Source organism: Scyliorhinus canicula, chromosome 1 (assembly GCF_902713615.1).
Source record: "Scyliorhinus canicula chromosome 1, sScyCan1.1, whole genome shotgun sequence".
NCBI lineage: Eukaryota > Metazoa > Chordata > Chondrichthyes > Carcharhiniformes > Scyliorhinidae > Scyliorhinus > Scyliorhinus canicula.
The window spans coordinates 266,425,651-266,497,739 of record NC_052146.1 but is presented as its reverse complement, the minus strand read 5'-3'; the positions used below and the strand labels follow the sequence as shown (position 1 = coordinate 266,497,739).

Below are 72,089 nucleotides of genomic sequence, written 5' to 3'. Positions count from 1 at the left end.
AAATACAGTAGTGTTTTTGAGGACACTCTGGAGTCCATGAAAGGAGTACAGGTGGCACTTAAGGTCAAACAAAACACAAAACAGCTAGCCTAAGAGTCTCAAGGCTAGAGCAGTCCTCTATGCCATACATACAAAGGTAGAAATCTGAACGAATGAGACTTATGGATATGGGAGTCTTAGAACCTGTCACCATCAGTGATTGGGAAACCCCTATTGTGCCTGTAGTGAAGTTGGATGGGACTATACTCATTTACCGAGATTTTAAAATAACCATCAATCCGGTTTTATGTGCCGATTAATACCCGCTACCAATGATTTGGAGGTCCAGCAGGAGGGCATAAGTTCAGCGAGATCAACCTATTGCAGGCCCACCTGCAAGTAAAACAGCTGGATCTCAATGCCCACTCACTATTATAACACAGAAAAGCCTATTTACCTCCAAGAAATTACCTTTTGGTATAATGTCGACACCCACTTTGTTTCAATGGTCCAAGGATCAGATCTTAAGTGGCCTGAGAGGGGTTACAATATTACCTTGATGACATACTGATCACTGGTACCAATGAACAGGAACAGTTACGTAACCTAAAAACCACATTGAAACGGCTTTAAACGCATGTCTTCGTGTCAGGAACGATAAAAGTCAACACAATATTTATGCCATGTGGTCGCTAGCAAAGGTTTACACAAGGCACCTAAGAAGATGGGGGCTATAATAGATGCCCCATGACCAACAAATGTAACACAGTTAAGATCATCCCTAGGGCTAATTATTATTGAGAATTTATTTTGAATCTAGCAACCCTGCTTAAACCATTACATAATTTGTTGTGTATAAAACAAGCTTGACAATAGACACCAGAGGCAAAAGAGCATACCTGTCCATTAAATAAGCACTGCAGAATTCGACGTGTTGGTACATTTCAACCTGAAATTACCGGTACAACTTGCGCACGGTGAAGTATGGAGTTTAAGTGGTGGGGTCACACATATTACCTTCAGGGGAAGAAAGACCAATAGCTTTTGCATAACGGATCTTAACAAGTGCTGAACCAAACTAGCCTCAGTTGGAGAAGGAGACACTGGGTATTATTTTTAGTGTGAGAAAATTTCACCAATATCTCTATGGCTGTCACTTCACATTGCTGAGGGACCGTAGGCCCTTGACAACTAATTTTGTGTCGCACAGCGTATTCACCATTGGCAGCAAACAGACTTCAACTCTGGTCTTTAATATTATCTGCACATTCCTACGAGATCAAATACTGTCGTTCAGAGAACCATACCAATGCTGGTGCATTTCTTGTTTGCCTTTACCTACTGGTCATGTACCGGCCAGTAGCATCTATATATCTTCTATTTGTCACAGATAGAATATGTTCCAGTCACTGCAGTCAGGTCCAATGACAGACCAGAAATGATCCTGTGATGGGGAAGGTACTGGAAATGGTGTTAAAAGGGAGGATAGCGGAAACGCATCCCGAATTAAAGCCATGGGCGGATTCTCCGGGAATCGGCGGGGCGGGCAGAAACGGCGCAGTGGAGTGGCGGGAACCACTCCGGCGTCGGGCTGCCCCAAAGGTGCGGAATCCACCGCACCTTCAGGGGCTAGGCCGGCGCCGGAGTGGTTTGCGCCCCGCCAGCTGGCGTGGAAGGCGTTTGGCGCCGCGCCAGCCGGGGCCGAAGAGACTCCGCCGGCCGGCGTGGGTCCGTGCATGCGCGGGAACGTCAGTAGCTGCTGATGTCATCCCCGCGCATGTGCAGGGGTGGTTCACCTTCGCACCGGCCATCGCGAGACTGACACGGCCGGCGTGGAGGAATAGAATGCCCCCACGGCACAGGCCCATCCGTGGATCGGTGGGCCCCGATGATGGGCCAGGCCACCGTGGGGGCACCACCCGGGGCCAGATCGCCCCGTGCCCCCCCCCCACCCCCCCATGACCCCGGAGCCCGCCCGCGCCGCCAGGTCCCGCCGGTAAGGGACCTACTCCAATCTACGCCGGCGTGACCAGCATAGAACGGGCGGGACTTCGGCCCATCACGGGCCGGAGAATCGCCGGGGGGGGGGGCGCTGCGAGCGGCAGCCGACCGGCGCAGCACGATTCCCGCCCCCGCCAGATCTCCAGCACCGGAGAATTCGACAGCCGGCGGGGGCGGGATTCACGCCGGCCCCCGGCGATTCTCCGACCCGGCGGGGAGTCGGAGAATCCCAACCCATATGTTTCGAGTTGACAGTAAAGGGTGAATGCCCGTTGTGGGCGATGAGGGTAATAATTCATCCAAACTTACGACAAAGAGCACTGGAAAAATTACATGAAGGACACCCAGGTATAGTTCGAATGAAGGAACTTGTGAGGAGCTACTTCAGGTGCCCAGGAATTGAGGCCCAGATTGAGGAAAAAGCCATGTGCATGGGTAAGGAATGCACTGCCATTGTCCCCATTACATCTATGAGAGTGGCCTAAAATGCCTTGGCAACATCTGCGCATTGACTTTGCAGGTCCACACGAGGGACACATGTTCATGGTTGTCATAGCTGCACACTAGAATGGCCTGAGGTGGTCCTAATTAAGTCACCAACAGTGGAACAAACCATTGAAAAGCTCGCTGAGATTTTCACCAATTTAGGAAACAAGAGCAAACTGTGAGTGACAACGATCTGCATTTCATGGCTCACGAGTTCGAGAACTATTTAAAGATGAGTGGTAGCCAACACGTAAAATCAGCATCTTTCCACCGACCCACGAATGGTTTAGCTGAAAGGTTTGTTCAGTCCATGAAGCACATGCTGAAAGCCTCCAAATATCAAAGTTAATTAAATCGCCATCTAAACGATTTTGTGGCGACATACCGCAACACCATACATATGACTACACAGAGTTCTGCTACTTTATTACTGCTGAGGAGGAAGCTGAGAACTATATTTGATCTACTGTTACGACAGGAAATATCCGAGATAGTAGAACGCAACCAGCAATCGTAAATCTTAAGAAGAGAAGGTAATTTCAAAAGACGCCTGTTTTGACAAGGAGAGCAAATGTTGGCATGCAGCCATACAACTAGTGAGAAGTGGGTTCCTACAACTGTATTGGCTCATACTGGCTCAATCTCCTATACAGTACAAACGGAAGATGAGCTAGTGTGGATGCAACAGGCAGATCAATTGTTAGCTACATGTGTCGATGTAGTACCTTGTGTGCCAGTACCATGCATGTCTGAACTACTTCAGAATAAACAGCAGACACCCATACGACCAGATTGTGTGTCGACAACTTCTGGTTAATCAGCAGAAACCAAGATTGCCGATGAGCCCCTTGCTGCTACTGGTCTTCCTTCTGCAAAACAGGCTGTAATACCTTCCAGGGTAGAGACGTCGAAAGACCCGGAGGTTACCTTTAAGGTCAAGAACAACCAAATGCCTGAAGTTCGCAGGCAGCCAGTGTGGGATAGGCACCCACCAGATTGTCTTAATTCTATTAACTATTATTACTGTGTAATGATTTATTGCCTTCCCTTGTATACTTGATTTGATGACTATGTAAAAGTATTATGGTTAATTGCTGTTACGGGACCGTCAAAGTAAAGGGGGAGGAATGTTATATATTTGGGACTGTTGCCGTGTTGTTGCATGGTCACTTTAAGAGTCTAGTCACGTGTGACAGATTGTGATGCCATCGGTTGCTTCTCGATCAACCCTTTGTAGAATTAGTAGCTATTCAATAAACCTGTGCTGTTGTTTTCATTCAACCCCACGTGCTACAACTTTGTGTTCCTTTGCCCTGAGAGTGTAGAAAATAACAGTCTCCATGCTGTTAAACATCAACGCTGACGGACTCACTCTTTGTGATTTTCTTCTGCTGGGTGGGATTCTCCCGTACCCGGTGGGGCGGGGGGTCCCGGTGGGATGGAGTGACGTGAAGCACTCTGGTGTTGGGCCGCCCCAAGGGTGCGGAATCCTCCGCACCTTCGGGGGCTAGGCCCGCCCCGGAGTGGTTGGCACCCCGCCGGCCGGCGGGATAGGGGCTTGGCGCCACGCCAACCAGCACTGAAGGGCCTCCGCCAGCCGGCGCGAGTTGGCGCATGCGCGGGAGCGCCAGCGCGTGCTGGCGTAATCCCCGCGCATGCGCGGGAGGGTTTGTCTCTACATCGGCCATCGCGGAGGACCACAACGGCCGATGCGGAGTAATAGAGTGCCCCCACGGCACAGGCCCGCCCGTGGATCAGTGGGCCTCGACTGCGGACCAGGTCACCGTGGGGGCACCTCCTGGGGCAAGATCCCCCCGCTACCCCCCAGGAACCCGCCCGCCCGTGCCAACAGGTCCCGCCAGTAAGGGACCTACTCTGATTTACGCTAGCAGGACTGGCTATAGATGGGTGGGACTTCAGCCCACCGCGGACTGGAGAATTCGGGTGGCCCTGGCTCCCATTGAGTCGCGCCGGACCCCGCCATTCTCCAAGGCGGGCGGCGCGGCTCACGCCGGGCCGGTTTTTGGGGGGCGGGGGAATTGGGAGGACGGCAGGGGCGGGATTCACGCCGACCCCCGGCGATTCTCCCACCCGGCGGGGAGGGTCGGAGAATCCCACCCATAACTCTTATGATTGACCTCAGCCGTCTTTGGTGGAAATGCTCAAAGAGTTTTGAGCTGGCACCTATAACAGACCCTGGATTCGGTGTTATACAGCAGACTGGTAAGGACAACGGCCTGGTAGAAACTGACTTTAGCCCTCAGCCTAATGCCATGCTGCTGCCAGACCCAAGCATAGGAATGGGGCACCGAATTGGACTGCAGGGAAACTAAAATGTCAGCTCGATATTTGTTTGCGTGTATGCCATAAATCGTGAGCTACTTCTTTGATATTTTGAAAATGAATTGTTGATCTTAGGTGGGACAATTCAATCAAGGGAGGCAGGAGGCCGAGAGCAGTGAGCCGTGGGTTATTCAGATTGGGCTTGAGCCAGCCATTTCTCGCAGAACAAAGGGGTGGCTGGAAAACACGTCACCTTGCTTGACTGGAAGAAACCATGCTTTCTGAGCTACGTGCATTCTTACCCCTGTACAACCTGCACAAAACACTATAATTAAAAACAAAGCTGCAGGAACCTGAGTTTTGAACTGTCTCAATGTCAGCAGAGGCGGAAATTCAATGAGATTTGGAGCAACGCCAAAATTACTTCTTGTAAATTTAACAGGTGCTGGGAAAAGTAGCCCTCATTTCAAGGGCTATTTCTGGCAGCAACACCTGCATTTAACAAATCAGTTCACTTTGAAGCCAAATCACTTCTCCAGTACCAGTCAAGTTTCAGTAATTAATATGGGTAGAGTGAGATTTGGCATTAACTCTGCCATTCGTGTGAAAATGTAATGTAAAAGTCAAAAACATCACTTGCATTATTTCTTTAACTTTGTTTTCTAAATCATTCAGAATTGTGTAACAGGCGCTGTGAATCTCAATTTGGGTAAAGTTCACAGATATGTGATTGGTCCTGAGGTTTTTACTCCTCACATGCTGGCTGATCTCATGTCTTGGCCCAGAGTCAGACAAAAGTAAGCCTTACGCTTACTGCTCATGAATGCAAAAAACAAGATTATGCTAAACCTTCATAAATTACTGGCTCAGCCTCAGCTCGAGTATTTTGTACAATTGTGAACACCAGGGACGGGATTCTCTGACCCCCCCCCCCCCACCGGGTCGGAGAATCGCCTGGGGTCGGCGTGAATCCCGCCCCTGCCGTCCTCCGAATTCTCCGGCCCCCCAAAAATCGCCCCGGCATGAATCGCGCCGCCCGCTTCGGAGAATGGCGGGGACTGGCGCGACGCAATGGGCCCCGGGGCCGCCCGAATTCTCCAGGCCGCGATGGGTCAAAATCCCGCCCGTTTAATAAGTGTCCCGCCGGCGTAAATCAAGGTTGGTCCTTACCGGCGGGACCCAGCTCCGTGGGCGGCCTCCGGGGTCCTCAGGGGATCGTGGGATGATCTGGCCCCTGGGGGTGCCCCCACGGTGGCCTGGCCAGCGATCGGGGCCCACCGATCTGCGGGCGGGCCTGGGCCGAGGGGGCACTCTATTCCTCCGCGTAAGCTTTGTACCGATCCGCGATGGCCGACGCGGAGATGAACCCCCCCCGTGCATGCGTGGGGATGACGCCAGCAGACGCTGGTGCTCCCGCGCATGCACCAACTCGCGCCGGCTGGTGGAGGGCCTTCGGTGCTGGTTGGCGTGGCGCCAAGCCCCTTCCCGCCAGCCGGCACGGCGCAAACCACTCCGGCGCCGTCCTAGCCCCGAAGTGAGGATTCCGCACCTTTGGGGCGGATCAATGCCGGAATGGTTCCCGCCAGGGGTTGCGATAATTTTTCCCGCCCCAACCATTTGCGTAGAATCCCGCCCCCCACTTTAGAAAGGATATCAAAGCCTTGGAGAGAATCATTGAATCATAGAATAATACTAATGCTATCTCTAACCTTTCTCTTTCATGTTCCCTTGCAGATCTGAAGATGGAAATCTGAGAATCCACACTAACAGGTTCAAAAGCAGCCTCTTCCCCGCTGTTACCAAACTCCTGAATGAATGGACTGAACTGATCTCTTCACACGTTTTCTCTACTGAGTACTGCTACACTCAGTATGCTCACCCAATACCTGTGTCTTTGTATTTACATTGTGTATTTATGTATGGAACAATCTGCCTGGACTGTACGCAGAACAATACTTTTTACTGTACCTCGGTACATGACAATAAATCAAATTGAATGCCAATAATTTTGAATCTGTGACCTCTGGCTACCAACCTACTCACCAGAGTTTATTTCAATGTATTATTTCAAAGCAACCCTAAATCTTGAATACTTATATTAGGTCATAGCTTAACCTTCTCTGTTCAAGGGGTCCCTGATCCCTGCTGTACCCCGATAGTCACTGCCTGCCACATGGAAAATGATCCGTTTATTCCTACTCTTTGTTTCATGCCTGGCAACCAGGTTTCTATCCAACTCAATACACTACCCCCAATCCCATGCACTTTAATTTTACATGCTCATCTCTCATGGGGGACTTTGTTAAAATCCTTCTGAAAGTCCAAATAAACCACATCCACTGGTTCCCCCTTGTCGTCGCTACTAGTTATGTCCTCAAAGAATTCCAATAGATTTGTCAAGAATGATTTTCCTTTTGTAAATCTATGTTGACTCTGGCTGATCCTGCAACTGTTTTCCAAGTTCACTGCTGTTAAATCTTTTATAACGGACTCCAGCATTTTCCCCACTACTAACGGTCAGGCTGACTGGTGTATAATTTCCTAATTTTCTCTACGTCCCTTTTCAAATAGTGAGGTTACATTAGCTCCCCTCCAATCTGTAGGAACTGTTTCAGAGTCTATACAATCTTGGAACATGACCACCACTATATGCGTCACAACTTCTAGGGCCACGTCCTTAAGTACTGCGGGGTGTGAATTATCAGGCCCTGGAGGTTTATCGGCCTTCAATCCCATCAATTTCCCCGACAATATTTTCCTACTATGACTGATTTCATTCAGTTTCTCCCTCTCAATAAACCCTTTAAACCCTCTCTTCCCCAACATTTCTGGTACGTTATTTCTGTCCTCTCTTCTGAAGGCAGAACCAAAGCATGCATTCTGATTGGCAGCCATTTCCTTATTCCCCATTATAATTCCACCTGTTTCTGACTGTAAGGGATCTTATATGTTTCAATCAAGTTGTCTCTCAATCTTCTAGACTCCAGTCAACACAGGCCAAGCCTGTCCAGCCTTTCCTCATAAGACAACCTGCCCATTCCAATTGTTATTATCGTAAACCTTCTCTGAACTCCTTCCACCGCAGTTACATCTTTCCTGAAATAAGTACTCCAGTCGTGATCTCACCACTGCCCTATATAACTCAAGCATAACCTCTCACCTCTTGTTTTCAATTCATTCATCTCTCATCAGGCTTGAATTACTTTGAAGTAGTCAGCAGTGAAACCAACAGAAAGCACTTAACTCTCTTTGATGTGGTCCAGGAACTGTCAATCAAAGCTTGATGTTTACAAACATTGTGGTTAGTTTCACAGCTGACTACCTCAAAGTAGTCAAGTGTGAAGGGAGATGAATGCAACCACGCTGGCAGCTGGCTGTGTAGAAACTGTCAATCACAGCCTAATAAAATCAACATCAAAGATAAATGAATGAATAGCATATCAAAAACCTGAGGGGGTTTAAACCCAGCTGATTGCATTCTCTATCCAGGAATTGACAAGTGCTGCTTCCTCTGCCTGAGCAAGCAGGTGCATTGAACATAGCACATGCAGTGCAGAAGGAGGCCATTCGGCCCATCGAGTCTGCACCGACCCACTTAAGCCCTCACTTCCACCCTATCCCCGTAACCCAATAACCCCTAACCATTTTGGTCACTAAGGGCAACTTATCATGGCCAATCCACCTAACCTGCACGTCTTTGGACTGTGGGAGGAAACCGGAGCACCCGGAGGAAACCCACGCACACACGGGGAGAACGTGCAGACTCCGCACAGACAGTGACCCAGCGGGGAATCAAACCTGGGACCCTGGCGCTGTGAAGCCACAGTGCTAACCACTTGTGCTACCGTGCCGCATTGCACAAGTAAGTTTTAAAGCAGTGATTTATTTTCACTGCCTCTGTCCGGACCTGCTCTCAAGCTTCCAGATAGGGGTGTCTCTTTTGGGAGGCATCCAGGTAGAGGTCTCTCTTCTGGGGGTCTCTTTAATCAGGGGTTTATGGGGGGTTCTCTTTAATTAGAGGGTCTCTAGTAAAGCGGCAGTGGGGGAGGTCTTGTGGCGGTGGGATGGGTAGGTCGTGCATTTTATGGGGGAGGGTGCCCCCCTCTGATGGATACTATGGGGCCAACTCCCTTAAAGAGTTACCCCCTTGGCTCACCACGAGGTCCACCACTTCAGGTACATGCTTGTCACGACCTGCACCAATTATCACCCATGTGATTCCCGTCCAGAGGTCCGGACAATCACGAATGCCGGGTGCCGATCCCATTTTTTTCCATGTCGCTGGGTTGTTCACCACATCAGGAACTCCGGAATCAGCAGCAGTTGGCACAGAATCCAACCGATGATTTCCCTTTCATAAAACCATGTTGACTCTGCCTGATTACCTTAAACCTATCTAAGTATCCTATAACTATAACACATTTAATAGTAGCTTCTAACAGATGTTAAGCTAATTGCCTACTTTCTGTCTCCCTCTCTTTTTGAATAATGGAGTTACAATAGCTAGTTTCCAATCAAATGCAACCTTCTCCAAATCTAGTGAATTTTGAAAAATTATGTTCACAGATTCAAGATATTTTTCAATTACATCTTTGATTATGATTATATTATCTTTCCTCCATCTGATGTTGAATTCGCTGACCTATAGTTCCCTGAGCTTGTCTATCTCCCCTTTTAAATATAGAAATCATATTATCTGTCCAAAGTGCCTCTGCTACCTCTTCCCTGATCTATTTTAATCCACCTGAACGAGGTGTTTGGTCCTTTCTACATTTTGTGTCCACATTCTCCCAGTGTCTGTGTGGGTTTCCTCCGGGTGCTCCTGTTTCCTCCCATAAGTCCCAAAACACGTGCTTATTAGGTGAATTGGAAATTCTGAATTCTCCTTCAGTGTAGCCGAACAGGCACCGTAGTGTGGTAACTAGGAACTTTTCACAGGAACTTCACTGTAGTGTTTATGTAAGCCTACTTGTGACACTAATACAGATAATTAGTTTATCAATTGTCTTCTCACTTTCTATCTTAAATGTCTTTATGTCATTTTTATTTTCTTCTTCCAATGTCATGTCTACCTTTTTAGATCCCTTAATAGGCCAAGTGACTATTCGAATATTTCTGCCGTTTTGCTATTATGCTTAATATTGCTTACATATTTCTGTTCAGAAATGCTGTTGTGGTGATTGTCCCTTAAGGGCAACACAGCAGAGCAAGGGTCACCTGGCCTTGGTAACCAATCGGGACTCCGGGTAGGGAATCAGCCCGGGGTTCTCCAATGCAGAGGTATTACAGAGCTTGCTGCAAACATGCTGCTGCTCTTCAAACTCACTGAACAAATCCCCTTTTGTTCACTAGTGAAGCTTCTGAAAGTGCATCATTGCAGTTGTGCACTCTTCCAAGGTTTAGGCATTTAAATTAACCTTTTTCTGAATTTTTGCAATTGTCAGACCAAGAATTGTTACTAAAAAGCCAGAATATTTGGGCATTTTAAGTCTATTTTCTCTGTAAACCATGCACAATCTGCTATGTTGCTGACTGTACTGAATATATGTCATCGTATCAAGAAGCTAATCCAGCGAGGACATAGTTCCAGCATTTGCCAGTCATTAAATGATCATTTTAAAAGCGAGCATTCAGTGTTGGGGAGTCATGGTCAACATTTCTATCTTTAGTCGCTTTTTTAAAGAAAACAAGACTATAAAACAGGTCATTAATTCCACTGCAGTGAATTCACTGCACTATCACACTCTTCGGTGCTGTTAATGCCAGAAAGGGATGAAGATTTACCGCCTGTGATTTGCGTGTAATGAAACTACAAACCAGTTTGCAAAGAATGAGCTTACAATTTTGTTACACACAGACCACAGAAAAGCTTCCCGTATGATGATTAAAAATATCTTTTCTTTTTAAATTGCCAGTCACCATACCGCAGTGTGCAAAATCATGGCCCTAGTATTTGGAATTCTACTGTTTCACTTAAAAATTGTTATGTCTGAGAACTTAACTCAGGCCTGATTGAACCAATGCAACCAGCCAAATTAGCACATCTTTCAAACATCTGCCTGCTGCTGGTGGTAATACAAGATGCAGTAGACTTTTTGACTCATGCATCTAATGTAGTCAAAACAAATTTACATCAGCCCTTAATAGCATGACAGGGTCCAATTTGGTGGTTTGATTTGTCAATCGCCTGGCCATCAATGCCAAGAAAACTGAGATGCTCACTTTATGCTCAGCCACAAAAAAAAGTCAGGAAAAAAGCAATTTGCCATATGGTTCTGTATATTCTCATCAGTGAATTGCAATTAGGCCGTGTAGGGTACGCGTCATTTCAATCAAGGTAAGGAACCCACATCAAGCCAGTCGATTCAATGTGAATAGCCAGCAGTGTACCTGGGACGACCCAATATCTGAAAGAGTATACATGAGGTTAAAATCGTGTGAGCAGCTCAAACCCACAGGCTTTCCAGACAATCTGGATGCAGTTGTCTAAAAGAGATCATTAGAGGAATGTCTGACCAGAACTATCCTTTGGAAAAGTAAACTAGGGGGAGGTTAGGATCCAAATCAATATAAGCAGCCCTCATATCTGTGCGTCAAAGATTTGCCTTTGTTGCAAATATTTATAAAGCTGAACTCTTTGGAGTTTAAAGGGACATAAATCCACTTTCTGCACTTTTTTTTTATTGGCTTGTTCATGTTTGTTGCAACTCAGGAATACCCAATATTTCATGGAAAGATTTTGTTACAAAGTAATGTCAGCAAAGTTGGAGCATTCGGTGCTTCAGTGCTGTGTTAATTTTAGCCAACTATTGTGCCTTGACATTATAAACCTTTTGATGCTGTCATTTATTACCACAATGAAAACTTATCAACGTGGTACAGCAGCGGCGCATTTTGCCAGCAAGCAGTCGGTCGTCCATTTGCAGGCTAAAGTTCTTCCCATATTAGGTCAACTTCATCGCCTGAGCTGTGTTAACAACAAAGAATGTAAATCCTCACGATCTGTTTAAATTACCCAGATAGGTCAGGGTGTGTAGCATGTCTTTAAAATTTGGTCATTGCTGACCTTTCATGATGGATTCCAGTGGCTGGTACGGTGACTGTTTTGGAGATCAGGGTGGGCGGGTGGAGAGGTTGTTTGGAGGGGGAGTGCGGGGGAGGTCAGGGGGTTGCGGATGAGGGCGATGCTGGTATAAGCTAGCAATTTCCAATATTCTGGGACAATACATTTATTTCCTCTCTTTCTCTCTTTATTCTGCTGTGTCTCTCCTTCATTATTTTTCTCTCTCTTTCGGTACAATTGTGTCTTTGTTTTATGGTTGTTGCTTTCCAAAAAATGCTGTCATTCAAATGGTGTACTGATCACGCTCAATAAATGGTACAATTTTAAAAGGGGTACAGCAACAAATAAACTTGGGGATTTACTCACTCAAATCTTTTAAGATAGCAGGTGAAGTTGAAAAAGCCTGTTAAAAAGGATCTTTGGTGTTCCAACCCCACGGAGATCACAGGGTATGGACTCAGCATGACCTCTGCTGAGTACAAACTTCCCAGTAAAGGGGTGGGCTTCCCCTTAACAAGGGGAGCCTCGGCAGTATAGAAACCCAGACCTAAGTGAACATGTAGGCGAGAGAACCCTTCGGGCAGTGGAGTAGTGTACTTTACATATGTTAATAAGCCCAGTTTCCTTGTGGTCCCTCTGTGGGGATTCTACACTTGGCTTTATAAATCAAGCCATACAATACACTAGCATGGATGTTATGCTGAACCGTTGCAAATCGCAGGTTGGGCTTTAACTGCACATGTTAACATGATGCATCTAGTGCGTGGGCGAAGAGAGCCTGCATTCCACTTTTGCGTACCCATTTACTTCTCACTTTTCGCCTGGCTAGCAGCGATTAAATAAAGAGAACCAAATGTGCAAGTCTCTCCCTGTCAGCCTGTCCATCATCAAGTCCTCACCTGTGCCTCCTTGTGGCGTCACATGTCCCTCGTGGCCCCAGGCTAAAGTCTGAGAGGAACATGAAGGAGGTTTGGTCCTGATCAGTGTTCGGGCCCACCGACATGGGGGACACACTCCTGGCTTTCATGGAACCAAATGCCCAGCTACGGGTGAATAGCTCCACTGCCTTGTGGAATCCTCAGGAGAGTTGAAGGCTGAGGGAGTAAAACCTGACGAAGAATCAAGAATGCAGCCCAAAGGCAGGGTGATATCTAAACAATTCCTGCATCCAAGGTGATCCGAGGTGATGCCAAATGCAATGCTTTGCATTCCTTTGGGCAAAACCTGGGAGGTCAAGAGGAGGCGCCTGATGATTGCACAGCATCATTTTTGCACAGGGTCATCAAAAATTTTTCCCACCCTGGAGAGGGTACTCCATTTTCACTATAAAGCATTAAGACAACACAGGAGACAGCAGTTACGCGTGATAAGCCCAACTCAATTGGCGTAGAAAACGGATGTCGAGGGGCTGACTCAGATAGTGGGAGGGAACATCATGGGTCGGAGAATCGCCGGGGGTGGGGGGGCGCGAGAATCGCGCCACATTGCCCCGATGCCGGCTCATCGATTCTCCAATTCACGGGCACCCACGGGATTGCCGCCACGCCGGTCGGGGGCCACTGAAAGCGGCCCCCTCGGCGATTCTCCGGGCCTCGACGGGCCGAAGCACTCGCCGAGTTTAGCCGAGTCCCGCCGGCGTGGGTTATGTATGGTCCCACCCGGCGGGACCTCAGAGTTCTGTCTGTGGGGGCCGCCCTGGTGGGAGGCGGGGGGGCGGGGGGATCCGACCACGAGGGGGGGTCCTCCACGGTGGCCTGGAAACCCACAACTACTAAAGGGCTGACCTGCCATTGTCCAAATGTTTCAATGGGAACTCAGAGTGGACAGAATCCATCACACCCGCCAAACAAGTGAAGCAAGTGATTGGCAAGCTGGAACCTCAGGACGATGTGCATGGGGTTGATAGGTGACTTGTAGCTGGTAAGAGGGATGAGTTGACTGTGATTGGGTAACTTCATTGAAAGGCATGACGGTGGATAAGCATTGGCTAATATTTAAGGCACAAATGTATGCGTTGAAACAGTTATACATTCTTCTGTGGCACACAGACACAGCTGGAAAATCAGCCCAACCATGTCTAACAAAATAAATTAAGGCTGGTATCAGATCCAAAGAGGAGACATATAAAGTTGGTTGAAAGCTTGAGGATTGGGGCAGTTCAGAGTTCAGCAAAGGAGAACCAAGAGATTGTTTAAAAGGGGAGTATGAGAGTCAACTTGCAAGGAACGTAAAAGCGGACTTTAATAGCTTCTATAAGTATGTAAAAACGAAAAGATTAGTGAAAGATTAGTCCGAAATGGGAGACCTGATAACAGGTGACAGGGAAATGGTAAAGCAATTAAACAACTACTATAGTCCTATCTTCACAGAAGATTCAAATAACTTCCCAGAAATGCGAGGGAAGCAAGGGTCTAGTAAGAGGAGGAATTGATGGAAATTAGTATTGGTTAAAAAAATAGTGTTGGAGAAATGAATAGGATTGAAAGCCTATAAATCCCCAGGGCCTGATCATCTCCATCCCAGGGTACTAAAAGTGATGGCCATGGAAATAGAGGATGTGTTGGCTGGCAAATATAACCCCATTATTTAAAGAAGAAAAAGGGGAATTATAAATCAGTTATTCTAACATCCGTAGGAAGGAAAATACTTATTCCTGGGATGGCAGGATTGTCGTATGAGGAGAGGTTGGGTCATCTAGCCCCATATTAAGAAGAGCGAGGAGAGGACACGAAAAGTCGTTGGCGGATAGGATCAAGGAAAACCCTAAGGCTTTCTATAGGTATATCAGGAACAAAAGAATGACTAGAGTAAGATTAGGGCCAATCAAGGATAGTAGTGGAAAGTTGCGTGTGGAATCAGAGGAGATAGGGGAAGCGTAAATGGATATTTTTCGTCAGTGTTTACACTGGAGAAAGACAATGTTATCGAGGAGAATACTCAGGTTCAGTCGACCAGGCTAGATGGGATTGAGGTTCACAAGGAGGAGGTGTTAGCAATTTTGGAAAGTGTAAAAATAGATAAGTCCCCTGGGCCAGATGGGATTTATTCTAGGATTCTCTGGGAAGCCAGGGAGGAGATTGCAGAGCCTTTGTCCTTGATCTTTATGTCATCTTTGTCGACAGGAATAGTGCCGGAAGACTGGAGGATAGCAAATGTTGTCCCCTTGTTCAAGAAGGGGAGTAGAGACAACCCTGGTAATTATAGATCTGTGAGCCTTACTTCGGTTGTGGGTAAAATGTTGGAAAAGGTTATAAGACATAGGGTTTATAATCATCTTGAAAAGAACAAGTTGATTAGCGATACTCAACACGGTTTTGTGAAGGGTAGGTCATGCCTCACAAACCTTATTGAGTTTTTTGAGAAGGTGACCAAACAGGTGGATCAGGGTAAAGCGGTTGATGTGGTGTATATGGATTTCAGTAAGGTGTTTGATAAGGTTCCCCACGGTAGGCTATTGCAGAAAATACGGAAGTATGGGATTGAAGGTGATTTAGCGGTTTGGATCAGTAATTGGCTAGCTGAAAGAAGACAGAGGGTGGTGGTCGATGGCAAATGTTCATCCTGGAGTTCAGTTACTAGTGGTGTACTGCAAGGATCTGTTTTGGGGCCACTGCTGTTTGTCATTTTTATAAATGACCTGGAAGAGGATGTAGAAGGATGGGTTAGTAAATTTGCAGATGACATGAAGGTCGGTGGAGTTGTGGATAGTGCTGAAGGATGTTATAGGTTACAGAGGGACATAGATAAGCTGCAGAGCTGGGCTGAGAGGTGGCAGATGGAGTTTACTGCGGAAAAGTGTGAGGTGGTTCACTTTGGAAGGAGTAGCAGGAATGCAGAGTACTGGGCTAATGGCAAGATTCTTGGTAGTGTAGGTGAACAGAGAGATCTCGGCATCCAGGTACATAAATCCCTGAAAGTTGCCACCCAGGTTAATAGGGCTGTTAAGAAGGCATATGGTGTGCTAGCCTTTATCAGTAGGGGGATTGAGTTTCGGAGCCACGGGGTCTTGCTGCAGCTGTACAAAACTCTGGTGCGGCCGCACCTGGAGTACTGCGTGCAGTTCTGGTCAACACATTATAGGAAGGATGTGGAAGCTTTGGAAAGGGTTCAGAGGAGATTTACTAGGATGTTGCCTGGTATGGAGGGAAGGCCTTACGAGGAAAGGCTCAGGGACTTGAGGTTGTTTTCGTTAGAGAGGAGAAGGCTGATAGGTGACTTAAAAGAGACATATAAGATAGTCAGAGGGTTAGATAGGGTGGACAGTGAGAGTCTTTTTCCTCGGATGGTGATGACCAACACGAGGGGACATAGCTTTAAATTGAGGGGTGATAGATATAGGACAGATGTCAGAGGCAGTTTCTTTACTCAGAGAGTAGTAGGGGTGTGGAACGCCCTGCCTGCAACAGTTGTAGACTCACCAAATTTAAGGGCATTTAAGTGGTCACTGGATAGACATATGGATGAAAATGGAATAGTGTAGGTCAGATAGGCTTCAGATGGTTTCACGGGTCGGCGCAACATCGAGGGCCGAAGGGCCCGTACTGCGCTGTAATGTTCTATGTTCTATATTCCCTGGAGTTTAGAAGAGTACCAATTCTGACAGGGCTGGACAGACTGGATACAGGACTGATGTTTCCCCTGGCTGGAGAGGTCCAGAACAGAGGTTACAGTCTCAGAGTACGGGGTAGATGAGGAGAAATATCTTCACCCAGAGATGAACTTCTGGAATTCTCTGCCACATAAGGCTGTGGAGGCCAAGTTACTGAATATATGTAACAATGAAATAGATAGAGTTTTCGATACAAAAAGCATCCAGGGGTATGGGGGTAGAGTTGGAGTATGGTGTGGAGATAGAGGGACGGCCATGAGCACATTGAATAGCAGAGAAGGCCAAATGGCCCACCTGCCCCTAACTTTCTATGTTTCTACGAGAAGATGCACAAAAGATTAACTATATGGTACAAGGAATGAGGGACAACAGTTGTGTTAAGGTAATAGAGAAGCTAGGTTTGTTCTCCTTAGACCAGAGCTGAATCATAGAATCATAGAATGTAACGTCCAGAATGAGGCCATTTGGCCCATCCTGTTTGCACCGGCCCTTGGAAAGAGCAGCCCACCAAAGCCCTCACCTCCACCCCATCCCGTAACCCAATAACCCCACCTAACCTTGTTTTGGACACTAAGGGCAATTTAACATGGCCAATCCACCTAACCTGCACATCTTTGATGAAGACAAAATTTAATAGTCGTGTTGGTATAATGAAGAGTTTGGATCAAATAAACTCAGAAAAACTGTTTCCACTTGTATAAGCAGAGAACGTAGATTTAAGATAATTGGCAAAAGAACCAGGGAAAGACGAGGAGAAAAAAAATGCGAGTTTTTAGGATCTGGAATCCGCTGCCTGAAACAGATTCAATGGCAACTTTCAAAGGGGAAATGAGCTGGTGAGTGAAACGAAATGGATACGGTCAGGCAGCCAAGCCAACACCATCTATTTTGCTAGTGTTGTAAGGTACTCCCACTTATATCTATAGGACCAGCAGAATATAACAGTGGTTTAAGACTTGTGGTCGGGATTCTCCAATCTGAGTTCGCCCTACCGCTGCTGCCAGCGAGATGGAGAATTTGGCGCTCAGCGAAAACCCTATTCACTGCAGCGGGACTGGAGAAACCCGCCGGAGTGAGCGGACGGGGAATTCCGGCCAATGATTCTGGGCATGGGCCAGATTCAAATTCCAATCTTTGAGGTGAAAGGACTGTGCTATCCAGAGCGAACATTTATGGCTTAAATAACAACTGGCATTTCGAGAAACTAAACAATTCATGGTTTATGTTTAAAAGGGGCACCGATAGAAAGTCACTTTCACTTCACTTTTCCCATTTTGCTTCAAGTCTCTTTTTAAAGGTAGTGTTTGGTTTGGATGGTATATTGCTATATGTGGACTGTTTAATGGATGGATTTGAAACGAAACTTTATAAATTCTGAAGGATGAATGAATCATGCATCGTTATAGAATCATAAATTGCAGAAGGATGTCATTATGTGAGGTCAATGGAAATAAAAATCGTGAGCGATATAAAATCAGGCTGCGGGGCAGCTTGGTGGCGCAGTGGTGAGCATTGCTGCCTCGTGGCGCTGAGGTTCCAGGTTCGATCCCGGCTCTGAGTCAATGTCCATGTGGAGTTTCCACATTCTCCCCGTGTTGCGTGGGTTTCGACCTAAAGATGTTCAGGCTGGGTGGATTGGCCAGGCTAAATTGCCCCTAAATTTGGGGGGGGGAAATGCATTGGGTACTCTAAATCTATTTTTAAAAACAAAAACAGGTTACTGACTTGATAGCACCTCTTTTGCAACACCAAACAAAGTTAAGGGACGGGATTCTCTGTACCGCCAGCCCGATTTTCTGGCGCAATGCGGCAGCAGGATTCTCCGTCCCGACAGCCGGCCAATGTGGCTTCCCATTGTGGTCACCCCATGCCGTCGGGAAATCGGCGGGCCCGCTAGCAGGGGAGTTGGCATTCCGTGGGCCCCACAGGGAGATTAATTGGGGTGAGTTATTACTCACACCCACGGGCTTAAAGTGAGCCATCTTTTTTATGCCGGGGGGCAGCCTGCACATCCCCAGGTTTCCCTTCCCCCATGGTCTCTCAAAACCCAGAACCTGTCCCCTTCGCCCCCATTTCCAGGATCTGCCCGCACTTGGTCAGACCCCCCCCCCCAATGCACCCTCTGTCCTGAATTACTGGAGAACTGCCTGATCTGGGGTGGGGGGGAGGGTGGAAATCCAGCAACAAGTGTAGTGAAAGCCAGTTGACCATTAATTGGCTGAGGGGCAGCCAGTGATCCCCTCAATGGAACCCCCCCCCCCCCCCCCCCTCCTCCTCCCCCAGCTCCTTAGCTGAAGGACAATTAGAATCCGGTATCTATATAATTCAGCCTAATCTCTAGGTTTGCATAGGAAGGGTGGCCACCTGGATGAGCTAAGGGCAGCTGAAAGCACCTGAAAATATGGATCAAAACTCAGCAGAAGAGGCGGGAAGAGAAAATGAAATTGAATGCCACATTTCTACAGATGTCTACTGTCTGTCACTGTGCGACCTTAGGCCGCCAATGAACAAGTCAAAGGTTAATCTGTGTTTTCAGAGCAGGTTATACCCGAGGGTTGCAATAAGTGCACTTGGTGTCCCCAGTATAGCAACAAAGTCTCTGTTGAACTATGCTAAAAATAAACAAGCAGAATCTCATCAGAGCATTGCACACCACAGATTAACTGAGATAGCTCATGCACTGATTTTCGAAAACACATGCCGATACCGGGAAAGATTTAGTCATTTTGCACATTACAACTCCCAAGGGGTGTTCTGATATTTCCCTTTCACCACATGGAGAACATTAACCGAAACAAACAAGAAAATCACCAACCATCAGTGCTGAGTGAAATTTAAAAGTTGAACTGTCAAGCAGATAAATCCCATCGAGCGAATTAAAGTCAAACGGCTTGTTTGACCTGTGCCCAAAACATGTGGCGAGTTCGCAAAGTGATTGCTCTACCGGTTTGACTGTTCTAGCCCAAAGCCTGAGGCCTCATTGAATAGAAGCAGCGAGCTGAAGGGAGCAAATGGACAACTGCACCCCGGATTGGTCTTACTGATTTTATTCAGTTCTGACACACTTCAGGGCCATATGTAATTCAGGTACAGGTCACCCAGGATCTGATTTAAAAAAGCAGAAAGGGTTTTGTGGTGTTCAATTATTCAAATTCAATGTTTAATCGTGTGTGCCTGTTGAATTTAATAATCTGCATTGTCACAAATCAGCTTACATTAACACTGTCATGTGAAAAGCAGACTCCGCACAGACAGTGACCCAAGCTGGGAATCGAACCTGGGACCCTGGAGCCGGAGCCACAGTGCTAACCACTGTGCTACCGTGCCGCTTGTTAGTCAAGTCTCTGGGTGTGGTTGCACAGACACTTAAATTAAGCTGTAAGCATGAGGCCACAGACATTTTAAAAGCTTTGCAATAAAACTATTCACACGTGGAAGCCGGTGAAAGCCATTTCTACGTATCTCCAAAGTACAAACGTAGGGTGGAATTCTCCCATCCATGGACTGAGTCCTGTGGCGGAAGTGGGAACACGGAGGGTTTCTCGCTGCAGAGGCCAGAGGGCAAATATGCCCTATCTTCCGGCCCCCACCTCATTAATTAAACAAAAGGGCTTTTTGCATCGTTGTCCGCGGCAGCCAGGCCTGATGGCGTGCAGTCTACCATACTGAAAATGTGCCCAACATCACTGACCTATTATTGAAGAAAGAAGATGGACCTCCTGAAAATGAAGATGGATCACCGGAGCATCCTGACACTGGAAAATGGACCTCGTGAGAAAGAAGATGGATATGCAGGAACATTCTGAGGCTGGAAGATGGACCTCCTTCAGGACAAGGAAGCTGGGGGATCCATCTGCAGATGCTCCACCCACCCACTGCTGTGGTGCTCCGGGGTCCAGGATTGCTGCAACCTCCATCCCCAAATCCAGAGGCAGCTCCAGGCATTGCTCATGTGAATCTCGACATCTGCCATATTGTTCCAGGTGCGTTTTGCAATGGCTTGTTGTTCGGCTGGAGTCACAGAGAATCGGGCATGGGTAGTCAGATCTTCGTTTCATCAAATCAGTTTCATGCTGGACACCAGCGAGTTTCTGATCCGCTATGATGGTTACCAGCAGAAGATCCCGCTGGAAATTCACGGCAGCTTAAAAATGATTTCTAGGACCTCCCGCCAAATTCTTCCCCCCACAAGCACCCCCTCCGCATCGCCCACTCACCCACCCACCATTGAACCTGGCCGCAGGACATGAGAGAGTTCAATCCATAATATTTGGCGACGAAATTGGAGAATAGTTTAAACGTATCGGCTCTCGCACCTTTCATGGATTTTGGGATTCAAGATCTACTTGGTCTCAATGGGTATGGCGGTTCACAGACAACAATGAATCACAAGAAAGCGATACTCAACCATTACGTCAGAGCTGAATGCCATTTGAGCATATCACAAAAGGCCCGTCTATGTTTGAATACTGTGAACAGTTCTGTCCCCTCATATGAGAAAATATATACTGGCATTGGGGACAGTCCAGAGAAGGTTCACCAGGTTAATACCGGTATGGAGGGATTTTCTTATGAGGAGAGGTTGAGTAGATTGGGACTGTACTCATTGAGGTTTAGAAGAATTATGTGACCCTATTGAGACATATAGGATCTCAGGGGGCTTGACAGGGTAAGTGCTGAGAGGATGTTTACCCTTGTGAGAGAGTCTAGGACCAGAGGGCGCTATCTCAGAGTAAGGTGTTGCCCATTTAAGACAGAGATGAGGAGGAATTTCTTCCCTCAGAGGGTAGTGAATCTGTGGAACTTTTTACCACAGAGAGCTATAGGGGCTGGACATTAAGCATGCTCAAGGATGAGATAGACAGATTTTAATCAGTAAGGGAATCAAGGGTTACGGGGATAAGGTGGGAAAGTGGAGTTGAGGATTATATCGGACAGGCATGATCTCATTGAATGGTAGAGCAGACCTGATGGGCCGAGTGGCCTACTTCTGCTCCTATGTCTTATGGCCTCATGATAAAGCGGTAAGCGTGTCGTTAAATGCTTCAAGTCGCAAAAAAGTGTGATGCTCAAACTATATACATTTTACCAGAGATGCCAGGAAAATGGTGAGTTCATAAACTTATTTATGGCAGTGTTGCGCCAATTGGTGTCGGCATATAAATTTGACACAATAGCCAACAAACTAATACGCGACCAACTTTTTGAAAAAACTTCAATTCCAAGAATAAGGAATACCTTTTCATGGAGAATGATGATTTAACCTTGGGAAAAGCCGCGACCTTGGCAGTCCACATCAAATCCGCCATGTTTGATTCAAAGTGGTTACACAGCAATGAACCTCAGACTGAGGTTTATAGGCACAACCTGCACAACCAGCTCAAGTGCCAGGGTTCCAGACAAAGAGACCTCAACAGTACGTACCCCGTCAAGGTCAGGTACCCTCAAGGAACATGCCCAAATTTTAGAGGTACCCATTAATGCGCAATACCACGTCAAGCTCCAAAATGAATCACATCACAAAGAGGTGCAGTTCTCCAAAGAAGAAGACTTCATGAATTCGACACACGGAGGAATCCACTGCTAAGGTTGAAAAATGGCAGGGGTATTCCATCACAGATGATAAAACACCATGCAATTTAAAATATTGCACAGTAGAGATCGCGGCCTTTACAATGTCTCTCCTCATCACTTTTGGCACAAAAGTATCTGAATTAAGCAACAAAGGTGACCATTGTTATTTTTCGCACCCTTCTCTCAGTCCTGCCACAGGCACTCTTCAAGCTTGCAATGATTCTATTCTCTGATTTTGTGAACGATTAGAGTTCCAGTGTATTATATAAAAGCCAATCTAGACAAGTGTTCATATTCTACATAGTCAAAGCCCAAAGGTCTTTTTGATGCTTTTTGATGCATTTGACATTAAAACTCAAAGACCCCCACCAGAGCACACATTAATGTGATCGATGACACTGACTGTGCACAATGGTACCACTCCTTATTTACAGAATTTGGGGAGATTAAGGGGCATTGTCATGCGTCTCGTGCCGGCATGTTAATTCTGCCTGTTTCACAAAATTTGAGATGTTTGCCGCTTTGCAATCCATCTCCAAGCGTCACAGAACAACTTAAAGCAAACAGTATCATTGAGCAAATCAACTCAGCCCCATGGAAATCGAGCAGAATAATTGCATGACACAAAAATGCCGTTATCTGTCGACCTTAAGACGGTCAACAAAGCAATCATTTCAGACAAGTGGCCACTTCCTATGATTCAAGAACTATCAGCATCATTTCATAACTCTATAACCTTCACAAAGTGCGACATTGAACAGAGCTATCGATAGTGGAGCAAAGCCAAATCTTACAGCTTGTGTTACTCCTGAAGATGTGTTTCAGTCGAGCAGAATATCCTATGTGCTAGGTTGAGCACCTTGGTGCATTCCGGAAGACAATTTCTTCAGTTCAATGGAGGCATTCAAAAGAGAATAGGACTGTTACCTGAAAAGGAAGAATGCGCAATGTTAGAGTGAGAAGCAGGGGGAATGGCACTAAGCTTATTGCTCATTTGGAGAGCTGGTCCAGACATGGGGCAGCACGGTAGCATGGTGGTTAGCATAAGTGCTTCACAGCTCCAGTGTCCCAGGTTCGATTCCCGGCTGGGTCACTGTCTGTGCGGAGTCTGCACGTCCTCCCCGTGTGTGCGTGGGTTTCCTCCGGGTGCTCCGGTTTCCTCCCACAGTCCAAAGATGTGCGGGGTTAGGTGGATTGGCCATGCTAAATTGCCCGTAGTGTCCTAAAAAAAAAAGTAAGGTTAAGGGGGGGGGTTGTTGGGTTACGGGTATAAGGCGATACGTGGGTTTGAGTAGGGTGATCATTGCTCGGCACAACATCGAGGGCCGAAGGGCCTGTTCTGTGCTGTACTGTTCTATATTCTATATTCTATGATAGACCGAATGGCCTCCTTCTGCACTGTAACAATTCCATGATTCAATGTAATTCAATCTTCTCAGATTTTAAGGGGACACACAACCTGTCTGACAACATTGTCCATGAAGGGGACAAAGCAGAACTTGTTCACCGGTTATCGACAGTGCTCACTTGTCTTGTGAAACACAATTTGATGCTCAACAGGGACAAATTCACATTCGTGACATCAGAGATTGACTTTCTGGGGTAGAGTGGCCACAGCTAGATTAAAGCCCACACATGCCAACATCACAGCCACAGAGTTGGCATTGTTCCCTGGTACTATAAACTTTTATCACAAATTTGTTCTTAAACACGCAGAGTTGGGGCCGGGATTCTCCCCTACCCAGTGGGGCGGGGGGTCTCGGTGTGATGAGTGGCGTGAACCACTCCGGCGTCGGGCTGCCCCAAAGGTGCGGAAGTCTGTTACCTAAAGTCTCCGCACCTTTAGGGGCCAAGCCCAAACATTGAGGGGCTAGGCCCGCGCCGGAGTGGTTGGCGCTCCGACGGCTGGCATGGAAGGCCTTTGGCGCCACGCCAGCCGGGGCTGAAGGGACTTCGCCTGCCGGCGGCAGTCCGCGCATGCGCCGGAGCGTCAGCGGCTGCTGACGTCATCCCCGCGCATACGCAGGGGAGGGGGTCACTTCTGCCTCTGCCATGGTGAAGACCATGGCGAAGGCGGAAGGAAAAGACTGCCCCCACGGCACAGGCACGCCCGCTGATCAGTGGGCCCCGATCGCGGGCCAGGCCACTGTGGGGGCACCCCCCAGGGTCAGATGGCCCCGCGCCCCCCCGCGCCCCTCCCAGGACCCCAGAGCCCGCCCACGCCGCCTGTTCCCACTGGTAAGGTAGGTGGTTTGATCCACACTGGCGGGAGAGGCTTGACAGCGGCGGGACTTCGGCCCATCGTAGGCCAGAGAACCGCCGGGGGGGGGCCCGCCGATTGGCGCGGCGTGATTCCCGCCCCCGCCAAATCTTTGGTGGCGGAGACTTCGGGACACGGTGGGTGCGGGATTGACGCCGGCCCCCGGCGATTCTCCGACCCGACTTGTTCTGCATTACAAGCCAGCTGTTTAGCCCAATGTGCTGGCTTACATTAACACTGCAATGAAGTTACTGTGAAAATAACTAGTCATCACAGTCCAGCGCCTGTTCAGGTACACAGAGGGAAAATTTAGAATGTCCAAATTACCTAACAGGACTTCCAGGACTTGTGGGAGGAAACTGGAGCACCCGGAGACACAGGGAGAACATGCAGACTCCACACAGACAGTGACACAAGCCGGGAATTGAACCTGTGACCCTAGTGCTGTGAAGCCATAGTGCTAACCACTGTGCTACCATGCAGCCCTGTGAACAGTGATACATCTACCACTATGGTAGCAAGTTCACTCTCTGATCACCAAGTACTGAGTGCATGTCAGGATCCATAAACAACCCTGTGACCAACAAAACCATGGCAACAAATTCCAATTGGATATTTTTGGAGACGTGAAAACAGCCAGCCTCTAACAATCATCGTTTTTTGCTTGTCGTTAGTGATCTACATAGTAAATGGTCAGAAATCGCTACAATGAATTCCATAATCCAGTAGAATTCCTTACTCACCACTTTGGTCATTAACATTCTCGACAACTTGTTTACAAAATGGGGTTTGCCAGGGATTATCACTACAGACAATGGACCACAGTTTGTTTCCCGTCAGTTTGCAGAGTTCCTAGCAATCAATAGAATCAATCAACATCTGACACCGTGATACAATCCACAATCAAATGGTGGCGTCGAATATCATTCAGCAGGGTGATGAAGGACAGTCCGAGTGCTAACGTTGGAAGGGAAACCTTTTGAACAACCCATTCATATCCTACTTCACACATATCGATTCATCCCACACTGAGCAAATAATGCGTAAGGAAACTACAACTTGAAATTGGAGATTGGGTTTGCATCAACAAAATTGTGAGCACAAAAGCATCATCTCTATCAGGACCAAAGCAGGTGAAATGGTTGCTCGATGCCAGCATTTATCTTTTGGATGTTGTTGCCAAGTAGAAGGTGAATGCTTAATAGCGAGAAGACCAGGATATTTTGAGGACAGCAGTTATGAGGATACATTTTCTGAAGAGTGACCGCAATAGGGGTCATCCAATTCATCGAGGTGATTGTATAGAACCACACCCTAAAGTTCAAGATCTCAGCGTCATCACCAGCCACCTTCATATCTCAAAGACCATTTCTGTATGTGGAGAAAATTTATATTTTGAACTCTTAAGAAATTATTCAATATATATATAAATATATTTGATGTTTAGGATGGTTTAATTTAAAAGGAGAAAAGTTGTGTTCAATTGTTTTGTGTTTAATTGTGTGCATCTGTTGACAGTTCATAGTGTGTGCAATTAATCAAGCCTTTGAGTGCAGATACAGAGAAACCGAAAGTTGACTAGTGGCTTGTGGCAGCAGACAATTTTTTATAAATGTTGTAATGAGTCTGCTGTTCACGTAGAACATGATGTGTGTCATCTCTCCATATCTGTGAGACACAAAACACAGTAGGCTTAAGGAGCCGAATGGCCTACTCCTGTTCCTAAGCTTCCTTGGCAGCTCCTGGTTGGAAGGAGGAGGAAAAGTGAAGGTCAAGGCAAGCCTGAGCTGTTATTGGCCCACAGTGCTTAGGCTGAACAAGGGTGAACATTTATGCTCCGTTCTGACTCCACAAGAATATACAGTAACTCACAAGATGTTTTGTACATTATTTTGAGTGATCAGATAAATTAGGAAGCAATGATTTGGTGACACCCCGCAGGGACGTTGCGAATGTGGACGCTGAATTTGCTCGAATTTCCTGACACCGTGCAGATTTGGAAAAAGGGAGACTCATGGCCAGAGGTAAACACTACAACTGCCAGAGGGAGAACATAGAAACATAGAAACTAGGAACAGGAGTAGGCCATTCGGCCCTTCGAGCCTCCACCATCATTCATCATGACCATGGCTGATCCTCCATCTCAACGCCATATTCCCACTTTCTCCTCATACCGTTTGGTGCCATAAAAATCTAAAAAAACATATTAACCTCTCACTTGAGTATATTTGGTGACTTGGCCTCCACACACAAAGATGCTTCCATCTTGAGGCAGCCTCAATTATTATTTACTTTAATAAACCAATTGATGGACGCAGCTGGCAAGCCACTCCTGAGGGGTTAGAGAAGGGGGCCTCAAAGTAGCCATTGGCAAGCTGCCTGCACACGCCCGTCAGGCGTGGCCCTCACTGGGAGTGCCATTCACTGCCAGGAAAATTCCAGTGACATTCAAAATCCGTTTACAAACAGGCAGTTAAATATGCAGATTGGCTACCTGCCTCTGCCGTGAGGAGTCATCTCTGGGAAAATCAGCCTGGAGGTGAGAACTTGACAGCCTTCTGACCCAGTGTCCCCCCCAGTCCCACATTCAAACTTGACCCCTTGGGACCAGGAAGAGGCTGCCCAAAGGTAAAAAGTTTTAGGTCTTCAATTTTCAGGCATTTCAGGATTCTGGATCGAACACTACACAGGGTGAACTTCACCTCCACGCACGAAGGGCTGAGCCGCACGCAGCTAAAGGTGGTGCACAAAGCGCACCTACCCAGAACTTGAATGAGTGAGTTCTTTCTGGGGTGGAGAACAAATGCAAATGGTGCCAGGGAGACCCGGCCCACATGTTCTGGGCTTGCCCCAGGTTTGTCAGGTATTGGACGTCCTTCTTCGAGGTCATGTCCAGGGTTCTGGGAGTGAGGCTGGAGCCATGCCCAAAAGTGCCGATCCTCGGGGTATCAGATGAGCCAGAACTCTTCATGGGGAGGGGTGCCGATGCCCAAACCTTTGCCTCCCTGATTGCCTGCTGAAGAATCCTGCTCGGTTGGCGATCGGCCGCACCACCCAAGGCTGCAGGCCGGTTGTCCGCCCTGGTGGAATTTCTCAGGCTGGAGAAATTAAAATTCGCCATCCGTGGGTCGGAAGAAGGCTTCCATAGGACGTGGAAGCTGTTCACCAACTTGTTTCAAGATATGTTCGTAGCCAGTAATCAGTAGAGGGAGGGGTCGGTGGGGGGGGTGGGGGGGGGGGGGGAGGAGAAACGGACGAGCCATGGGACAAAGAAGAAAAGGAAAGGGGGGGAGGGAAGGGGTCGGAGGAGGAAGGGGGTGGGGCAGGGGTGAAGGCATGCAAAGGATATGGGGCAACGCCACATTGGATTGGTCCAAGGGCAAGTTAAAGCCCAAACCATACTGTAAATAGGCACTTGTAAACGTAATCTGGCCATATTGGGGATTGTAAAATATGTATGCCGTCTAAAGTGGGGTCACAGTCACAATTGTAGGGAGACACTTCCTTGTAAATGTATGTGTTGGTTTCTGTTTCATTTTTTTCCCCGCCTATTTGGCACTGTTTTGTAATTTGTAACTTACGAATTGTTGAATATAAAATATGAAAATCCAATAAAAACATTTTAAAAATTCAGGCAGAATAATGAGATGACCTGGTAAATTTTTGACTGCGTGACCTGGGCAGTCATTTAGCATAGCAGATCACCCACTGCCTGTTCTTTATCTCCGTGTCTTCAGTTAAAGTTGAGGCTCATAACATAGTGTCTCTGAAGAATTGAAAGAATCAAGATTTTCAGTGCCCCATGAGAAGGCAACAAGAAGATTTGCAGTTTAAGAGGAATGGAAAGATGGCATATGAACTGAAGAGAACCTGGAGTAAAAGCATGAGGGAAAGAGTGAATGATAAACATGCAATATTTGTCTGTTTATCTTAAACATCTGGAGGGTTTGAGGATAAAAGTTAATCCACTCTGATCCCCGTGAATTAAAATGTTAACATAGGCCACAATGTTAACAGAGGAAGGTTGTCTCTACAAGTTCTAATTGTTTAATCAGTGACAACTGGGCTGAATACATTTGTTTATGATAGCATAACTCAGACTACAAACATTTTTGACAAGATATCATGTTTGATGTGTGATTAGACTAACTGACTGCTTGGCACAATTACTTCTTACAACTGGAGAATATTACAAACTGCATGAGCTAGAGCTTTCCATTGCTGGGGGATGAATTTGAATCAATCAGATTGATGAGATGAAAATGTTCATTCTACGTTTTGGCTATAAGAGACAAAATTGGAGACAAAAGAGATCCCAGAAAAAAAATAGTTACGGGTTTGCAGTGTGGTGCAGCCAACCCCTAAGTAACTCTTTCATAAGAACATGAGAAATAGAAACTGGAAAAGTCATTTGACCCTTCAAACTGCCCTGTCATTCAATAAGAGTATGCTTGATCCTCAATATCAACCCCACCTGCTATAACCCACAAGTTCCTTTAACGGGGGGGGGGGGGGGGGGGGGGGGGGGGCAATTAACCCCCCCGTGAACCTTGCAGAATATGACCTCTCCCGTTAAGGGGGCGGGACCTTTAAACAATATGCAGTTTAGTGGAGATAAACCCAGCCAATTGGGCACTGCCAAGGCAGGTCCAGTTTGGAGATTTACCGTCTGATGTATAAAAGAGTTATTGTAAATAAACTACATTCCTTTGAACTATTCGGTGTGGACTCCTTTGTGGCTTTATAAAACCACCTTCCCAGACTATCGTTATAACCGTGAGTACTCGAAAACCTATCGACTTCTGTTTTGACTAAACTCAGTGACTGAGTATCCACAGCTTTCTGAGCTAAGAATTAGAATGATTTATAACTCTTTAAGTGAAGGAATTTCTCATCACACTATCCTCCAGTACCCCAATGCCATCCAACTGGATGGACTGCTCTGGTCTGGTTCCATTCTTAGCAATCTAATCGTAGCTAGAGAATCACTTGCAATGGCTCCTCGTCCCATTCCTGCACTGTTACCCTCCCCACCCCCGGGAAAAATATTTGGTCCCTCCTTTGTCTCATTTACACGGTGCTCCTCGGCAACGTCATCGAAAAGCACAGTATTCGTTTTCATAGGTACGTTGACAAAACTCAGTCCTACATAACTACCACCACTCCTGACCTCTCCATTGTTGCTATGTTAGCAAACTGCTTATCTGACATCCAATATCAGATGAGCAGAAATTTCCTCTATTTAAATATTGGGAAGGCTGAGGCCACTGTTTTGGTTCCCGCTCCAAACTTGGTTCCTTATGGCTTCCTTATTGACTCCATCCCACTCTCTGGAAACTTTCTGACACTAAACCAGACAATTTCCAACCTTGGTGCCATATTTAACTCCGAGATGAGCTTCTGACCATTTATTCAGACCAGCATAAAACCACCTATTTCCGCTTCCTTAACATCACCCGACCTCACCCAGCCATAGTGCATTTGCTGCTGAAGCCCACATTCTTGTCTTTGTTACCTTTAGACTCCACCCATTATATTAAAACCACTCCCACATTCTCCCCTTCCTAAGCCTGAGACCATCCAAAACTTTGCCGCTCATGTCCTAACTCCCAACAGGTCCCACTCATCTATCACCCCTGTGTTTCGCGACCTACGTTGACAACACCTCAATTTAAAAATTCTTATCCTTGCTTTCAAATCCCTCCAAGGGTTTTGCTTCTCCCTATCTCTTAAATCTTCTCAAGCCCCAGAAACATCCATGATCCCTGGAGCCATCTAATTAGGGCCTCTTCAGCAACACCAATTTTAATCGTTTCATCATGTGTGGTTATGCCTTCAGTTTCCTTGGACCCAAGCTCTGGAATATCTTTCCTGCATCTCTCTCTACCTCTTATAAGACATCCTTTAAAACTTACCTCGTTTCCCAAGCTTTTGGTCATCTGACTTAACCTCATTGTTGTAGCTAGGTGTCATATTTTGTTTTATAATGCTCCTGTGAAGCACTCTGGAGTTTTATGACTTTAAAGGCAGTACATAAATATACAGTGTTATTGTTGTTGGCCTGAATGGTTATCCCCTATTCTGAAACTGTGGTTCCACTTTCTAGATTCCCCAGTCATGGGAAACATTTTCTCAGCACCTGCCTTGTCAATCTCAAAGGACAAAGAACAAAGAAAAGTACAGCACAGGCCCTTCGGCCCTCCAAGCCTGCGCCAACCATTATGTCACTTCATAATCTTCTAAACTCCAGAGAATATGGATATAATCTTCTCAATCTTTCCTTATGGGACAAAGGCATCATCCCATGGACCAGTCCAGTGAATTTTTGTTGCACTCCCTCAAGGGCAAGTATACACTTGTAAGGAGACCAAAACTGCACACAGTTCTATGATATGACCTCGCCAATGCCCGATGAAATTATAGCAAGAATGTTTTACTCTCGTACTTTGGCCTCTTCATGACAAACATTAGCATACTATTTGTCATCCTAATTGCTTGCTTTACCTGCATGTTAATCTTGAACAGGTGCCGGAATGTGGCGACTAGGGGCTTTTCACAGTAACTTCATTGTAATGTAAGCCTACGAGTGACAATAAAGATTATTATTATGTTTTGTGATTCACATACAAGGACACCAATGTCCTTCGGAGTGCAAAGAATTGCCAGTCTCTCACCATTCAATAAATATTCTGCCTTTTTAAAAACATTACAAAAAATTGCTACCAAGTGGGTAACTTCACACCTCGCCACATTATATTTCCACCTTCCATTTTCTTGCCCACCCAAACAACCTGTCTGTATCCTTCCGCAGCCTCTTCACTCGCTCCTTGCTACTTATTTTGCCACCATCACCATTTTGTACTATGTGCAAACTTGGATATATTAAGTTCCCTCACCTCGGTCACTAATATAGATTGTAAACAGCAGTATTTATTTTATAGTACCCCATTAGTTACCATCCGTCAACTTGGTTTCTATTTCCGTATGGCTGTTTTGATATTGGTAAGTGTCTAAATGTTGATGTCAAACCTTGCCAGCCATGTCAAAATAAAAAGATAAGAACTATCATCCTTTGTCGAGTGGACAATCAGAAAAGAGGCAAATAGGAATGAAGCGAGAGATTTATTATATGGACATCAACATTCATAAACAAACTTTATACTTCCGTTTTCACTGGCTTTCATTTACTTGGCATTTAATGGCATTTTGAAACCAAAAATTAACTTTCTTACGATTCTACGCCACACCAGAAATTAGGACAAAGACTGAATTCTTATCCTCCAGCAGCGCCGATTGTTTACGCTAAAATTAGGCTAGTAAGTCAGAATAGGAAAAGATGAGTGGAAACATTCTGCTCATTTTCAAAAGTATCGTGGAAACAATTCATCAGGTTCCCATGGAAGGGAACTTCTATGAAGAACTCAATGACCCTTTCTGGCTTCAAACTACAGCCAGTTCACTCCACTTGCATGCAAAAATAGTGATGAGAACAGTAGTTAGCCACATTGTTATGTCAGTCTGAGAAAGACTGAATGTGCTTGTCAGACCAATATGCATGTATCATCTAAAGTTGTGGTGATGGTGTGGGATGGATAGGTTTTAGTGGGAGGGAAGAAATACAAACCATATATTTAGTCACCACTTTACTGTGCATGACTTTGACAATTATTTGTATAAGGGCTATTTATATATGTTGGGGAATGATTATTTAAAAAAACGAGCAATGACAATATTTTTTGGATTTTCTCAGAGCACTGCTCCTTGTATATCGCTTTCAGCAGTGCAGTTTAAACCTGAAAAAGAACCTTAAACCTATCTTGGCATTGTGTCAAAAAGGAGGTGCCATTCCCACTGTTTTAACATTCAGGGGTCTCCCATTTGAAGTGGAGATGAGGAGGAATTTTGTCTCTCAGAGGGAATGGCAAAGCAAACTCGAAGGGCCGAATGACTTATTCCTGCTCCTACTTCGTATGTTCTAATGTCATGTCAATAAAAATGCCCTATGACAAAAGAATGGTGTCTCTTTTACATATCGTTAGGCCTCATCAGGAGTTCTGGGCACCATACCTGAGGGGGGATGTGAAGGCATTGGAGAAAGTACAGAGGAGATTCACAGGAATGATTCCAGGGATAAAGAACTGTAGCCACGAGGATAGACAAGAGGTTTGGACTGGTTTCTTTGAAGAACAGAAGGCTGAGAGGAGACTTGTTAGACGTATTCAAGATCCTGTGGGCTATGGACAGGGTAAATAGTGAGAAACGGTTCCCACTCAAGAACTAGACTGCACAGATTCAAAATAATTGGCAAAAGGAGTAAAAGTGGTGTGAGGAAAGATTCTTTCACCCAGAGGGTGGCTGGACTTTGATGTGTTTGGCCCCTTGTACTTTATGAAGTAACACACCAAGCACTTCGATATGTACAAACCAGGATCCTTTTATTGTGTCTCATGTGGTAAGATGGCAATCTGATACAGAGCACATTAGCATGGAGTCTTGCTACTCCTCTGGAATTTACACCTCGCATTGACCAATTGCATGTACATCTTATTACCTTCTTCTGAAGATGGCCGGATGTGTCTCCCTTCATATCGGGGTACCAGGTCACCTGACCGTGGTCTGGAGACCGCATGGTGTGTCTGTACCGCCACCTGCTGGGTGGAGGTCGCACACCATCCAACTGTGATATAGCCCATTGGCACCAAAGAGTCTTGAAGGAACTTCTTGAGAGGGTGGTGGAGACAGGTTCAATCGAGATATTCAAAGAGAATTGGATTGCTATCTGAAAAGAAACAATATGCAAGATTACAGGGAAAAGGCAGGGGAGTGGGACTACTTAGAATGCTCTTTCAGACAGCCTGTTCCAGATAGGTTGAATGGCTTTGTTCTGCATAGTACAGATTCTGTGATATGCGCATTGCCATATTTGCAAATGCAAAAATAAACTGGGTACAATATAGAAAAGTTGCAATACATGAATAAAAATAGTGGCCGCAATTCAGCTGACTTGAGTTAAAGTCTACTGAATGGCACGTTGAGCTGTGTGTTCCTTGGCACCGCACCGAAAAACATCTTGCTATTCAACAACACTTTGCCATTTTTGTTGGCCTCGGGGAGATTCTCTCCACTGAGGCCGCACTTTGAGGGCAGCTCGGCAGCAGGAAAGGCTCCTCGTAGATCGGAGTGCCATTTTACCCCATCCCTCCATCAGGCCCCTGCCCCCTTACCCCCTACAACCTTGGAGAGGCCCTTTGCAATCTCCCCTCTACATGCCAAGACCCCCCCCCCCCCCCCGCCCAATCCATGCCAGTGGCAACCTGGCACCTGACACCCTGGCGCTGCTCAGCCTGGCATCTTGGCAGTGGCACCCAGGCACCATGGAAGTGCCAGGGCAGCACTGCCAAGGGGCCTGTGTGATACTGCCAGGGTGTCAGGCTGAGCAGTACTGAAGTATCCAGGTGCCAGGAGCGGGCCAGGGTGCCATCCTGCCCTGTCCCTGACAACCGATAACCAAAGCCCTCTCCCACCCGGCTAACTCACTCTTTCAACTTCTTCCATCGGGCAAGAGATACAGAAGTCTGAGAACACGCACAAACAGACTCAAAAACAGCTTTTTCCCCGCTGTTACCAGACTCCTAAACGACCCTCTTATGGACTGACCTCATTAACTCTACACCCTGTATGCTTCATCCGATGCCGGTGTTTATGTAGTTACATTGTATAACTTGTGTTGCCCTATTATGTATTTTCTTTTATTCCCTTTTCTTTCCGTGTAGTTAATGATCTGTTGAGCTGCTTGCAGAAAAATACTTTTCACTGTACCTCGGTACACGTGACAGTAAACAAATCCAAATCCAAGTTGGGCGTGGCGAAGCCACTGAATCACGTCCAGCATATCTTAAAATAAACTGGCCTCAAATTTAAATCCCACCCCCAACCCACTGTGACATGAAGTGAAGGATTGGGGGACAGGTTGAAGTCATAAAACTTAAAGTCCTGCCTCCAACTTGGCATAATGTTCATGGCGACCTTTGAGGCGCTGGATGTGCTTTTGCTAAAAGCAGACAGGTGCCTATGGCAAAAGCCATCATCAGTATAGTAATGGCATTAACCTGACTGCAGGGGAAATTCCATATTATTTAAAGCCAAGTCAACTGGCTAGATGCTTTCTTTTATTTAAGCTCCTTGAGGTCCAGAAGGAAACAGAATGCTCCCCTCAGCTTATGGCCACAAGGAATCCTAGGGCCTTCCTAATCTATCCCCCAATGCCCGCGACCCCTGGTAGCAAGGGAAATCTCCACCCACTGACTACCAGCTCCATTCCTACCATTTGCAGGCTCCTGTGACCAAACCTGCGGGATAGGCAGTGAATCTGACCGGGTATAGGCAAGGATCTGGGAGGTTTTACTTAACTAAAGCCCAGCCTGGGGCTGGTTTAGTACACTGGGCTAAATCGCTGGCTTTTAAAGCAGACCAAGGCAGGCCAGCAGTACAGTTCAATTCCCGTACCAGCCTCCCCAAACAGGTGCCGGAATGTGGTGACTAGGGGCTTTTCACAGTAACTTCATTGAAGCCTACTTGTGACAATAAGCGGTTTTCATTTCAGCTGGGTTGGAGGGATCGAAGGCTTTCCTGAGGAGGTAGGAGCAGCATTCAATGAGTGGTGAAGAAGGCATTCAGCTTTGGGGGGACTGGTGGGGCCACCAGCTTCCATCCCCTTTCACCCCCAAATTTTCTGACACCTCAAAAACAAACACAATAGTAATTTTAAACCAGCTCCCAATTAGTGATTCAAATATGCTGATGAACGGTCCCACCTTGGGCGCCCGATAACCACACCATCAATAAAAGCATGTTGGAATGTGCTCCCCATGTTTAACTCTTTGATGCCCCCATCCCAACTCTCTCCAACCTGTCATCGGGGTGGCGGGGGATGGTGTGGGGTCAACATCAAGGCCTAAGTATCTGGAACTGCACTAAGTGGCCGAACATCCTTTAAGTTCTAGGCATGTGCCAACCACCTTAACATTTAAAAAAGGTACTGACCAGCATAATGCACCTTCAGATCTGTGGGAAACATGCGATCTGTGGGAGCCTCACACTTGAAGTTTATGACATTATCAGAATGTTTTTGACGATGTTTCTCACTCCGCCATAAATGTTCTCCTCCTCCTGGAGGTACGGACTGAACTCAACTGGCCAGGATCTAGCCCTTACATGAATGTTCATTTTTTTTTTGTGGACCAGGAGAGTTGGCTAATTATTTGACAGTTGGGGCACGTAACAGCTGCATGATGGCCAAACCTGCTCAAGCCCTCAAGCAATGACCACACAAACGGACTTTCCAGCAGGTTTCACTGGATAGCGAAGAGGAATGAACATTGTGGTTGCCCCTTAACTCAGTGCACGTGATGTCAATTATGGTGGTCCGTCCAATGTGCCACCAAAGATCAGTTAGACTAGCAAAGGCAAAGGATTGAAGGTGAAAGATTCTAGATGAATTTGACTCAGTACTTTATCTGATGGTGCATTTATCCAGACAGCCATGGTGAGAATCCTCTTCAACGATGTTACGAAGGGGAAGCAGTGGTGGTGGCATAGTGGTATTGTCACTGGACTAGTAATCCAGACACCCAGGGCAATGCTCTGGGGGCCTAGGTTTGAATCCCATCATGGCGGATGGTGAAATTTGAATTCAATAAAAAAATCTGGAATTAAAAGTCTGATGACCATGAAACCATTGTCACTGTTGTAAAAAAGCCATCTGGTTTGCTAATGTACCTGGTCTGGCCGACATGTGACTCCAGATCCATAGCAATGTGGTTGACTCTTTAAAAAAATGCCATTCAGATGAAGGGCAATTAGGGACAAGCAAAAAATGCTGATAACTCAGTTCCAGCCATCATTTACTCAGGATTTGAAATGGTACTGCTTCGTTGCACGCGAGCCCTGACTTATTGGGAAGGGTCCTGTTCAAGACTTACATTGGGAATATTTCACTTGAGAAGGTCTTTCATTTTTAATTGAACAGTATTTCCTGAGAGCTGCTAGAATACAAAACCAGGGATGTACTTCTGAGGCTCTGGTCAGACCCCATTTGGAGTATTGTGAGCAGCTTTGGGCCCCGTATCTAAGGCAGGATGTGCTGGCCTTGGAAAGGGTCCAGAGGAGGTTCACAAGAATGATCCCTGGAGTGAAAAACTTGTCGTATGAGGAATGGTTGAGGACTGCAGGTCTGTACTCATTGGAGTTTAGAAGTTTGAGGGGGGATCTTATTGAAACTTACAGGATACTGCGAGGCCTGGATAGAGTGGACGTAGGGAGGATGTTTCCACTTGTAGGAAAAACTAGAACTAGAGGACATCATCTCAGACTAAAGGGACGATCCTTTTAAACAGAGATGAGGAGGAATTTCTTCAGCCAGAGGGTGGTGAATCTGTGGAACGCTTTGTCGCAGAAGGCTGTGGAGGCCAAATCATTGAATGTCTTTAAGACAGAGACAGATAGGTTCTTGATTAATAAGGTGATCAAGGGTTTTGGGGAGAAGGCATGAGAATGGGGATGAGAAAATATCAGCCATGATTGAATGGCGGAGCAGACTCAATGGGCCGAGTGGCCTAATTCTGCTCCTATGTCTTACAGTCTTATGGAGATTCCGTTTTTTGGTATCATCACTGTAATGAGAATTGACCACAGTCCTAGCCGGAAATTCCAGCTTTAAATGGTCCTGTATTAATTACTGACTGACATTGACTCAAAGTATCAAAAATGCAACTTTCTGTGTCTTTTCTGTAGCTTGGAACTGGAACCTGATATTATTTGCAGCTCAAAGATTGCCCAACAGGAGTGGTTTCATGTTTCATCACACATTATTCTTAAACGTTACCACAATTAAAGATCTGTCAAAAGCACCAGTGACTTTTTGCAGAAATCTTGTGGTTTTCAAATTGTCTTTGTAATCTCAAAAATACACACACCCTCATTGGCAATTCACCATGTTGACAGTTCCACATACAGAGCATTGTGCTATGTATGAGGCAAGCTGTATTCAATGCAAACTACTTTTGATATGAACCCTATGGCTAACACTGTATTCAGATGGTTCCAAACTACATGCCGTAAGAAAGAAATAACATACATCTTATAGCAACTTTTACATCCTTTGGGCAGCATGGTGGCACAGTGGTTAGCACTGCTGCCTCACAGCGCCGGGCACCCGGGTTTGATTCTGCCCTCTGGTGACTGTGTGGAGTTTGTATGTTCTCCCCATGTCTGCGTGGGTTTCCTCCGGGTGCTCCGGTTTCCTCCCACAGTCCAAAGATGTGCAGGTTAGGTGGATTGGCCATGCTAAATTTGCCCTATGTGGGGTTACAGGGATAGTGTGGGGTTTGGGCCTTTCAGAGGCCCGGTGAAGACTCGATGGGCCGAATCTGCACTGTAGGGATTCTATTCTATCCTCAAGCTTTTCCAGAACATTTTACAGGCAATCACATTTGAAACGTAACTACTTGGTTTTTTTGGAGAAACAGAAATTCTAATTTGCACATTGCAAAACAGCAGTGATATAAATGACAGGTTAATCAGTTTTTAATGGTATTACCTGAGGGACGAAAAGTGAAAAGGAAAAATGGGAGAACATCCTGGGTGGGATTCTCCAATCCTGAGACTAAGGGCTGGATTTTCCGATTGTCGACGCTGAAATTGCGTTCGCCGATTGGCCGGAGAATACGCTCTTACTTTGAAATCGAGGATGGCGCCGTTTTTCGAGGGTCCCCTCCTTCAAAAACGGCGTAATCGCTGAGTACACCGCACACCATTGGGACAGCCTGAGGACGTCACCTGAGGCCCTCACCAATGCTCCGCCCCCAATGGGCCGACTTCCCGACGGCGTCGGTCATGTGTGCTCATAGTTTTTGGTGACCAAGCGTGGCGGCTGCGGACTGTATCCAGTGCCGCCGCAGTCGGGGAGGGGAGCTGTTCCGCTGGCCAGGGGGTTTCGCCGGGGACTGGGGGGACCGGTGGGAGGTGGTCCGGGAATGGCGAGGAGGGTTACGGGGGGGCACTATCTGGCAGTCCGGGTCCGCATGTGGCCGGCGCCATATCGCACGTCGCAGCAGCCGCTGGTCGCCGCCATGCACATGTGTGGCCATGGACCCGGCCATGCTTCATACGTATCTGCAGGTAAGGTTTACATGGCGCGGCTGCTAGTCACAGCAGGGCATGGCTGCGAACGTCAGTGGCATTGTGTAGGCACTGGCCGACATGGCGTGTACACAGAGGGAGGTGGCTCAGTCCCAGAGGCAGTCACTGGCTGATGTGACTCAAATACAGAAGGTGGTGGCACAGTCAATGGGTGATGTGGTGCAGTGCCAGATGGAGATGGTCCACTCCCTGTGCTCCTTGACCTCGAACGTACAGACCCAGAGTGGACTGCGGTCTGTGGGCCGTATCACAGTTAAATTGTGTTGGACCTCTGATGTGTTGGGTATGCTGGGTCTACGTGGACTGCGTTTGATGCAGTGTAGAGAGAGACAGGCTTCCAACACTTGAAGAAATGCAACACGATTTTATTGAACAACTAACTATAATACATGCTTAACTGTGGGTTGACACTATGCTAACTTGACTGGAGACCTGAGGCTAACCTGACCAGACTATCTGACTACCACATGGTGTTTGTACTAGTTGCTGCTCACAAGCTCTGACTGTCTCAGAGACTGGATCCCAAGAGAGCGGGAAAACTGGTGCCCTCTGGCTTTATAGTGGTTGTGTCCTGTCTGGTGATTGGCTGCTGTGTTCTGTGTGCTCACTGGTCATCCCATGTGTCAATCACTGCCTGTCTGCACTCCATCATATACCTAGATGTATATTATGACAACCTCCAACCAGCAGGTGGCCATACAGACACACCATGTGGTCTCAAGGCTGCTCTGGCCATCTCCAGCAGGACATGAGCCAGAGGGTGATAAGACGTACATGTGATAGGTGAGTAGAAGTTGTAGGTTCCGGAGGAGTAGCAAAACTCCATGATAACGTGCTCTGTATCAGATAGCCATCCCACTGCGTGAGACACAATAAAAGGATCTTGGTTGGACAGATCAAAGTGTTTGGTGAGTTCATCTTAAAGTACAAAGGACCAAACACAGCACGGGCCTCCAAGACTGGGGGTGGCAGGAGAGCCTCAGGGGTTAGCTCCGCTCGCACCCCTGTCCCATGGTGTAGCCCGGGGGCCATCAGGCACCCCGAGGGAAGAGATGGTGAAGGGACCAGTGCCAGTGACTCCTGCAGGGGAGGTGGCGGAACACTGCGGCACCTCAAACGGCCCCTCCCCCACCCCACTTCTGTCCTTGGTGCATCTGGTGGGTAGCGGGAGAAACAGGGAGACACCACACCACTTGGGACATCCGAGCAGCAGTCAGGCCCCTCCAGGCCCGGTCGCCCCAGAAAAATGCCCGCCAATGGGGAATCCAGCAGGCCGTCTCCACTCCTGCTGAACCGTCTGGGGACCCACCGAGACGTAGCGTTAGGGACTGTAAGGCGGAAAGTTAGGAACTAGTTAAGTTGGATGGGTGCAGGGCACAGTTTAGTTAAAGGGGCCAGGTCACAAATCTGTATATACGTTGTCATATTGAACACCTGTTATCACCTGTTTTGGTGCTCTGTCAGATGGGTGTGAGGGGTGGGCTGGCCAGAGACGGGGTGCGAGGGAGGTGGGGGAGAGAGTGGGCAGACGTTGTGGGATGCCCGGGCTCCCCACCCTCCCTTCCACCCCCCGACCATTTCCACCACCATCCCTCCAGGGATCCGATGGCACCGTGTGATATAATGGTCAGCTCGCATGCAGAGATCACCCAGGCACGGCGGAAAGTGTTACCGTGGGCAGGAGTCAGACCTCATCATACGATGCAGAGCACTATCGCTCATTGCAGAGCGGGTTGTCATCATCCTCCATCCCACGGACCAGACCTGCTGTTACTGCCAACCCAAGACCGCCTCCCCCCCCCCCCCCCCTCCCCCACCCCCCCCCCCCCCAAACAGTAGTGCAGCAGGTTTTTATCACAGAGGGGGTTGCAGGCCGGAAGGTGGGCAGCCGAGGATATTGGGGTGAGATGTGGTGTCCGTGCCCCTGGCCTGTTCTCCCCTCCCCACCGGTTAGTGAACCTGGAGGTAATCAGAGGATCCCATGCATGTTGGCTCTGGCGCACATGTCATGCGGCCTCCCTTGTCAACTGTGCCCCATGTCCTGCCCATCCTCACCCTCCCCAACATCCTCCTCATCGGACGAGGCCTTGTGTTCCTACTTTTCCTCCAGCACATCACCCCTCTGCAGTGCGATGTTGTGGAGGACGTAGCAGGCCGCCACAATAAGGGCGACCCTCTCAGCGTCATACTGGAGGGCCCTCCAGAGCGATCCAGCACCTGAACCACATCTTCAAGAGACCGAAGCACCGCTCGATCGCGCTCCTGGTCGCTGTATAGGTTTCATTGTCGTGGGTCTCCAGCCTCCGGATAGGTGTCATCAGCCACAATCGCAGTGGATAACTCCTGTCACCCAGGAGCCAACTCCCCAGCCGAGGGGGGGGGGGGGGGGGGGGGGGGGGGGGTGTCTCAAACATGTCAGGAATCATCAAGAGTGGCAGGATGAAGGCAGTGTGCACACAGCCCGGATATCAGGCGCAGATGTGTATGATGCGCAGCTCATGGTCACATATCAGCTACATTTTCATTGAGTGCAACCCCTTTTGGTTTCTGTAGAGCAGCCTATCCTCTGCAGGTGCTCATAGGGGGACATGCATCCCGTCGATCACCCTCTGGACCCAGGGCATCCAGTCGATAGCGGCAAACCCCACTGCCTGGGCATCCTGGTGGGCTCGGTCCACATTGAACCCACTGCCTGGGCACCCTGGTGGGTTCGGTCCACATTGAACCCACTGCCTGGGCATCCTGGTAGGCTCGGTCCACATTGAACCCACTGCCTGGGCACCCTGGTGGGCTCGGTCTACATTGAACCCACTGCCTGGGCATCCTGGTGGGCTTGGTCTACATTGAACCCACTGCCTGGGCACCCTGGTGGGCTCGGTCTACATTGAAACCACTGCCTGGGCATCCTGGTGGGCTTGGTCCACATTGAACCCACTGCCTGGGCATCCTGGTGGGCTCGGTCCACATTGAACCCACTGCCTGGGCACCCTGGTGGGCTCGGTCTACATTGAACCCACTGCCTGGGCATCCTGGTGGGCTCGGTCTACATTGAACCCACTGCCTGGGCACCCTGGTGGGCTCGGTCTACATTGAAACCACTGCCTGGGCATCCTGGTGGGCTCGGTCTACATTGAACCCACTGCCTGGGCACCCTGGTGGGCTCGGTCTACATTGAAACCACTGCCTGGGCATCCTGGTGGGCTTGGTCTACATTGAACCCACTGCCTGGGCACCCTGGTGGGCTCGGTCTACATTGAAACCACTGCCTGGGCATCCTGGTGGGCTTGGTCCACATTGAACCCACTGCCTGGGCATCCTGGTGGGCTCGGTCCACATTGAACCCACTGCCTGGGCACCCCGGTGGGCTCGGTCTACATTGAACCCACTGCCTGGGCATCCTGGTGGGCTCGGTCTACATTGAACCCACTGCCTGGGCACCCTGGTGGGCTCGGTCTACATTGAAACCACTGCCTGGGCATCCTGGTGGGCTCGGTCCACATTGAACCCACTGCCTGGGCACCCTGGTGGGCTCGGTCTACATTGAAACCACTGCCTGGGCATCCTGGTGGGCTTGGTCTACATTGAACCCACTGCCTGGGCACCCTGGTGGGCTCGGTCTACATTGAAACCACTGCCTGGGCATCCTGGTAGGCTCGGTCCACATTGAAGTGGATGTATTCAGCCGCCTGGACTTATAATAATTTAATAATAATCTTTATTGTCATATGTAGGTTTACATTAACACTGCAATGAAGTTACTGTGAAGATCCCCTCGTCGCCACATTCCGGCGTCTGTTCGGGTACACAGAGGGAGAATTCAGAATATCCAATTTACCTAACGGGACTTGTAGGTGGAAATCGGAACACCCGTAGGAAACCCACGCAGACACGGGGAGAACGTGCAGATTCTGCACAGACAGTGACCCAAGTCAGGAATCGAACCTGCGACCCTTACGCTTCGAAGTAACAGGGCTACCAAACTGTGCTACCGGACCACTGTGCTACCGTGCAGGACCTCCGTGATGAAACAGATACACCTGTGCACGGACATGTGCACTGAGGTCTGTGAGATTCCAGACAGGTACCCACTCAGTGCCTGGAAGGACCCCATGGCAAAACGTTCAGGGCAACTTTCATCTTGATGGCCACCAGGAGGGGGAGTCCTCCCCCATACCCCGTGGTACCAGGTGTGCCATGATCTGGCGGATATGTCACACTATCTCCCTGCTCAGCCGGAGTCTTCAACAGTATTCCCTGTTCGGTAGGCCTCAAATGACAGGTGCTGCTGGTTCACACGAGGCCTCATGAGACAACTCCTTGCTACCTCCTCCTCCTTGTTGTGTTCTGTTGTCTTGTCCTTGCATTGATTCATACAAAACTTGATGACTTACTTAAAATGATGATTTATTAGTTAACACGTGGAAGGATAACATACAGAAAGCTAAACAGACTCGGTTGTTCTGGAACTACCTGATGTGCGACTGTCCTTGTGTATGCCTTACTGAGGGCAGCACGGTGGCCTAGTGGTTAGCACAACCGCCTCACGGCGCTGAGGTCCCAGGTTCGATCCCGGCTCTGGGTCACTGTCCGTGTTGAGTTTGCACATTCTCCCCGTGTCTGCGTGGGTTTCGCCCCCACAACCCAAAAATGTGCAGAGTAGGTGGATTGGCCATGCTAAATTGCCCCTTAATAGAAAAAATAATTGGGTAATCTAAATTTATTTAAAAAAAAAAAAAAAAAAAAAGTGTATGCCTTACTATGAGCCAGATGTCAAATGCCACCTGCTGGTGGGAGGTCGTATTGCTGAGTGTATACGATATTATTCACAGGCATGTCACCACATCGTCCTTCCTTTGGAGATGTTGATCTTTATATACACAGATGATTAATATCTTCACTTTACACATGTGATTTATGAAGAAACAGATTTAACTAATGCGTCCATAGACAGGATATGCCTGGTGAGTGTGTGTCCCTTATGTACAGCTCATTATGCCATCCTCACGGGATCACCCCGCTGATCGTCGGGGCTCTTGTCAACTTTTTTGATGGCTGGATTCCATGCCTGGTATTCTTGTAGGCCATCCTGGTCTCTTCAGCTTCTTCTGTTTCTTTGCCCGATGCTGTTGGCTGCGGCGTTGCTGTGTGCTCTCGCGATGCTGTGTCCTCTCGCGATGCTGTGTGCTCTCGCGATGCTGTGTGCTCTCGCGATGCTGTGTGCTCTCGCGATACTGTGTGCTCTCGCGATGCTGTGTCCTCTCGCGATGCTGTGTCCTCTCGCGATGCTGTGTCCTCTCGCGATGCTGTGTCCTCTCGCGATGCTGTGTCCTCTCACGATGCTGTGTGCTCTCGCGATGCTGTGCCCTCTCGCGATGCTGTATCCTCTTGCGATGCTGTGTGCTCTCGCGATGCTGTGTGCTCTCGCGATGCTGTATCCTCTCGCGATGCTGTGTGCTCTCGCGATGCTGTGTGCTCTCGCGATGCTGTGTCCTCTCGCGTTGCTGTGTGCTCTCGCGATGCTGTGTCCTCTCGCGTTGCTGTGTGCTCTCGCGATGCTGTGTCCTCTCGCGTTGCTGTGTGCTCTCGCAATGCCGTGTGCTCTCGCGTTGCTGTGTGCTCTCGCGATGCTGTGTCCTCTCGCGATGCTGTGTGCTCTCGCGATGCTGTGTCCACTCGCGATGCTATGTCTTCTTGCGATGCCGTGTGCTCTCGCGATGCCGTGTCCACTCGCGATGCTGTGTCCTCTCGCAATGCTGTTTGCTCTCGCGATGCTGTTTGCTCTCGCGATGCCGTGTGCTCTCACGATGCTGTGGGCTCTCGCGATGCCGTGTGCTCTCACGATGCTGTGGGCTCTCGCGATGCCGTGTGCTCTCACGATGCTGTGTGCTCTCACGATGCTGTGTCCTCTCACGATGCTGTATCCTCTCGCGATGCTGTTTGCTCTCGCGATGCCGTGTGCTCTCACGATGCTGTTTGCTCTCGCGATGCCGTGTGCTCTCACGATGCTGTGGGCTCTCGCGATGCCGTGTGCTCTCACGATGCTATGGGCTCTCGCGATGCCGTGTGCTCTCGCGATGCTGTTTGCTCTCGTTGTATCAAGAGTACTCACACTACTCGAGGTCTGGCACAGGCTGGGCGTCCCTTGTGACCACCTCGTCATTCCCGCCAAACCACCGACGTAGCGCTGCACCAGCTCCCACATTGAGTTTGCCATCTGTTCCGCGAAACAGTTTTACCAGCGTTTCATAATCGTCCAGCTCCGGCTCATCATCCAGACCTTTGCTTACTTCACTATCTGCATAGTCTTCAAAGGATTTATCAATGTACTCATCTTCGCAGTCTGTGCCAGCAGCAAAGACTTCTCCTGTACAATATGACATTGCATTGTGAATCAGGTGTTCACACAGGATTCGACCAATTTCAAAGTCAGCAGCATGTCTTGCTGCAGAACTTTTATTTAACATTCCATGCTGCGGAGCTTCTGGAGGACTGAAGAAATTGAAGAATGAGACATTTGGCACAGTATCTGCGACCATTTTGCGAGTGCACGGACCATGATGCCTCGGCTTAATTTTAATGGTCTTCAATGTGACATTTTATCCTGACTTCCAGTCGATCTGGTGTATTCCGTGATTTCTGGTTCATCACAGAATGAGAATTGCCGCTCGTCAGGCCACGATTCCAGCCGATACGCTTTCGTAATCACCTTGTTTGTAAAATACTCAGTTGGCTCAAATGTATACTCCAGAGTGAAGCTCATTGGCTGTGTATGCTCTGAACATTTGACGTTCACATCCTGTAGATGCTTTAATATGGGCTCATCATGCTCCTGTGGCATACCACTGAGTATATACACCGTCTTGAAGACTGTAAAGCAGAAGCCTGGAATTCACTTTGGCTCTTCCAGTGCCTCATTGGATTTCCCGTCTTTCACCTGAACATTCGCTTGCTTCTCATCGGGTAAGTGTACCAGCATATCTCGTTGTGAATCACAGTAACCGTCTGGCCACTCAGAGTCTCGAGCATGCAGCCGCTCACAACTATACAGGATTTCTTCACTTGTTTCGGTTGGATCGCTCTGGATCTTTTCTGAAATTCAATCAATAAAGAACTGCTCTTCTAGAGGCATTTCCTCCACTGCATTAACTGCTCTAATTTGCTCCATTGAAGAATGCGAAATACATTGTTTCGTGAAATAATTTGCTCGTCTGAACTTGAATAATATTTTTCCATAAGCTGGTCGTTGCCATGGGCCATGTTGGTTGCCACATTCCTGGCACAAGATGGAGGCTCCTGTCGTCTGCTTAAAATGGCCACCCGCACTGAGACAACGTTTCTTATGTTGGCACCAAAATGTTTTGAGATGAGTGTACTGACTTCCTGTGCAGCCAACTCACTCGCATGACAAATCTTAATTGCTTTATCCAATATCAAATCTTCTCCCCACAACAATCTCTCGGAGCTTGTCATTTGATGTGCCAAATACTATTTGGTTGCGGATCATTGAAGATTTCAGATTACTGAAATTGCAGGACTGGGCCTTCAGTCTCAAGTCAGTGACAAAACTGTGGAAAGATTTGTCAGGTTTCTGGATACACGTACGAAAAATGTATCTTTCAAATGTCTCATTCTTTTTGGGAGAGCAATGCCGATCAAAGTACTCTATATCTCTTGCTTTCCTCTTCGCTATCGAAAGCAAATGTGTTGCAGACCTTGACAGCTCATGGACCTGCCACCATGAGCAGCAACGCAATGCACCTCACTTCAGGCTGTGTCTGCAGGCCAAGTGCTGAAACATACAGCTTAAACTACTGTTTGAAAATGCACCAGTTTTCATCTATCTGATACTTGAAGCTGGTGGGGTGCCTCTAAACTCTCCATCTCGAGCTTCACCGTCTTTTATTGCGTTGAGTTGCCACAGGCCCGAGTTTACCAGGTCAGTTGAAGAACCTTATTTTTTTCTGTTTCGTTCTTCAGCCAGCTTTCCTTGGTCTTTTCTGCTGTTTCCTTAAATGTTAAACACGCCTGGTGCCATGTTGTGTTCTGTTGTCTTGCCCTTGCAATGATTCATACAGAACTGCTGATGACTTACTTAGAATGATGATTTATTAGTTAACACATAGAAGGATAACATACAGAATGCTATGCAGACTAGGTTGCTCTGGAACTACCCAATGTGCAACTGTACCTGTGTAAGCCTTACTATCAACTGACAAAAGCCAGATATCATGTCACATGACTGATGTCTGATGCCACCTGCTGATGGGAGGTTGCATTGCTGAGTGTATGCAATATTATTCACAGGCATATCACCACACTCAACGGCCTGTTGGGCGGCCGGGTCTCCATGCTGGGTGGCTGCATCCTGTTCATCTGCAGCACGCTCCACTGCTGCACGTTCCGCTGCTGCATACTCTGCAGCTTCCTCCTCCTTGAGCAGCTCCAGCTCATACAGCTGCAGTTCTCTCGCGATATTGAATTCCAATATCCATTGTCTGCAGGGGGTGAAAGGCTGACATGTTGGCATGGCGTGTACCCCCGTGCCCAACCAGGTCCTCTGTCGACTCTGCCTTCGCATGTCCCACCCCATCTCAGCACCCCTAACCCCGTTATTGCCTGGCACCATGGGGGCCTCTAGCCCTGGCGCCCATCCCTGCTGCCAGGGGTATCCACGGTCCGCGCCCGGTGCCTCCGTCGGGGCTACAGTGGGAGTTGCCCTTGAGTGGCCGTCTGATGTCTGCCGGTGGTTGGCGGCCATGTGCTAAGGGGTATGATGGAGGGTTGGTTGCGAGGGTGCAGGGGTGTCACTCTGCAGAACCAGGGGCCAAGGTGCGTGGTCAGTGGGGGGTGCAGCAATATGGCTGCCTTGCAAACCGCGGCAATGGCGGTCAGTGATGGACACCGCCCCAGTCTTATGGGGGGTCACCCCGGCCACATGGCTTATTTACCCATCACCCCCAGGGCCCACACCCACCCCAGCAAGTGCGGCCAGTGTATGGCCGGCAGCCCACAGTCGCACCTCTCTGTACCCTGCCTCTTCCCTCTATCTCATTAGCCATGATGGCAGTGTCACAATTTTTAACAACAGTCGGGAACTTGGTCCATCGGAGGAGGAGAATCGCGGAGGCCCCGGAGAATACGGAGTCGGGCCCGCTAATGACATGCAAACAGTGTTTACTATACTTGCATTCTGGAACGCATTGACGCCACTGTCAAGATGACAGAGAATCGGGACTTAGTGTCAAACTGGCGCCTGCTGCGATTTTGGCGTCGGAAACGATTCTCCGCCCAATCGCGTTTTGGGATTTCAACAACAGCCAGCAGAGAATCCTGCCCCCTTACTTCACTTTGTATAGTTCTGTAGGATCTTTTACATCTCCTCAGCTGGCAGATGGGGCTTCAGTTAACATGTTATCAAAAAATGACCATCTATGATAAAACAGCAATATTCTTAAACATTGCTTTGAAGTCAGGTTAGATATTGCGTAAATGCCTTTTGAGTGGAATTTGAACTTACAGCTTTTCAGACGACCCAGAGGCCAGATGGTTATTATTGAACGAGCTGACAGTATGCAGAGTACATTGATCTGGCCGAAAGCTGTGTCCAACTTTGTCCCCTTTACACCCTACACTGCTGCAAGCCCTGGAAAATACAGGAAAATGTCCGGGAGCATTAATAAAGCTCATTCACTATCACACAAAACCAATTTGAAGATGGAGGTGAGCCAGCTGTTTTTACAAATTCGCTGTTTATGGATAGTGCATATAAGAACATAACTAAACATCACTCCAGCCATGAAGATATTCCCTTTGGAAAATAAAAATTGGAATCAGTTTTGGAAGAACAGGAGTGGAACATTCAAACAGTTATGATCATAGCGGTACTGATAAAATCAAGAAAGACCATCTGCCAGAATGAAAGGGAGACAGCACATTTATCACACAACAGGCTCTTGCTTCTAGATGGTTCCAAGAGCGTGAGACAGAGTTATTCCAAAACATTCAGACAAAGTTCAAAAATGGGACTGACCATCAACCAAGCTTCTTTCTAGAATAGAACAAGAACAGCGGCAAAGAATGGTGCTTATCTTTGCTATGGATAACCTTTAGTGGCATGCCTGCTGTAATGTTCTCTCCCCACAGCACGTCTCTGGAGTCCAGTGGGTTGCAGCTTTCCCGTCCTTGGAGGGTAGATGGGCTCGATTGGAATAATTCAGTTTACTTCATGAGTTCTCCTCACAAAGGAGTAAGTTATGACTATTCAACTCTATGGGTGGAATTTTTCTTTTTTAGAGTAAGTGCGTTGGTGGGCAGGTTCGGTGGTAACTACCCTATTGCTCGGAATGGCGGTAACTCACCCCAGATTCTGTGCTTGAAAGCTAATTAATTATGCACAGTTAAGTGTTGGGCTGAATCAACTGGTGGATTGGGAGCTGATTCGTCCACCTGCCTTTATTTGCTCAGGTTGAAGGTCAAAGTACCACAGTTAAAGGTGAGCCGAACACACACAATGGGTTACAAAGAGAAGCTGAGCAGTATCTCCAGCAGCAGCGCACCCCTCCCCAATGAACTCAATGCATTCTATGCTCGGTCTGAGCAGGAAACCAACGATCCGCTGTTGAGTGCCCCAGGACCCCATAACACACCCATACCCACCATCACAGCTTCCAAAGTCAGATCGGCTTTCCTGAAAGTGAACCCTCGGAAAGCAATGGGTACGGGCGGGATCCCTGGTTGTGCACTCAGAGCCTGCACGGACCAGCTGGCAGATGTGTTCGTGGACATCTTTAACCTGTCCCTACTCCGCTCCGAGGCCCCCACCCACTTCAAGAATACCACCATCATATCGGTGCCAAAGAAGAACCAGGCAATGTGCCTCAATGACTACTGTCCGGTGGGCCTGACTTCAGTTGTAATGAAGTGCTTCAAGAGTTGATCATGAAGCGCATCACCTCCATACTCCCAGACCGCCTTGATCCACTGCAATTCACATACCGCCGCAACTGGTCCACAGCAGATGCCATCTCCCTGGCCCTACACTTATCCCTAGAGCATCTCAACAACAAGAACTCCTACATCAGACTCCTATTTATTGACTATAGCTCCGCCTTCAAAACCATAATCCCAGCTAAATTCATATCAAAGCTCCAAAACCTAGGACTTGGCTCCTCACTCTGCAACTGGATCCTCGACTTTCTAACCCATAGACCACAATCAATAAGAATAAACAACAACACCTCCTCCACAATAGCCCTCAATACCAGGACCCAACGAGGCTGCATACGTAGCCCCCTACTATACTCCCTGTACACACACGACTGCGTGGCAAAACTTGGTTCCAAATCCATCTCCAAGTTTGCTGACAATACGACCATAGTGGGCCGGATCTCGAATAATGACGAGTCAGAATACAGGAAGGAGATAGAGAAATAGAGAACCTGGTGGAGTGGTGTAACGACAACAATCTCTCCCTCAATGCCAGCAAAACTAAAGAGCTGGTCATTGACTTCAGGAACAAAGTACTGTACACATCCCTGTCAGTATCAACGGGACATCCGAGGTGGAGATGGTTAGCAGTTTCAAATTCCTAGGGGTGCACATCACCAAAAATCTGTCCTGGTCCACTCACGTCGACGTTATCACCAAGAAAGCACAACAGCGCCTATACTTCCTCAGGAAACTAAGGAAATTCGGCATGTCCACATTAACCCTTACCAACTTTTACAGATGCACCATAGAAAGCATCCTATCGGGCTGCATCACAGCCTGGTATGGCAACTGCTCGGCCCAGGACCGCAAAGAGCTTCAGAGAGTCGTGAATACTGCCCAGTCCATCACATGAACCTGCCTCCCATCCATGGACTCCATCTACACCTCGCGCTGCCTGGGGAAAGCGGACAGCATAATCAAGGATCCCTCCCACCCGGCTTACTCACTCTTCCAACTTCTTCCATCGGGCAGGAGATACAGAAGTCTGAGAACACGCACAAACAGACTCAAAAACAGCTTCTTCCCCACTGTCACCAGACTCCTAAATGACCCTCTTATTGACTGACCTCATTAACACTACACCCTGTATGCTTCAACCGATGCCAATGCTTTATAGTTACATTGTATATCTTGTGTTGCCCTATTATGTATTTTCTTGTATTTTCTTGAATTTATTCTAATTCCCTTTTCTTCCCATGTACTGAAAGATCTGTTGAGCTGCTTGCAGAAAAATACTTTTCACTGTACCTCGGTACACATGACAATAAACAAATCCATCCATCCAATATGTATTTTCTTTTATTTCCTTTCCTTTTTATGTACTTAATGATCCGTTGAGCTGCTCGCAGAAAAATACTTTTCACTGTACCTCGGTACACATAACAATAAACAAAATCCAATCCCTCTCACTCTCTCCAGCCAACCTGTCTCCAGGACATTGGCAGTGATGGCATCCACCAATAACAAGAAGGTTGAAAGACTTTAGAAGACGGCAGCACCCTGCTTCACCACCAGGCCCTCAAGTCCTTGATCAGAGGAGTGCGGTCACACAGGGATGTGCTGTATCCCAGGGATGGGTCCAGGGGGCACACCAGCCTCACCTCTCTGGTCTGGCAGGCCATCAAAGAGGATGTCACCTGCAGCCAAAATGCCATCCAATGTAGGCAGAGGATGAATGATCTAATTTGCTCTGTCAGGATAAGTCACCCATCAACTCCATCCAATATCACACTGTCATCATGGCACTGTGCACTGAAACAGCTACTCTGTTCAGGAATTGGACACAACCATTAGCGGTGGACACATCATCACATACCTCACATCTCCGCCATCCCATCTATCATACCCTGCACTCTCCATCCTCAGTGCCTTCTGGGGATGGCTCACCACATAAAGGGGACATGCATCTTTCCCACGCTCTGCCCCGCCCTTCTCACTACACACCCTCCTTTTGTTTTCATCCAGGGCAAGCTTTCCCAAAATAGGCAGGAAAGTTTGCAGAACGGTGGGGGGAGAACGGCAACATCATTTCCCTCACTCAATTCAAGCAGGATGCTGCCAAGATCGCTGTGGAGGATGGGGATCACTCCTGTGGGGGAGAGAAGCTGGATTGTCCTAGCAACCTCATATAGGTCTGAGCTCCATCACCTCATTACTCATGGTGAGTAATGTGTAGTCTTATGTTCCTCACGCTCATCAACTGAAACTCCATTCACCACCTTATAGGCAACAGCAGATTAGAGGCCCACAAAGCAGCCCATCGTAAGTCCCAGCCCCCAGGCCACATCCGAAGAGGAATCACTGGAAGAACTCCGCTGCACTCTCTACTAATGCAGGAACAACTCTTTGGTGGGGCACAGCTCTAGTTTAGGCTCGGGCTCACCCACTGGAGAACACCTCACTGACACGTCCGCCAGAAGCCAGAGGCAGGGACAGCCCCAGTCTCCGGCACTCAGGGGGGCTGCTGGATACCAGCCACCTGCTCAGTCCGAGTCAGACGATGAGCCTCTGTGAACTGCCACCAACTCAATGCTGGAGATGCAACACCAGGCAGCGAATCACCAGGCAGTGAATCACCAGGCAGTGAATCACCAGGCAGCAGAACACCAGGCAGTGAATCACCAGGCAGCAGAACACCAGGCAGTGAATCACCAGGCAGCGAATCACCAGGCAGTGAATCACCAGGCAGTGAATCACCAGGCAGTGAATCACCAGGCAGCGAATCACCAGGCAGTCCAACACCAGGCAGCGAATCACCAGGCAGCGAATCACCAGGCAGTGGAACACCAGGCAGCGAAACACCAGGCAGTGAATCACCAGGCAGTGGAACACCAGGCAGTGAATCACCAGGCGGTGAATCACCAGGCAGTGAAACACCAGGCAGTGAATCACCAGGCAGTGGAACACCAGGCAGTGAATCACCAGGCAGTGAATCACCAGGCAGTGGAACACCAGGCAGTGAATCACCAGGCAGCGGATCACCAGGCAGTGAATCACCAGGCAGTGGCTCACCCACTGGAGAACACCTCACTGACACGTCCGCCAGAAGCCAGAGGCAGGGACAGCCCAGGTCTCCGGCACTCAGGGGGGCTTCTGGATACCAGCCACCTGCTCAGTCCGAGTCAGACGATGAGCCTCTGTGAACTGCCACCAACTCAATGCTGGAGATGCAACACCAGGCAGCGAATCACCATGCAGCGAATCACCAGGCAGCGGAACACCAGGCAGTGAATCACCAGGCAGTGAATCACCAGGCAGCGAATCACCAGGCAGCGAATCACCAGGCAGTGAATCACCAGGCAGTGAATCACCAGGCAGCGAATCACCAGGCAGCGAATCACCAGGCAGTGAATCACCAGGCAGTGAATCACCAGGCAGCGAATCACCAGGTAGTGGAACACCAGGCAGCGAATCACCAGGCAGTGAATCACCAGGCAGTGAATCACCAGGCAGTGGAACACCAGGCAGTGAATCACCAGGCAGCGAAACACCAGGCACTGAATCACCAGGCAGTGGAACACCAGGCAGTGGAACACCAGGCAGTGAATCACCAGGCAGTGAATCACCAGGCAGTGAATCACCAGGCAGCGAATCACCAGGCAGCGGAACACCAGGCAGCGGAACACCAGGCAGCGGAACACCAGGCAGTGAATCACCAGGCAGCGAAACACCAGGCAGTGAATCACCAGGCAGTGGAACACCAGGCAGTGAATCACCAGGCAGCGAAACACCAGGCAGTGAATCACCAGGCAGCGGAACACCAGGCAGTGAATCACCAGGCAGCAGAACACCAGGCAGCGAATCACCAGGCAGCGGAACACCAGGCAGCGGAACACCAGGCAGCGGAACACCAGGCAGTGGAACACCAGGCAGCGGAACACCAGGCAGCGGAACACCAAGCAGCGGAACACCAGGCAGCGGAACACCAGGCAGCGAATCACCAGGCAGCGAATCACCAGGCAGCGGAACACCAGGCAGCGGAACACCAGGCAGTGGAACACCAGGCAGCGGAACACCAGGCAGCGGAACACCAGGCAGTGGAACACCAGGCAGTGAATCACCAGGCAGTGGAACACCAGGCAGTGAATCACCAGGCAGTGAATCACCAGGCAGTGGAACACCAGGCAGTGAATCACCAGGCAGCGGATCACCAGGCAGTGAATCACCAGGCAGTGGCTCACCCACTGGAGAACACCTCACTGACACGTCCACCAGAAGCCAGAGGCAGGGACAGCCCCGGTCTCCGGCACTCAGGGGGGCTGCTGGATAACAGCCACCTGCTCAGTCCGAGTCAGACGATGAGCCTCTGTGAACTGCCACCAACTCAATGCTGGAGATGCAACACCAGGCAACGAATCACCAGGCAGCGAATCACCAGGCAGTGAATCACCAGGCAGTGAATCACCAGGCAGCAGAACACCAGGCAGTGAATCACCAGGCAGCGAATCACCAGGCAGTGAATCACCAGGCAGTGAATCACCAGGCAGCGAATCACCAGATAGTGGAACACCAGGCAGCGAATCACCAGGCAGTGAATCACCAGGCAGTGAATCGCCAGGCAGTGAATCACCAGGCAGCGAATCACCAGGCAGTGGAACACCAGGCAGCGAAACACCAGGCACTGAATCACCAGGCAGCGGAACACCAGGCAGTGAATCACCAGGCAGTGAATCACCAGGCAGTGGAACACCAGGCAGTGAATCACCAGGCAGCGGATCACCAGGCAGTGAATCACCAGGCAGTGACTCACCCACTAGAGAACACCTCACTGACACGTCCGCCAGAAGCCAGAGGCAGGGACAGCCCCGGTCTCCGGCACTCAGGGGGGCTGCTGGATACCAGCCACCTGCTCAGTCCGAGTCAGACGATGAGCCTCTGTGAACTGCCACCAACTCAATGCTGGAGATGCAACACCAGGCAGCGAATCACCAGGCAGCGAATCACCAGGCAGTGAATCACCAGGAAGTGAATCACCAGGCAGTGAATCACCAGGCAGCAGAACACCAGGCAGTGAATCACCAGGCAGCGAATCACCAGGCAGTGAATCACCAGGCAGTGAATCACCAGGCAGCGAATCACCAGGTAGTGGAACACCAGGCAGCGAATCACCAGGCAGTGAATCACCAGGCAGTGAATCACCAGGCAGCGAATCACCAGGCAGTGGAACACCAGGCAGCGAAACACCAGGCACTGAATCACCAGGCAGCGGAACACCAGGCAGTGAATCACCAGGCAGTGGAATACCAGGCAGTGAATCACCAGGCAGCGAATCACCAGGCAGCGGAACACCAGGCAGCGGAACACCAGGCAGCGAATCACCAGGAAGTGAATCACCAGGCAGTGAATCACCAGGCAGCAGAACACCAGGCAGTGAATCACCAGGCAGCGAATCACCAGGCAGTGAATCACCAGGCAGCGAATCACCAGGTAGTGGAACACCAGGCAGCGAATCACCAGGCAGTGAATCACCAGGCAGTGAATCACCAGGCAGCGAATCACCAGGCAGTGGAACACCAGGCAGCGAAACACCAGGCACTGAATCACCAGGCAGTGGAACACCAGGCAGTGAATCACCAGGCAGCGAATCACCAGGCAGTGGAACACCAGGCAGCGAAACACCAGGCACTGAATCACCAGGCAGAGAATCACCAGGCAGAGAATTACCAGGCAGCGGAACACCAGGCAGTGAATCACCAGGCAGCGGAACACCAGGCAGCGGAACACCAGGCAGCGGAACACCAGGCAGCGGAACACCAGGCAGCGGAACACCAGGCAGTGAATCACCAGGCAGTGAATCACCAGGCAGTGAATCACCAGGCAGTGGAACACCAGGCAGCGAATCACCAGGCAGTGAATCACCAGGCAGCGAATCACCAGGCAGTGAATCACCAGGCAGTGGAACACCAGGCAGCGGAACACCAGGCAGTGGAACACCAGGCAGTGAATCACCAGGCAGTGGAACACCAGGCAGTGAATCACCAGGCAGTGAATCACCAGGCAGTGGAACACCAGGCAGTGAATCACCAGGCAGCGGATCACCAGGCAGTGAATCACCAGGCAGTGAATCACCAGGCAGTGGAACACCAGGCAGTGGAACACCAGACAGCGAATCACCAGGCAGCGGAACACCAGGCAGCGGAACACCAGGCAGTGGAACACCAGACAGCGAATCACCAGGCAGCGGATCACCAGGCAGCGGAACACCAGGCAGTGGAACACCAGGCAGCAGAACACCAGGCAGTGAATCACCAGACAGCAGAACACCAGGCAGTGAATCACCAGGCAGCGGAACACCAGACAGCAGAACACCAGGCAGTGGAACACCAGGCAGCGAATCACCAGGCAGTGGAACACCAGACAGAATTTCAGCAGTCACTCGGCAGACTTGAGTGAAGGACGGAGGAGTCCACCAACGTTCTGTCTGATGTCGTGGCTCCAACATGCCAACACCTCAAGGTCACCATGGGAAAGGTGGAAACCCTTATGGACAGCTTGGTCCAGCAGGTTTTGCCAGATTTGCGCTCGGCCCTGGACACCGTGGCCCTTGTGGACACGATCAAGATGGAGCTCACAGGGGATCGAGGCATCTTGACCTTCCTCCAGGTGCACCATCTCCTCGAGGAGTCAGGACGGTGCCCCCGACCACACACAGGGAGGATGAGACTTAGCCGGACACACTCTCAGGATATTCCAGGGATGTGCAGCTGCTCTCAGTCCCATCTGCCTGTGACCCCATCCAGCTGCTCAGACCCACAGAGGGTGCCTCTATCCCTGGGTAGGATGCCAGTGAAGATAGTTTCTACACCTTTGCGTAATGTCAGAGGTGTGTTTAGATCTTTATTCTAAGTGTATGATACATGCACTTCAAACCAGTCTTCCTCACAGAAGACTATTGTGTGAGGGAAACTCACAATAGGAGATTGTGCCTGAGGAGACACAACTGGCAGCAGTTGTGTCTCCTCAGTGACAGTAGCAAAAGACAAGATATGGACGGGAGGTGGAGATCTTTGGACATGTCCTTATCTCAGTGGCTGCTATATTTTCATCATTATCTGGTGGCAAAAGCTTCAAGTCATCTCTTGCTCTCATTCCTGAGTGGACTCTCAGTTCGCAGAGTGAGCGCCTTCACAGGTCACTGGGGATCTTTGCAGAGATTATCGCCTGATGATTCATTAGGCCAGAAAGTGCAAATGTGAATGCAGAGTTCGTTATTCGTAGACATAGAACATACAGTGCAGGAGGCCATTTGGCCCATCGGGCCTGCACCGACCCACTTAATCCCTCACTTCCACCCTATCCCCGTAACCCAATAACCCCATCTAACCTTTTTTGGACACTAAGGACAATTTATCATGGCCAATCCACCTAACCTGCACGTCTTTGGACTGTGGGAGGAAACCGGAGCACCCGGAGGACACCCACTCAGGCCTGGGGAGAAGGTGCAGACTCTGCACAGACAGTGACCCAGTGGGGAATTGAACCTGGGACCCTGGCCCTGTGAAGCCATAGTGCTAACCACTGTGTTACCGTGCTGCCCATTATTGCTGCAAATGTTTTGACATCCCTCCAGAGGAAGGAGAATGGCTTGATGGCTAGGTGAAATGTTACCTTCAATTTATTGCTCCTGGAACCTGTCAACAATTAAAGTGTCACGTCAGCACCCTCTCGATGTTCCTGGGCTTCCCAATCTTCATCCTCCAATGAACTCTCATCCTACTCCAATTCATCCACTAGTAAGGGATTATCTATTCACATTGACAGCTTGTGAAGGGCACAACACATTACGAACATGCAGGAAACACTATCAGGAGGGCATTAGGGCCTGGTTTAGCTCACTGGGCTAAATCACTGGCTTTTAAAGCAGACCAAGGCAGGCCAGCAGCACGGTTCAATTCCCATACCAGCCTCCCCGAACAGGTGCCGGAATGTGGTGACTAGGGACTTTTCACAGTAACTTCATTGAAGCCTACTCGTGACAATAAGCGATTTTAATTTTCATTTCATTTCATTGTATTGGACCACCCGTAAGGTCTAAGCATCTAAAGCGCATCTTCAGAATCTCACTGGCCTGCCCTACCATGAAGTGTGTGGAGCTGTGAGCAGGGTTGTACATGTCCTCAGAATGACTGATGATGACGCATCAGTGTTATCAGCCAGCGTTTCAGTGGGTCACCTCAACCAGCCTTCCCTGCAGATGTACTTGACCCTCTCAAATCTCAGGCACCTGGGAGTGACTCAGGATGTAGGAGTCATGGAGTACCCAGCACCAAACATGCATTATCTGGTTCCAATGATCACACACCAGTTGAGCATTGAGAGAATAGTAGCTGTAGTGGTTTATAAACATTAGGTGCTGCTGCCATGAAGCCCTTAAAGCCACATGAGCACAGTCGATTGGACCCGACACTCTAGGGAAGCCTGAGATGATGGAGAAGCTGATGAATCTCATAGCCTGGCTATCTTCGTTCAGAGCAAACCCGACATACTGATGTACCTTCCTGTAAAGAGCATTTGTCACCTCTGATGTGTTTCAAGCTGAGGGATGCCACAGAATCTCTTGTTATTCCCTGTCGAGAAATAGAGTACGATGGCCGTATTTAAAGTAGCTGGCAGGGATGCCCTCCAACTCTACATGGTGTCAGGACTTCGCAAAGAATTTGGCATATGTGACCTACCAGAGCTTGGGACAAGTGCAGACGTGCCCCACATTGTCTCTCACTCGTTTGTAGGTAGGAGAGTCTTCTTCGGTATACTCTTATTCTGGTGAATCATTTCCATTGTCTGCATCTCTCCACCTTTCCCTCATTGTTGCTCTGGTCCCCTTTGACTCTGGACATTAGCCGGGGCCTCCTCGTGGAAATACGCTCTGCATCACTTCACCTCGCCTCCTTTGCCTCCTATTGCACTTGGACCCTCAGAATGCAACATTAAGCTCCGGAACCAGTTCTTCTTTGACTTTGTGTCTAAAGTTCAACATTGTAGACATTAATGAGGAACGGTTCCACATAGTGAGGCTCACAATCTGCTCCTTTTAGGTTCTGTAATGGTCTACAATAATTTCAGCCATTCTTGCATTGTCACTGATGCAGCCTTGTTTTTGATGTGTTACCACCCTCACTGAGGTCATCAAAATGCCATCCCAGGAGTGTGACTTCTCAATCGCTGATTGGTGAGTGAAGTTTACAATGACAAGCGCGACCTAACTTGCCTCAATGCTCCAATCTATGATCTAGCATTCTAATTACCAATACATCGCTTCTGGTTAATAACTGGATGCCCTTTGGCCTGTTGGAATACCAATTCTGGAGATCATTTTCATGCTCGGCGGAAATCTTGATTTTGCCCTCTCCCGCTATTTACCCGAAGAATCTCTTGTTAATGAAAATGAAAATCGCTTATTGTCACGAGTGGGCTTCAATGAAGTTACTGTGAAAAGCCCCTAGTCGCCACATTCCGGCGCCTGTCCGGGGAGGCTGGTACGGGAATCGAACCGTGCTGCTGGCCTGCTTGGTCTGCTTTAAAAGCCAGCAATTTAGCTGAGTGAGCTAAACCAGCCCCTAGCTATAATCCCTGTAGAGAAATAGAGTACGATGGCCATATTTTAAGTAGCTGGCAGGGATGCCCTCCAACTCTACATGGTGTTCAACGCAGTCACTGAATCGCGCCCTTGGTTTCCCTTTTACCTCCCCCCTACTTTGTTAACATTTTACATACCTAGATGGGTCCCTGATTCCCACCCTCAGACTGCCCCCTTCCAGCCATCATTTCCCCCTCCTCCTCTTCCACTGGCAAAGCCTTCCTGCTCCTCTCCTTTCCACCCCACAACCCCTTCCATGGCTTTCTTTGCACATTGCCCTCCCCTCCCCATGTGCTTACCATTCCCCACCATCGCCCCTCTCTCCAAACCCCTTCCCCAGTGGATATTCTGGTTTCTTACTGCTCAGCCCTGACGAGTAGTACTGCACAGTAACTAAATAAAGTCGCCATATTCCCGATGACCATCGGCTGCTTTCCCCTGTGAGGGGGAGAGCTGACTGGTGGTGATTTAACCTGAGATCACCACATCTGAGGCGAGGGGCAAGGTTGAGAAGCCGGGGCCTTCATCAATAACCTCAGTCAGTAGGGGAATTGAACCCGTACTGTTGGCCTTGCTCTGCATCACAAACCAGCTGTCCGGCTAACTGAGCTAAACCAGCAGCACTGGACAGTACTGTCTCTCCAGACAACGGTGGCACTCAACAGGATCGGACTACTCCAAATCTCCCCTTGGTCATAATACTACTCCATATCTGAAAGTTGTGTCCTGCCTGGGTACCACTGCACAGTGGTGTCCTTATGACCATGGAGGCAAGCACTGGTAACCCTCAGCTGTGTGGTTTTCGACTGCCATTGAGATGAGACCAGCACCATGGAAGATGAGGTGTTGCACTCACCTCAAAACCACAAGCGCAGTGAGGTCTGATGTGTGCAAAACACCCTCTTTCAAATGAGATTCAGAGCGCTGACCCACCCTCGGGAGATTTGCAAACTATTTTTACGCCGGACAATTTCCGGCTTTTTGCCTGCCGCTGGATTCTCTGTTCCTGCCCACTGCAAATCCTGCCAAAGGCAGGATGCTGAATTCCGCCATATGTTTCTAAAAAATGATTAAAGATAACGTTTATTTTAATGTCTTCCAATGGTTCCTCTGATAATAGAACATGAGAGTGCTGTTTAACATTGGTTTTCACATGCCCTCCAAAACAAACAGTTTGTTTTTTGCACTTTTGTTTGGGATGTGCCCACTCAGTACGGACTGTGAGGCTGAGAAAACACCTCACGTGGAGTAAGGAGTACTGATAATTTTTTGTAACGAGTAGAATAGCAATGTAATGTGACCAGGTGCAGTGTTAACATTGTCTTGTCTGTTGGAATTTAGCACGACGTACTGCTGTCACTTTGTTTCCATTACCGATTGTCTGTGTTTTACTGACAGGACACGCTACAATAAGGTGCCTCCTTTTAGCAGAAAGCGTGGTCACCCTGTGACCTGAAGAATCTGCCTATAACAATGGTTTCATTAATCAACAGTGACATGGTGCCTGGGCTGTTTCCTTGAGATTTAACACCCATCCTCCCTACATCAGCTATTTCCTGCTCGCTAAGGTTAAATGACCTTCTTTATTACTCTCCTTACATCTGGCTACTTAATTCTGCCTCTCAGGCTCTTGTAATGTGCATGACTGCTCCAAAAACACAACACTTTCACAATTAAGTGGACAACCTTTTCTCAAAATAGCCGTTTCCTCTGCAACGCGTCTTCCACACAAGCTTACACAATTCTGTCACCGTAATCAGAAACAAAATGACGTTCCCTCTATTCCTTGTTAAGCTGTGAAAGAAAAATGAAAAGAAAAATAACAGAGCACATAGATCGCAAGAAAACAGATATAAGTTAATTTTTTTCTATAATCCAAATTCTGTTTTCAAATCCTTCCTTAGTCTCTTCCTCTCTATCCAACGTCCTCTCGCCAAGCAACTTGCCAAGTTTCTGCGCTCCTTCAATTCTGGGTTCTTGCACATTCTGACAATTCACTCACTTCACCATTGGCTGCCATATCTCAGATCCTCAGCCCTAAGTTCTGGAATTCACTTCTTAAACATTGCTTCCTCTTTAGCTCTCGCTGAACCTATCTGGGTACCCTGCGTCCTCTCCAGTGCCCTTTTGCGACTCGCACCCTGGATGGTAATGGCCACCTGAGCTCTCACCTCCGATATCCCCTTCGGAGGTGAAGTCGTCAGGTTTTCATTTTCATACAGCCGTTATAAATCGCACCAGCAGGATCGATGAATGTTCATTGAAGGGGAAAATTGAAGGAGAGGACAGAACGCAACCAGACCCTGTTAACAACCCAGATCTTCCATAGAGAAAGTAAAAAGAGAACAAGAACAAGAGCCAAAAGCAAATAAATCAAACCCTGCACAACCCCATTACCCTGCAGCAGGACCAAAGACAAAACAAATCATTGAACCACCAACACCACCCCAAAAGGGCAAGAGGCAACCATGGGGTCAAGACCCAAGACTCAAGAGGAATATAGCGTGGTCCCAGTCGGAGAGACGGGAGGATGGGAGGGCCATCAGAGTGGCTCCCAAACTGGGGGCACCCTGGGATGGAGAGTCGGCGCGCTTCCCCAACCCCCCAAAATTGCAGGATCCCCCCATTCAACCAACCAAAAGCCAACAAAATCGATCCGTTTGTCAGTGCCTGTAAGGCCAACCTCCCAACACCACCCTCACTCGCCCGCAAGGGCCTCAAAACTAAGAGGAATATGGGTAACGCCCCGAACACCTCACCAAGTCTGAAGCAAAGTGATGAAGAGAAAGAGCAAAAACTGTCAGAACTAACCCCTCGGATCCACCATATTACGTCAAAACAAAGACCGGCCGGTCTTTGTTTTGACGTAATATGGTGAATCCGAGGGGTTAGTTCTGACAGTTTTTGCTCTTTCTCTTCATCACTTTGCCCACATGGGCTAGCCTGACTCTCAGGAGGAATTAACCAAGGATAAAGACTGGGCCCCATCTTCAGACCTACCCCATCTCAACATTTCTCCAAACATGGATCACCCACTCGGGACCCCCCCCATAGTGCCCTCAAATGGAGGTGCCATCCCTTGTGGGACAACAGGATATGACCGCAACACAGGGCCTGGCCTAGCCCACGCCACCACACAAAAAAGAAACAGGCTAATGACTGTGACACTGGGCCTAGCCTAACCCAGCACCAAGAATAAAAACATGAGAGAACTAGCCCCAACGACTACCAGGGCCTCTCTGTCCAACACCACCCCAGCGCTAGGCCCGCTTGGTCCTGCAGGGAACACAACACTTAAAGGAACCTGCTGAGAGGGCCCACCCCACCAGACACATTACCCACACCACAAATAGAGGATATTAAGGCCGACCTCACCACAAACGTTTTTACAGCAGAAGAACAGTCAAAGGGGGAGACCCAATTCAGGATAAATGACCTTAAGGGGAGCTCGACAAATCTTGTCCTCAACATGATAAAATACAGTCCGTCTGGGCCTGTAGAGGAATAAACGCAGCTAGAAGAAAAGGATTAGATCCGACTGCAGGGGACCTTCCTCGAACATAGAAGGGACGGAACTAAACTTACCACCCATTCACGCTCCGGCTCTGCTCATCCTCCCCGCAAGGATATAGCAGGATAAATAAACTGTGCTCAAATCCCAGAAACAATATCCAGTCTAACATGATAAAACCTTATTAATGTAGAATAATTGACAGTACAAGACATCACCCCCAGAGGCTGGTTTAGCACAGTGGGCTAAACAGCTGGCTTGTAATGCAGAACACGGCCAGCAGCACGGGTTCAATTCCTGTACCGGCCTCCTCGAACAGACGCCAGAATGTGGTGACCAGGGGCTTTTCACAGTAACTTCATTGAAGCCTACTTCTGACAATAAGTTATTATTATTATTGAATAATTCACTTCCCTACAACCAGATTAAATAACCACATTAACAGACAACACCTTGATTAGAGCATCTTCCAGGGGCTTCAATGGATTTCAAAGACCGGAACATGAGCTTCATTACTTCCAGCCTGTCAACATGACTGGGCCCAGGTGGTCAACAACCTGCAGGAGGCCCCCACCCTTCTCGGCCGACACCTGGAACTGTTGTCGACAGAAAATTGTCGACTCGCTATGTCGAGTTATTGGAACTGCATTCCATCAGCATTCTAACAAAGCTTAATAGATCTGAAATCTTGGCTGCCTTTCTCTACAGATATTGCTCGACATGTTGAGCAATTCTAACATTATCGCTTTTTCCCTCAGATTTCTAGCAACTGCGGATTTTGTCCTTTGGATAACACTCCACTTACCTAAGTCTAGGGAACTAAGCATTGCTTAGCAGTGATAGAGACAAGGCACAGGGTCCCATTGCATGAACAGGATCCCTGTTGTATTTAACAATTAAAACTGTGCAGGAGTGTGTGTTTGCCAGCTCTCTTTCAGTGTTATCTACATAGATCTATAGAATATGCGCAATGCAAAAATATGAAGGATGTTGATGCAGGCCAGAATATGGTCCACTTTCCCGGTGTCCCGACTCCATTCCTGCATCTTTGTCCCGGTCACGAATTGAGTGGCAGACCCATCTAAGATCCCAAACCTGCAAAGATCCTTCCTCCTGGCAAGCTGGCAACAAAAGCAAGAATGCGAGCTGGGAATCAGTCCCGCCTTCAATACCCGCCTTGAATGAGAAAATCCAGCCTGTGATCTCGTCATTTAGCCCCTTGATGTTTGTAAGACATTCCAAATTTGGCTGCTATAATTATAACAATAGCTACACTACAATAATGAGTGAATGGCTATGAGGTATTTTGCAATGTCCAACAGCAGCAAAAGTTATTACAGAAGTACAAGTCTATTCTTTTTCTTTCTTTCTATATTTTGGAGGTTCTGCTGCACAAATGGATCAATGTGTTCAAATCTGATTAAATGGCAGACAGGTGAACTGGTTATAATGCAAGTGTTCATATAATTATGTGGCACAGAATAATTTCCAGTCTTGTGTCCTAAAAGCTACATTGGACTAAGAATTCCGCAGATATCTCCACAAATGAAATGGCGTCATCTCAATCTAATTTACTTTCTTTTTGCCTAATTATGGAAAAGAGTGTCCTTTTGCAGGCATTCGGGGAGGGAATCTTGTGTCCTCCCCTGTGGGGAGTTCAGTGGCAGGGAAGGCATCTAATTAGGCGGGAAGGTGGTGAGTGGTGACCTCGTCTCCACCCTGATTAAGCCCGTGACAGGAAAGCTCTTCATGGCCTGCCATTAATTGAGGCTCATCAGTGTGTGATTATGTCTACTTAAGTACCTCATCTCACAGCCACTGACTCACCGCCGCTAACGCAGTGGCAGGAGAGGAAACCGTCATGCGAGAACCATTCCCGTGTCGTTGGTGCTGATCCCCCCTCCACACAACTCTCTGCGATCGCCACCCCACGACTATCCCCCACCCTCACCCCCACACCTCCAAACAGATATCATTGGCCTCTAGTTTGGGATCCAGCAATAACCCTTGGATTCTCAGCTTCAGGCGGCTGTTGTACCAGAAGCAGCCACCGTCTCTCCAGTGGGGCTGCAGTACAATAGAGCTGGTTGACGTACAGCGTCGCAGGCCTTCCCAAAAATAGGCCATGCTTCGCTCTTGCCTACTCTCCAGCTGACACCCAGGACCCCAGTCGCCTCCACAAGATTCCGTCCAGGAGATGGGAGACAAGTTAGTGTCTCCCATACATTTCATTGCACACAATCAGTAAAAAATCTAATGCTTTATCAGACACATGTGCCTTTATTTTTCATTGCGCCCAAAGCTTAAGGCGCAGTTACATTCCAGCTCTCACACACACACACAGGCACTTTCTGCAATGATGCCATCAGGGAAAAAAGATGCAGCTTAGTTCTTTGAATGAACACTGCAATTTAAAGATTATGTGGTGTTTACCCAGCTGTAAGGTACAAATTTTTTGGTTTTAAAATTTGAAGTGACAGACTGTCTTTATATTTGTGATCAAAATCTCTCAATGAATTTCGTACCACCAGCACACCTTGTCAAACATTGTGATGAAGGGGAAACAATGGATTGTCAATGTGCACATGCTTTGCAGTTACACAATTACAGCCTTCTGATATTATCATTGTCCTCTCAGAATTTCTGCATGTGTTGATCCATTAAATTTCTCAACAAAAAATAAATAATTCTGCTTCTACATTCGAAATGTATATTTTCTTCTCATTCTATATGAATAAAAATTAACATAGACCTGTCCAATAGCTGGACAGAATTTTGTAATTGTGCTAAACCTTTCTGCTTAAACCTCGCCTTGGGAATTGTGCTGAATTCCAAATGCTATACTATGTGAAGGATATCAGGGTTTGAAGAGACTACCTAGACAACAGATTTGTCAGAACAAGACCAGGGATGGGGGACCTCAGTTATTTGGAGCAACTATAGAAGCTGAGATTCTACTCCTTCAGGGCAAACAAAAGGTTAAAGGTGTTCAAAACAAAGACGGGTTTCAATAAATTTTAATGAGGATCAACTGTTTCCCCTGGCAGGTGGGTCATTGGCCAAGGGATACATATTAAAGATAATTGTCAAAAGACCTGGAGGGGAGATGAGGAAAAATTTCTTTTGGCAGTCAGCTGATGAAGCAGTTTTCAGAAGATAATTCAATGCATGCTTGAATTGTTACAGGGATATGGGGAAAGAGGGGACAAGTGCGACTGAATGAGTCCCAATTCAAAGATCCAGTACAGGCACAATGAACCGAATGACCTTCTTCCAAGCTGTCAGATTGTATATTGGTGGTTTTTCCAACTCCTTGTTAATAACAAGCTTCAACAGGAGGACGATGGGAGTGTATTGAATAAAAATGATTTGCAAGATGCTGAATGTTTTATGCTTTGCATCAATAGAATTATGACCTGGATCCAATACTGAACCATCCTTTGTAAATTTTGAAACTGATGCAAATCCTTCTCTTTTGCTGATCCAAAAAACAATGATCCTGACAACCTTGCCACAACTCCTCCTGCCAGTGCGAACACTACCTGAGTTTGCGAGGTCAGTGAGATGGTGCCTCAGTTACATGGGGCGAGCACCACAGTGTGGTAAGTACACCACAGTGGGTGGGTGTCCCTTTGGTCACTGTCTTCCCCAGTATGACAGGGAATCCATTGTCCACACACCATTGGGGAACCCGATTCAGATATTTCTAAATCAAATGTTCCTTTTCTTCAGGGATTGGTGCCTCTCATCATTCCAGATCTCCCTCCACCCCCACCCCCACTCCCCTCTGAGGAAAGCCATTTGCCCTGATCTGAATGCTGGTATGCTTCCCCTACCTTGAAATGCTGACATCCACGGGCAGCACATTGGCACAGTGGTAGCACTGCTGCCTCTGAGCGCTGAGAACCCGGGTTCGATCCCGGCACCGGGTCAATGTCCTTGTGGAGTTTGCACAATTTCCCAGTGTCTGCGTGGGTCTCACCCCCACAAACCCGAAGGTGTGCAGCGTAGGTAGATTGGCCACTTTAAATTGCCTCTTAATTGGAAAAAAAATGAATTGGGTATTCTAAATTTATATTTAAAAAAGAAATGCTGACCTCCAATTTGACACTGGATCAGCTCTGAGTTGAAGACGTAGAAACTCCATAACCTTGTTGGTGGCGAGCGGTGGTTTGACTCCTCAATAAACCCACCTGGGAACTCCCAGTATTGCCAACAGTATTGCCAAAGTATGACTGAGTCCCTGTCTTTTTCATATGGGTTCTGTTGAGTCTCTCATGGAAATTCAAGGCCTACATTTTTAAAGTTAACAGCTAATTTAGATGTGTGAAGGTTTACTTTCCTAAGTTTGGAATGAGCAATATAACTGGTACTGCCTGCCTGTTGCTACTGTTCTGAAGCTGGTCTCTGTCCTATGCCATAAAGGTTAAGTGTCACCATCCAACTTTTTGAGTATCAGAGTTCCAGATCCATTGAGTGCCTTCTTTCAACAAGCTAAAAAACGAAGCTCTGAACAATGCAGGACACATGATGTTAACGTCAAATCTTTTAGCACCCTACTCTTCTCAGATTGTCAAAAGAATTCTGTGGCAGGCACCAGGTAGGCTCAAAAGCAAAGAATTCTAAAACAAAGGTGAGATCAGCAGGCATTCCCTGGGACAATGTACAACAGTAATCTCGGTTCACTTTCCAAACATGCCATGACCCGTTGAGTAATGTGTCTTTGCAGCATAGCCAACAGCGAAAATATGTTTTAAGTGGTCACAGTCCTAGAATATATGTTATCTAATCAACACAGGCACTTTTGTTTGTAACTTTCATGGATCAATTCTCTGCTGTTAGGTAAATGATACTTAAATAACCCTCTGCTTACCATTTGTTTCTCAGTCAATTTTCTAAGTGCAATCCTTAGAAAATACTGTTCAGGCTCCGTGTGGAATGCATTAGCACATCAACATTTACCTCAATGAGCTGCTCATTGTCCTGCTCAGTTGATTTTGGAGGATTTATTTAACTCGGCCAAGTTCTCCTTTTGGGATATTTTGCGCAGATCAAGTTCTGGAAAATTCTAGGGGGCTTACTTGTTGCCAGGGGATCTTTGGGAGCCAATTTATCCGCTGGAGCATGAACTTTTAAAATGTTTTTTCTATCAACATTGAAAAGCAGAAATCAATAGGATACTGCAATGTGCAGTCAAACCAGCTCCACCAATTTTATGGCCTAAAGGAAAATTGAGGACTATCTGACGGGATACAGCATGTCCTTCATGTTCACAAAACTGGAAAAAAAAATCCTCTTTTCTATGTGCCACAGTATGCATCTTGGAGGCACACCTCCATTTTTATCTTTTATTGTTCAAGATTTTCTGCCTTTGCTGCCCCCTCCCTCAACCCCCCACCTCCGCGGCATGTTTTCCAGCAGTGGAGTCGGCGTGGCTCACCTGTCCCGTTTGGCCATTGGGAGGACCGGAAGATTCTGCCAGAAGACAAAGCCAGAAAATCTCGCCCAATATCTTTTCTATTCATGTAAGGACTTTAAATCCTTATCTACAGTACCACTTGGTCTTTGGAACATTGTTAATTGTTTGCCAGTTATAATGTAATAAATATTACTATGTTTTCAGTGCCAATTATTGAGCTTAAAGTTTGATGGATGAACTAATTGAGGTCTTCAAAATAATAAAGGGATTCCATAGGACTGATACAAAGGAACTATTTTCCCTGAAGGTGAATAATAATATTGTAACAATAATCTTTCTTAGTGTCATAAGTAGGCTTACATTAACACTGCAATGAAGTTACTGTAAAAATCCCCTAGTCGCCACACTACAGCGCCTGTTTGGGTACACTGAGGGAAAATTCCGAATGTCCAAATCAGTTAAAAACACGTCTTTCGGGACTTGTGGGAGGAAACCGAAGCATCCGGAGGAAACCCACGCCGACACGGGGAGATAATGCACGGGGTTAGAGGGATAGGCTGGGGTAGTAAGTCCAGGTAGAGTGCTCTTTCAGACGATCAGTGCACACTCAATGGGCTGATCAGCTTCCTTCTGCACTGTAAGAATTCTGTGGAAATCAGGCAAAGGGTTGTGGGAATCTGGAAGTCTCTCTCAAGGAGGCAGTTGACAATTGCATTTTTTAAGACTAAAATCAATTGATTTTTGTTAAGTGTTCTTATCAAGGTAAATGAAGCAAAAGTAGGTAAATGAAGTTGAGGAAGACATCAGCTATGATCTGACTGAATTATATTAGACTCATTGAAACCAATGGAAAGGAGATCAGTTGGAGGGTGTAAAGAGGGCTTGCAGATAGTCCATTGTTAATTTTGCACTATTACTGGGGACCAATTTCACCATCAATATTCACAAAATGGTTTTGGACCTTCAAGCATAGGCAGGACATCCAGTCGTTGGTGGGTATATTTAAACAAATTTCAAATGTGACTCAATATTGCATAAATCAGAGGTTTTAGACTTGGGAAAAATTACCATTCTGACCCCCCCCCCCCCCCCCCCCACACACACACACACACACACACACCCCAACCCCTGACCATTGAGTTTGTTGGAGGTTTAGTCAAAATGTGAAATTGTCCTTACAACTAAGATTGTACATGGGAAATGTAGTGGGGTAGTAATTACTACATTGCTAGCATTGTGATAAATGTGTAGTAATACTACCACACCCAAGATCATTTCAGGGCATGACAACCTAACAATGCCCATAAGGGATAATTCAATGTGCTACATATCCAGTCAATGCTGTACAAACTGAGTACTGTTTTCCATGCTGAAAAATAATATTGTGCAAACTGGCTAACCTTTCTTTTAAATATCACAACTCACTCTCAGCGGCAAAACAAAAATCATTTAAAAGAGGTAAATAAAGAAATTGAAACCATTGAACCGCCATGTTGGAATAAGGAACCAAAACATTCTCCATCATCCAGCCACATTGAACTCAACAAAGATCGCTTATTTTGAAGTAGAGGGCATCAGGACAAGCATAATTACTATGATTCACAAAATTGTTTTCAAAATGCTTGCGAATTTCTTCAAAGTGGCAAGGATACGCACTCCAGTGAATATTTAGGCCACTCATTATAATAATCAACTTGCACATTGTCTTTGCTTCATTTATGCCGAGTTGTGTTGTTTTAAGAAGGTTTATTTAAACAGTGAATGGTAATGACCACTGGAAGGTTCACTTGGGGGAGTTCCTGTGAGTTACAGAGTGCAGGGTATCTGAGTCAACATGCACGTAATTAGTGACAAGGTTGCTGAACCACCCGAGTTAATGAGTATATTTACTGATGTTAACTCAGCCCTCTTACACTGTCCGCTGATCTCTGATTACATATTGGAATAAAACCTACCACCTCCTGTCCTCAGTACAGACTTTAGCTATGAAACAAGAGGTTCCTATCAAGCTGGTCTAAACAGGCTAAGGTGAGTAACCTCTTCCAACCAAGGGGACAATGCCAGAGCAGGAAATGACTTTAGGGAAGGTGAAAAGAAGGGAGGTTGTGCTAACTTCAGGTCAGGCAATTGCCACAGAATTAATATGAGAAATAAGCTTGAAGATTACTTTGTACAATTAGACCAGTGTTACAGAATCATATCACATACAGCATAGGAGGAGGTCATTTGTCACATTGTGCCAATGCTGGCGTTTTGAAAAAGACATCAGGCTTAAGCCCCACGCTCCCAATTTATATCCATAACTCTGTGCGTTCCTCATCCTCAAATACGTCATAGAATCTCTACAGTGCAGAAGGAGGCCATTCAGCCCATTAAGTCTGCACTGCCCCTTGGAACGAATACCCGACCTAGGCCCACAACCCAACCCTATCCCTGTAAACCAGTAACCCCACCTATCCTTTTTGGACACGAAGGGCAATTTAACATGACCAATCCACCGAACCTGCACATCTTTGGCCTATGGGAGGAAACTGGAGCACCCGGAAGAAACCCACGCAGACACAGGTAGAACATGCAAACTCCACACAGACAGTCACCCATGGCCGGAATTAAACCCGGGTCCTTGGTGCTGTGAAGCAGCAGTGCTAATCATTGTGCCACCGTGCTGTCCAAATTCCCGTACTTGCCCAATTCCCATTTAAAATCTTTATCAAATCAGCTTCCATCACCTTTTCAGGGAGCGTGATCCAGGTCCCAGCAATTTCTCTTCATCTATCCTCTAGATCTTCTGTCATTAATGTTAGAACGATGGTCGCAGATTATTGACCCACTCACCAGAAGTAGTTTTTCTCTGTATTTTATTCTCACCATTATGGAAATCTCAATTAGGTCTCCTCTTAACCTGCTCTGAGGACAGCCCAAAGCTTTCTAATCTCTCCTCATAATTGGAGTCCTTCATCCCTGGTAACATGCTGGAAAGTTGTTTTCGACTCTATTTTGCCTGAATTGTGATATGGAGATTAGCCCACAATACTCACCAGCAATTTAAAATGTTCTAGACTTATCTCTTTACTTTAATAATCGATGTCTCTATTTATACACACAAGTAAACATGTATGCCTTTTTAACCACCTTATAAATTTTCCCTTCCAGCTTTAAGGATTCATGTACATGGACTTCAAGCTCTCTGATCATTTACACTTTTAAGAATCAAGCTACTGATAGAACTCTGTTTTTCTGGAGCTTGGGTACGTCATGCCATTTGCTGCACACATGGTTATTCAGGATGTATGAATTCTTTGGAGGTCCACCTAGAACAGGATGTACAAAGAGCAGAATACACTGGTCAATCCTGGTAGTTGATCCACTGGCCGCAAAATCAACGAAACTGGCATTTAAGACATAAATCTATGAAACTCTCAGTGACCGATCTCGAAGCAACTCACCTCCAAAGGCTTGAAAGATTAAAACAATAGGAATGTTAACTTAAACCACTGGAAAATAAAATGGACACTAGCATCAAGTGAATTGTCGATAAAAAGGAAAACAATAATTAAATAAAACAAACTAAGAAATCAACATCTACCTGTGGCTCATGAATCCACACCCTCACTGACTCTCCGGGGGGGGATTCTGTCACCACAGGGCAAGGCCGGTGAATCGCAGGCACGAATCATGCCATGCCGCCCCGACCCCGGGACGCCATTCTCCGGAGAGCAGAGAATCGGCACCATCGGTCGCGGCGCCGGTCTCTATGAGCAACCCCCGGCGATTCTCTGCCCAGGATGGGCCGAGCGGCCCATTCTAACCTGGTCTTACCAGGCGGGTCGTCGGCGTGGAAGGATCCAGATGCGGCCTGTGGGGGGCAGGTTGGGGGTCCGACCCTCTGTGGGGGGGGGGCCTCCGCAGTGGCCTGGCCCACGATCGGGGCCCACCGATCGGCGGGTTGGCCTCTCGGGCTTGGGGCCTCCTTTGTTCCGCACCGGCCCCTATAGCCGTACGCCATGTTGCGTCGGGGACGGTGCAGAGAAGGGAGACACCGCGCATGGGCGGAGATTGCGCGATCCCACTGCGCATGCGTGGACCTGCGGTGTCCATCTCTGCCGGGATAAGGGAGCAGGAGCGGCGTGGGTCGCTGC

General features: G+C 48.0%; 1 long non-coding RNA gene across 1 annotated transcript; it reads right to left on the bottom strand.

Annotated features, from left to right (window-relative positions):
* Positions 1 to 32,789: 32,789 nt before the first annotated feature.
* LOC119974168 lies at positions 32,790 to 67,606 on the bottom strand. Its single transcript, XR_005462469.1, has 3 exons — positions 67,405 to 67,606; positions 47,972 to 48,097; positions 32,790 to 33,034 (listed from the first exon to the last, which is right to left on the bottom strand). It is a non-coding gene; the product is annotated as an uncharacterized LOC119974168 (long non-coding RNA).
* Between the last annotated feature and the right edge of the window lie 4,483 nt (positions 67,607 to 72,089).